Here is a 72,089-nt window from a genome sequence, read left to right as displayed (position 1 = left end):
TCAATATCCAGCAATTGTCTTGCGAAACGTTCGGCGGATGCATCATTTTCTGGTTGAACACGCATCCCGTTGGTCGTAATGCCTTTTGCTTTCGTGCTTGAGATGGAAATCAAACGATCTTTGTCTGGGGGGCATAACTGTCGACGATGCTCGCACGCGTACCACCTATCAGAGGATAGTTGTACTATGCCTATAATCTTCCCAGGAGTGTACTTAGCAACTTCCCAAAGTCTCATGGCAATTGGATGAATGGTGTAGTAATGCATAAAGGACAGACAGACATACATTCATTTATATATATATCAGGAAGTGAGAGAATTAGATTCCGTACATAAAATTTGGACGCTAATTCTTTTGTGCTTAGAATTGAATAATCGACTTGGGACCCATTAACTTTTCCTATTTATGGCATAATCAATGCCCGTGCCAAATTTCAAGTTTCTATGTGAGAAAATTACATTCCGTACGTAAAATTTGGACGCTAATTCTTTGGCGCATAGAATTGAATAATCGAGTTGAGACCCATTAGCGTTTCCTATTTATGACATATTCAATGCCCGTGCCAAATTTCAAGTTTCTATGTGAGAAAATTACATTCCGTACATAAAATTTGGACGCTAATTCTTTTGCGCATAGAATCGAATAATCGAGTTGGGACCCATTAGCTTTTCCTATTTATGACATAATCAATGCCCATGCCAAATTTCATGTTTCTATGTGAGAAAATTACATTCCGTACGTAAAATTTGGATGCTAATTCTTTGGCGCATAGAATTGAATAATCGAGTTGGGACCCATTAGCTTTTCCTATTTATGACATATTCAATGTCCGTGCCAAATTTCAAGTTTCTATGTGAGAAAATTAGATTCCGTACGTAAAATTTGGACACTAATTCTTTGGCGCATAGAATTGAATAATCGAGTTGGGACCCATTAGCGTTTTCTATTTATGACATATTCAATGCCCATAGAATTGAATAATCGAGTTGGGACCCATTAGCTTTTCCTATTTATGACATATTCAATGCCCGTGCCAAATTTCAAGTTTCTATGTGAGAAAATTAGATTCCATACGTAAAATTTGGACGCTAATTCTTTGGCGCATAGAATTGAATAATCGAGTTGCGACCCATTAGCGTTTTCTATTTATGACATATTCAATGCCCGTGCCAAATTTCAAGTTTCTATGTGAGAAAATTACATTCCGTACGTAAAATTTGGACGCTAATTCTTTGGCGCATAGAATTGAATAATTGAGTTGGGACCTATTAACTTTTCCTATTTATGACATAATCAATGCTCGTGCCAAATTTCAAGTTTCTATGACATCGGGAAGCGAGAAAATTAGATTCCGTACGTAAAATTTGGACGCTAATTCTTTGGCACTTACAATTGAATAATCGAGTTGGGACCCATTAACTTTTCCTAATTAAGACATAATCAATGCTCGTGCCAAATTTCATGTTTCTACAACATCGGGAAGTGAGAGAATTAGTGGCAATGATGGAAATCGAGCGATCTACGTGGGGGGGGGGGGGTCGTAACTGTCGACAACGCTCGCGCACGCGCCATTTATCATAGAATATTTGTACTATGCCTATAATCTTCCCAGGAGTGTACTCAACAACTTCCCAAAGTTTCATGGCGATCGGATGAATGGTGTAGTAGCGCTTAAAGGACAAACAGACACGCACACAGACAGACACGCATACATTCAATTTTATATATATAGATTATGAGTTAATTGCCCTTTATCTGCATGCCGGAAGCAATATGTGATTGGAAATCAAAGCATGTGATTGGGTGGTCCAATTAAGGTCTTTTTCCATCTGGTCCTGCGTGAGCTTCTGTTGTCATGGACGTCCGACATCACGTGATTTCAGATGCAAAACCACGACATCTTGGGTGTTCGATGGAGGGGGCAGGGGCGGAGTGAGCGACGTGTCATCAAATGATGCCTGAGGGTTATGTGCGGGTAAAAAATGTGCCCTGAGGTTATGTGCGTGCATTTCTAATGAGCTGCATATTCTGATAACGGTTAGCAGAACAGGTTGTGGCCTGCACATTCCGTTCTGCTGGCTGAGATAGTGAAATAGACATTTCAATATATATATATATATATATATATATATATATATATATATATATATATATATATATATATATATATCCTCCACAAGACCAGGCCTATGCTTGCAGCAAGACAGATAGATGATTATGGCTTACAGCAGAGGAAGGACTAAGCATTATGTTTCAATAATTCATTTAACAAACCCAAAGACACTGTCTGTTCACGGACATTGTGGATTAGCTCACAATTCCCAGTTATTATTATAAGCCTTGTTTAGAAACTCTGACATTGACTTGCAGGAATGCTGCCTTTCAATAAGTGGCATAGAAGAGGTATTGTTCTATTTGCCATTTGCATATTTCCAGGGGAAGCATGGAAGGCCTTATATGTCTCCTCACATACCTTCCAGATGCGCTCCTTAAGGAGAAATGATTCGCTTCTTGTTCCACACTACACCTCTGACTTTAAAATCTGACCTGGGTCACATGTTCTGTATGTTTTGTCTGGTGGCCATAGGGTCTGGGTCAGCAGTTACCACTTTTAATTGAATCCACCTTCTTAAGATGTGAATTCAAATGAAATATAGCAGGGGAAGAAATCACAACCATTAAGTCATGGCTGCTACTCACTTTTTAAATATCTTAATAGGTTGGACTCTATGACAGGCTTGGGTACTTTTACTAGAGTCACCAAGCTGCCCTGGCAATACATTAGCACGCTTCAATTTCATTGTTGGGGGGCAGATAGGGTGCTTCGGGACACTGATCACAGCATCTAAGTAGTTTAATGGCTTCAATCACAGCCAGCTCCAATTGCAGCCATCACAGGAAGGAAGGCCATTGGGTTGCCATGGCAGCAGGATGCCAGTCAATGGCATCCGGGTCTGCCATAGCCTGTGATGGCTATGATAGGGGATAATGCATTGCAGTCCAACAGTTCTGCAGGGTATTATTAGAGAGATCACAGCATTGCAGGTTGAAGTCCACAAGAGTGACATAAAGATTGTAAAAATTAAAATTGTAAAAAACACTTTTGTATTTTCTCTTCTTGTTTATTAAAAACAAAACAAACAAACAAACAAAAAAACAGAACACATGCTGTTTATCATCACATCTATAATAACTAGAGATGAGCAAGCACCAAAATGCTCGGGTGCTCGTTGCTCGAGTCAAACTTTTCGCGATGCTCGAGAGCTCGTTTCAAGTAACGAACCCCATTGAAGTCAATGGGCGACTCAAGCATTTTTGTATATCACCCATGCTCCGGATAGGTCTTCACTTGTGAAAAACCAGAAAACATCTGAAATCCATGAAAACATCACAGAAACGGATGGGGCAGGGTAGGGGCAGCATGCAGGGCTGCATCTCAGGCTCCCAGGTCCCACTATTAAGCCACAATAGGAGCAAGAGTCTGCCCCCCCCCCCTAACAATTTTTACTTTGGACAAACCCTCATTAGCAAGGCACACCTTAGCAAAGCACCACACTACCTGCAACCAAGCACAATCACTGCCTGGGGGTCATACCTCCTGGCTTACATGCTGCCCAACCCCCCGCACGACCCTGCGTCCACAGCGCACACAAAAGTTTCCCTGCCCAGCCTTCAGCTGCCCTCATGCCACACGCTCGCTTCACAGCTACACCACCCTCATGTCTATTTCCAAGTGCGTCTGCAATGAGGAGGAACCAGAGGCACACACTGCAGAGAGTTGGCAGGGCCAGGCAGCGACCCTCTTTGAAAGTGTGGGCGATAGCCCACAATGCTGTTGATAATTGATGAGAAATTGACGTTCGATCTTCACGTGAGCGGGCCCAGGGTCAAGCTCGTTCCCAGCCTCCATCTTGTGTGACCCAAGGTGCCGCGAGATACATAGATGATTCATTCTGTGTTGGTGTCAGATAGCTCAATCGACACTGCAAGGGGAAAGCCATCTGCACTCTGCCCCCTACCCAAGTCAGTCAGTGTCTTTGTGCCAGACAGGTCAAACACCGCGATGGGAAGTCTGTGTGCACCCACAGCATAGGTGGGTCCAAGGAACCCAAAGACATTAAACATGAAGAAATCAGAGTGCCCCAAGAAGGCAGACTTTCACTGCGCCAAGCACATAGACATCAGCCCACACCCTCAGCAATTGTGGGCATGAAGCGGACTTCGATGCTACTTCAGCTGCAAAGGTCTCAGTAAATCAGTTACATTTTCTTTCACCGCTCCAATGACTGAATTAGCCAGGAAAAAATTCCACAGGCCCAACCTGGCGCAGTTGCAGTTCCCCCGGGACATAGGCCTCAGCCCACACCCTCAGCAATCGCGGGCATGAAGAGGTCTCAGTAAATCAGTTACGTTTTCTTTCACCGCTCCAATGACTGAATTAGCCAGGAAACCGTTCTACAGGCCCAACCTGGCGCAGTTGCAGTTCCCCCGGGACATAGGCCTCAGCCCACACCCTCAGCAATCGCGGGCATGAAGAGGACTTCGATGCTACTTCAGCTGTGAAGGTCTCAGTAAATCAGTTACATTTTCTTTCACGGCTCCAATGACTGGATTAGCCAGGAAAAAGTTCCACAGGCCAAACCTGGCACAGTTGCAGTTCCCCCGGGATATAGGCCTCAGCCCACAACCTCAGCAATCGCAGGTATGAAGCGGACTTCGATGCTACTACAGCATTGAACTTCTCAGTTATGCAGTAACGCTCCTCTTCTTTGGCCCAAACCAGTGTATCAGATAACTGTGGTAACACAAGAGCAAATACATGATGCCCAGTGCTGATCCCCTGACCCCAAGCAGGAGGAGGAGGTGGCCTCACAAGGCCAAGAAACCATGACCAGGACCCACTGTAGCCTGTGTGGGAAGTATGTGACCAGGTCCTTGGTCCGGCTCGGTCCCAGCAAACACACTGTGGTACCCAAGGTGCCGCGAGTTACATAGCAACGGGCAATCCGGGTCCCCTCACACTATTCATTCTGTGTTGGTGTTGGATAGCTCAATCGACAGCGCAAGGGGAAAGCCATCTGCACTCTGCACCCTACCCAAGTCAGTCAGTGACTTTGTGCCAGACATGTAAAACACCGCTATGGGAAGTCTGTGTGCACCCACAGCATAGGTGGGTCCTAGGCAACCCAAGACATGAACCATGAAGAAATCAGAGTGCCCAAACATGGCAGACTTTCACTGCGCTGAGGACATAGGCCTCTGCACAAACCCTCAACAATTGCGGGCATAGAGCGGACTTTGATGCTTGTACAGCTGTGAACGTCTCATTAAGGCAGTAACGCTCCTCTTCTGCGGCCCAAACGAGTTTCTCAGATAACTGTGGTAACACGCGAGAAAATTACATATTGGCCTCGGCCCACAATTCATGCCCTAGTCAGTGAGTGTTTTTGGGCCAGATAGGTAAAACACAGCGATGGAAAGTCTGTGTGAACTTATCATAGTATAAACAGGCCCCTGTAACATTCCAGTAGAAAAGGTATAAGCAGACCCCATCAACATTTCGGTTGCAGTAGATATAGACAGACCCCAGTACCATTTCTGTAATAGAAGTATAGGCAGACCCCTGTAACATTTTGGTAGAAGGAGTATAGGCAGACCGCAGTACCATTTCTGTAGAAGTATAGGCAGACCCCTGTAACATTTATGTAGCAGCAGTACAGGCAGACCCCAGTATCATTTCTGCAGCAGCAGTATGGGCAGACCCCAGCACCATTTCTGTAGCAGCAGTATAGGCAGACCCCTGTAACATTTATGTGGTAGAAGTATAGGCAGACCCCTGTAACATTCTTGTAGCAGAAGTATAGGCAGACCCCTGTAACATTTAAGTCGCAGCAGTATAGGCAGACCCCTGTAACATTTATGTAGCAGCAGTATAGGCAGACCCCAGTAACATTTTGGTTGCAGTAGTATAGACAGACCCCAGCACCATTTCTGTATTAGAAGTATAGGCAGACCCCAGTAACATTTCTATAGTAGAAGTATAGGTAGACCCCTGTAACATTTCTGTAGCAGCAGTATAGGCAGACCCCTGTAACATTTACAGGGCAGAAGTATAGGCAGACCCCTATAACATTTATGGAGCAGCAGTATAGGCAGACCCTTGTAACATTTATGTAGCAGTAGTACAGGCAGGCCCCTGTAATATTTATGTCGCAGAAGTATAGGCAGACCCCTGTAACATTTATGGAGCAGCAGTATAGGCAGACCCCTGTAACATTTACGTGGCAGAAGTATAGGCAGACCCCAGTAACAGTTATGTAGCAGCAGTATGGGCAGACCCAAGTATCATTTCTGTAGCAGCAGTATAGGCAGACCCCAGCACCATTTCTGTAGTAGCAGTATAGGCAGACCCCTGTAACATTTATGTAGCAGCAGTATAGACAGACCCCAGTATCATTTCTGTAGCAGCAGTATAGGCAGACCCCAGCACCATTTCTGTAGTAGAAGTATAGGCAGACCCCTGTAACATTTCTGTAGCAGCAGTATAGGCAGACCCCTGTAACATTTATGTAGCAGCAGTATAGGCAGACCCCTGTAACATTTTGGTTGCAGTAGTATAGACAGACCCCAGCACCATTTCTGCATTAGAAGTATAGGCAGACCCCAGTAACATTTCTATAGTAGAAGTATAGGTAGACCCCTGTAACATTTCTGTAGCAGCAGTATAGGCAGACCCCTGTAACATTTACGTGGCAGAAGTATATGCAGACCCCTGTAACATTTATGGAGCAGCAGTATAGGCAGACCCTTGTAACATTTATGTAGCAGTAGTACAGGCAGGCCCCTGTAATATTTATGTCGCAGAAGTATAGGCAGACCCCTGTAACATTTATGGAGCAGCAGTATAGGCAGACCCCTGTAACATTTACGTGGCAGAAGTATAGGCAGACCCCAGTAACAGTTATGTAGCAGCAGTATGGGCAGACCCAAGTATCATTTCTGTAGCAGCAGTATAGGCAGACCCCAGCACCATTTCTGTAGTAGCAGTATAGGCAGACCCCTGTAACATTTATGTAGCAGCAGTATAGACAGACCCCAGTATCATTTCTGTAGCAGCAGTATAGGCAGACCCCAGCACCATTTCTGTAGTAGAAGTATAGGCAGACCCCTGTAACATTTCTGTAGCAGCAGTATAGGCAGACCCCTGTAACATTTATGTAGCAGCAGTATAGGCAGACCCCTGTAACATTTTGGTTGCAGTAGTATAGACAGACCCCAGCACCATTTCTGCATTAGAAGTATAGGCAGACCCCAGTAACATTTCTATAGTAGAAGTATAGGTAGACCCCTGTAACATTTCTGTAGCAGCAGTATAGGCAGACCCCTGTAACATTTACGTGGCAGAAGTATATGCAGACCCCTGTAACATTTATGGAGCAGCAGTATAGGCAGACCCTTGTAACATTTATGTAGCAGTAGTACAGGCAGGCCCCTGTAATATTTATGTTGCAGAAGTATAGGCAGACCCTTGTAACATTTATGGAGCAGCAGTATAGGCAGACCCCTGTAACATTTACGTGGCAGAAGTATAGGCAGACCCCAGGAACAGTTATGTAGCAGCAGTATGGGCAGACCCCAGTATCATTTCTGTAGCAGCAGTATAGGCAGACCCCAGCACCATTTCTGTAGTAGCAGTATAGGCAGACCCCTGTAACATTTATGTAGCAGCAGTATAGGCAGACGCCTGTAACATTTATGTGGTAGAAGTATAGGCAGATCCCTGTAACATTTAAGTCGCAGCAGTATAGGCAGACCCCTGTAATATTTATGTAGCAGCAGTATAGGCAGACCCCTGTAACATTTATGTGGCAGAAGTATAGGCAGACCCCTGTAACATTTATGTGGCAGAAGTATAGGCAGACCCTGTAACATTTTTGTAGCAACAGTATAGGAAGACCCCAGTACCATTTCTGTAGTAGAAGTATAGGCAGACCCCAGTAACATTTCTGTACTAGAAGTATAATCAGACCCCTGTAATATTTACGTGGCAGAAGTATAGGCAGACCCCTGTAACATTAAGGGCGAGCACCCACTGGCATTTTTTTACCTGCGTTTTGCGTTTTTCCTGCACAGGCATAGAGATAACATGTGTTCCTGTCCACTGGCGTTTTTTTTTGCGTTGCGTTTGCGTTTTTAACATAGGAACTGTCAGTTGCATATGTGTCCTTATTTTTCTCCTAATGCACCCATGAAAGTCAATGGAAATTAATGGAAAAGCCGCGAAAAACGCGCGGAAAAATCGCGGGAAACGCGGCGAAAACGCTGCGTTTTTTTCCCGCGGAAAACGCAAACGCCAGTGGGTGCTCGCCCTAATGTGGCAGAAGTATAGGCAGGCAGACCCCAGTAAAATATCTGTAGCAAGAGTATAGGCCAACCTCTGAAACATTGGGGTACCATGAGTGTGGGCGAAGGCCAGAAAAATTAGTTGGATAAGAGTGTAGGTGTGGGCCAGAAAAATTAGTGTACCAAGAGTACAAGTGTACCTCTGAAAAATGTATCAACCGAAAGGGCAGGTGAAACCCATAAATATTTTTTGAAAGATACAGCTCGCTGTTGCTTAATTTGTAACAGAGCCTGGAGGCAGCCCTGTTCAAATAATTGGTTCATGTTAAAGTATCAATACTTTTGAAACTTTGAAAAATTGTAAAAAAAATTGTTAGATGAGCCTTTTGGGCCGTAGAAAAATTGGCAGTTCAGCGTGATGACATGTTGTTTCTGGAGGAGGAGTAGCAGGAGGAGGACTAATATCAGAGACAGATTGACAAAGCTAAATGCCCCATTTTTCCGGTGGTAGAGAAGAGTGCTTTTATCTGCGGTTGCAGCGAAAGGAATCTTTAGGTTCCGCTGCTCTCCGCCGGTGAAGAAGGAAAGTCTGGGGAAATTCAGGCTTTGTTCATCTTTATAAGTGTAAGCATGTCAGCATTGGCAGTTGATAAGCGGGTACGCTTATCCGTGATGATTCCCCCAGCTGCACTAAACACCCTCTCTGACAAGACTCTAGCGGCAGGGCAAGCCAGCATCTCCAGGGCATACAGCGCAAGTTCGTGCCACGTGTCCAGCTTTGACACCCAATATTTGTATGGAGCAGAGGCATCACGGAGGACAATGGTACGATCGGCTACATACTCCCTCACCATCTTTTTACAGTGCTCCCTCCGACTCAGCCTTGACTGGGAAGTGGTGACGCAGTCTTGCTGGGGAGCTATAAAGCTGGCAAAGGCCTTGGAGAGTGTTCCCCTTCCTGCGCTGAACATGCTGACTGATCTCTGTGCCTCCCCTGCTACATGGCCCTTGCAATTGCGCCTTCTGCCGTTAGCGCTGTCAGATGGGAAGTTTAGCATCACTTTGTCCACCAGGGCCCTGTGGTATTGCCTCACTCTCGTACCCCCTTCCTCTTCGGGAATGGGAGTGGAAAGGTTCTCCTTGTACCGTGGGTCAAGAAGGGTGTGCACCCAGTAATCCGTGTTGGCCAGAATGCGTCTAACGCGAGGGTCACGAGAAAGGCAGCCTAACATGAAGTCAGCCATGTGTGCCAGGGTGCAAGTACGCAAGACATGGTTGTCCTCGCTAGGAAGATGACTTTCAGGATCCTCCTCCTCCTCCTCCACAGGCCATACCCGCTGAACAGATGAGAGGCAAGCAGCATGGGTACCCTCTGCAGTGTACCCACCTGTCTCTTCCCCCTCCTCCTGCTCCTCCCACTCCTCCTCCTCCTCCAAAACGCTCTGAGATATAGACATAAGGGTGGTCTGGCTATCAAGTGACATACTGTCATCCCCTGTCTCCTGTTCCAACCGCAAAGCGTCGGCCTTTATGCCTTGCAGTGAACTTCTCAGCAGGCATAGCAGCGGGATGGTAATGCTAATGATTGCAGCGTCACTGCTCACCATCTGGGTAGACTCCTCAAAGTTTCCAAGGACCTGGCAGATGTCTGCCATCCAGGTCCACTCCTCGGTAAAGAATTGGGGAGGCTGACTACCACTACGCCGCCCATGTTGGAGTTAGTATTCCACTATTGCTCTACGCTGCTCATAGAGCCTGGCCAACATGTGCAGCGTAGAATTCCACCATGTGGGCACGTCGCACAGCAGTCGGTGCTCTGACAGATTAAACCGATGTTGCAGGGTCCTCAGGGTGGCAGCGTACGTGGTGGACTTTCAGAAATGTGCACAGACGCAGCGCAGCTTGCTGAGCAGGTCAGATAAGTGCAAGTAGTTTTTCAGAAACCGCTGAACCACCAGATTGAAGACATGGGCTAGGCATGGCACGTGTGTGAGGCTGCCGAGCTGCGGAGCTGCCACCAGGTTATGGCCGTTGCCACACATGACCATGCCCGGTTCGAGGCTCAGCGGCGAAAGCCAGAGGTCGGTCTGCTCTGTCAGACCCTGCAACAGTTTGTGGGCCGTGTGCCTCTTGTCACCTAGGCTGAGAAGTTTCAGCACGGCCTGCTGACGCTTCCCACCACTGTGCTGCCGCACCGCGCCACACCGACTGCTGGCGACGTGCTGCTCACATTTCTTAATTGAGAGGTAGAGGTTGCGTAGGAGGAGGAGTAGGGGGAGGGTTTAGAGGAGGTGGCATAGACCGCCGCAGATACCAGCACCGAGGTAGGACCTGCTATTCTGGGTGTGGGTAGGACGTGTGCGGTCCCAGGCTCTGACTCGGTCCCAGCCTCAACCAAATTCACCCAATGTGCCATCAGGGAGATATAGTGGCCCTGCCCGCCAGTACTTGTCCACGTGTCCGTGGTTAAGTGGACCTTCCCAGTAACCACGTTGGTGAGGGTACGATTGATGTTGCGGGAGACGTGCTGGTGTAGTACTGGGACGGCACACGGGGAAAAATAGCGGTGACTGGGGACTGAGTAGCGTGGGACCGCCGCCGCCATCATGTTTTTGAAAGCCTCCGTTTCCACAAGCCTGTACAGCAGCATCTCCAGGCTGTTTAATTTGGCAATGTGCACATTTAAAGCTTGAGCGTGCAAGTGCGTGGCGGCGTACTCGCACTTTCGCTCCAACGCTTGCGCTAGCAACAGCTGAACGCTGCACTGAGAGACATTGCTGGATGGGATCGAGGACAGAGGAGGTGAGGGTGTGGGTGCAGGCCGGGAGGCGCTCGTGCCTGTGTCCTGAGAGGGGGTTGGATCTGAGTGGCAGGTTGGGGCACAGGGGAAAAGGCAGTGTTTGACCCGGAGGCGATGAACGGCCTTCGTCCCACCTTGTGGGGTGCTTGGCCATCATATGCCTGCGCATGCTGGTGGTGGTGAGGCTGGAAGTGGTGGTTCCCCGGCTGATCTTCGTGCGACACAGGCTGCACACCACTGTTTGTCGGTCGTCCGCGCTCTCACTGAAAAACATCCCCACCTTAGAACACCTAGGCCTCTGCATGGTAGCTTGGCACGAGGGGGCGCTTTAGGAAACAGTTGGGGGATTCTTCGCTCTGGCCCTGCCTCTACCCCTGGCCACCCCAATGCCTCTTCCAACCTGTCCTGCTGCTGCACTTGCCTCCCCCTCTGAAGACCTGTCCTCAGTTGGCTTAGTAAACCAGGTGGGGTCAGTCACCTCATCGTCCAGATTTCAATACTTCAGGCTGAGGTGTCAGATATGGAAAAGAAAATGGAGAATACTGCATGCTTGGATTTTGTTGAAGAGCAGAAGGAGAAAATTCTAAGAGAATTGGAAGCTACAAATCAATGGTATGAAGAAAAAGCAGCTGTTTATGATAAACTTGAGACGTTTAAAATGAGTCTTCAGCAGGAATTAGAAAACATTACTGGGGAGCTTGGTCACAAACGTCAGATTGTGTCCAGACTGGAGAATAAATGGAAGACGTGTGAACAGGGGCTTAGTGAAGAGAATATCAGGTCTTTGAGATACGTCATTAAACGTGAGTGTTCTGAGGAAAGGGCTCATAAGAAAGAGAACAAGGCGCTAACCTTGACATGCACCCTGAAAGTAGTGTCAGAGGAAAATGCTGTGTTTCAATGGTTCACCAAGAAGTTACACACAAAGATGAAACACTTGGTATTGAAAAGTCGTGTTGCTGAAAGGAAGGATCAGAGACTAGAGAGGTCTAGGACCCAATTCAGACAGCAAATAAAAGAAGAGAAGATCTTGTTGAATAAAAATGAGATTCAAGCAGTAAAGCATACCAAATTGTGCTTAGAAGGTGACCTGGGCATTACAGGTGAACAGTTTGTGAAAACTGGAAAAGTTTTTAGGTAAAAAATTGCCTCTGTAAACAATAGTAGAGAAGGCAGAAGGTAAGGTGGCTGAAGCTGAGAAGGCCACTAAAGAAGCAGAGACTGGAAACAGGCCTCAGAAGTTGCATGTGAAAAAAAACATGTAAAACAGTGGCAGAGAGTAGCAAAACAGTCAGTAGAGGCAGACTCCACACAAATACCTGTAGAGAAGCAACTGAAGAACCAGTGGCATTTCAGGAATAAGAAAGATGAGTTGCAGCAAAAGATGCAGGGTTGAAGGTGGTAGCTAGTAAAGTGCCAGTTAAAGAACAAGAATAAAATTGCAGGTCCCTAGTCTGGAGTTTTGACCCTAGAGGGGCAAAAGCTGTGATTAAGCCTATGGCCTTTATCAGAGGTGGCGGATATGTGGCAAGACGGTGCACAAAATGGCCTGCAGAGGGATGTGAATATGCCTTCTGTGCACTGAACAGTGTGCTATTTAGCAGGGACAGCTATATGTGTGTGCTTGGAGGAACTACAATCTTCAGACACATTCAATCCATGGCTGAAAGCCAGAGCAAGGACCTGCTGTAGCAGTGTCAGCAACTGGGAACCTGATGACTGGAGCAGACCAGACTAGGGCCCATCACGTGTCTGACAGTAGAGGATGCCCTCCAGACACTCCGGGTGGAGGATAGTGATGAGGACCCTGCAGGTTGGAAACCTTGAAACCATATTCTTTCAATACAATTATATTATGTTCCAGTATGTGTTTTGTGTGAAATAAAACTGGTGGAAGCCAGAATTTGAATTAAATCAGTAGTCCTGAGCCTTAATGCATGTGGTGCCAACCCTCTTGAATGGAGAAGATGGCGATTCCATAGAGCATGTAACCCCCTGGTTGCCACACTATGTATACTATAGGTCAATTTATGTTAACATTTTTTTTTTATCCCCTGATAACTAATGGTTTATTTTAACTATTCATGGTAATCTGCCCGCGTGACAATGTTTAAGGGTTAATGTTTTGTTGCCGGTGATTATAGATTATAAAAACTTTTAGGCCTACTGTGATTAACTGGGGAATAGTCACACTCTGATTGCCATCTTTTTGTCCTAAAATAGGTAGAATCACACCAAGAAATATACTCAATAATGTAATTTTCCTTTACAATTTGACTTCACCACCTACATCTTTTCCCTTTGTATAGTACTGGCTACTTTTTTTCCTTCACAACAGCTGGTACAGACCAGACTCTGGGTATTTCCACTATTTTGTCTCTCCTTCAGCCTGAAGTATCCACAGCTTCAATACTTCTACTTCCTTCTACCTAAGAGCTTCTACCTCACCCATATGTACATCCTTTAGCATAGGTCCTTCGTGAGCCACCATAGGCTCTTTCATTAGACATTCTTTAGTCACCTTTGTGAAAGTAGTCTAAAATAATGTTGTATTACATCATTCCTTCATCACAGTTCACAAAACACCAAGTTAACACCTTATAATCAGCTGTTCTTTTTCATTAAACAAATGTCATTGTATTTGTAATCATGCCTCCAGATGTACTGGCACTATTCCTGGCTTAGGTACTGGATGCATTTTCCAAGGTTTATTCTTTCCTCACTTTAATTAGTTTATGACCTTGCAGTAGAACATCTTGGGTAAAAATTCTCTATTTTTTTTGCAGCTTCAGTTACATAAATGTGCACACACTATAACCATACTATAATTTACTATGAAATTTTTTATAATATTTTGATTGGATGCTCATGATCAGCTCCTGTTAGTACTGAGCTTAATAACAGTGCTTTGGAAGATAAGCTTTAAACACCACCTTGTCTGTTTCATGTGTATTCTTCTGCAATGCATCATACGTACAATAAGGCATACTTGATTAATAAGGCTACAATACCCTTTAAGCATCACCTACATTAAGTGATTACTACAACACCTTCTTGTCAACATCATTCTTGGAACTTATCCAGTCTTCCATCTCAGTGCGTAACTGCCTGTGGGCCCTTCTCACTCAGCCTTTACTTTGAGGTTGCATTCATTTCCATTTTTTTTTTTTTTTTTTGTCATTCAATTTTTTATTGGCATCGTGATGAAAGGTGACATACATTTTCCAATATAATAAAGTTTTCAAAAAAAAAAAAAAATCTGATACAATTTTTTACAGAAGTATAAGTAGCTTTTTGCTTGCAATATAACCTTGTATGTTCACTTTATTAACTTGAAAGTCTCTTTTTTTTTTTTTTTTTTTTTTTTTTATTATTTAGTAGTGTCTGTGTAGCATAGCAACAGTTTCCAGGCTACATTGAGACTTTAATATGAGTTAGAACATATGGGGTTTTAACAGAGTGGTGGAACAGAAAACATAACAGAGAGAAGACATCATGTTGGGTGGTTTTGGAGCCATATATTCCATACCGAATCATACTTTACTATGGTATTATTTCTAAGGGCCAGAACTCTTTCAAAGATGCTGTGTTCAGAAACCATATGGATTAGGTCTTTGATTGCTGGAACTTCATTTGATCTCCATCGTCTTGCTATAAGTAGTTTTGCTGCTAGGAGTATGTGGGCCACCAAGTGCCTGGTAGGAGGGTTAAGATGTTTTAATTTTAAAAGCAGGAGAGCCGTACCTGGGAGTTTTGGTATATTAGATTTTGTTGTGTTTTTGAGAAGAATAAAAACATCTCTCCAGAAGGGGGAAATCCGTGGGCATAGCCAGAATATATGGAGAAGGGAGCCCTCCTCACCACATTCTCTCCAGCATAATGCCTCTCTGGACAGACGGAGGGTCTTAAGTTTAAGTGGCGTGAAGTACCATCTTGTTATTAGTTTTATGTGAGTTTCTAGCATATTTGCACCTCTGGTGGCCCTGTTCGCCCATTTAAATGCATCTGTCCAGTCTTCAATTGGTATTTCGGTTCCCAAATCTTTCTCCCAACTTAGGAGATGGCACTTCTTTCCAGTTCTTAAGTTTCCCGCTTGGTGGTCATAAAAGAATCTGGTTTTGGAAGTATTTGTTTGCCAGACTCCCTCAAGACCTTTATGGATCCCCCAGGGTACGGCTATATTTTGTATTTGGTACGTTTGAAGGAATGATCTAATTTGGAGATGCTTAAGTGCATCTTCTTCAGGTAAGTTGAATTCCTTCACCAAGGATCCAAAGGGTTTTATGGTGCTTCTGAAAATTAGATCCGAAATATGTTTTATTCCTTTTTTAATCCATGGGAACATCTGGAGATCTGTGATAAAGTATCCCAAACAATCAATAGGAATCTTTTTTAAGTTAAAGAGTTTTGCCTTATCTGAGGATTTAGCCATTTCGCTCCATGCTTGTAATGTTGCCAACATGGTTAGCGGTAAGAGAGGAAGGTTTATCCTAGAACGTAATTGAGGGGAGGAGGTGGCCAGGATTTTGGCGTATATCAAGGAGTTTAGTGGTTTGGGGCTAATCTCTTCTGCCTCTAAGCTGGGCCAGCTAATCGTTGTTGGTCTCGCTAGCCATGCTAATGATTGGTTTAAGATAATTGCGTTTCTATAAGCATTGAGGTTTGGGAGACCAGCTCCTCCTTGTAAGTTGTGGAGAGCTAGGGTTGAAAGGGAGACTCTTGGCGGTTTACCATCCCAAACGTATTTGGTCAGTTGTGTTTGAAGTTTTTGGATTATCGTTCTTGGGGTAGGAATAGGGAGAGTTCTAAAATAGTACAAGAGCTTTGGGAGAATCATCATCTTGTACAGTACAATACGTCCTAGCCAAGTGGTCTGTTGTTTTTTGAAATTGTCTAAGTCATCTTGTATGGTTTTCAAGATGGATAGGTAATTTGTAAGTGCTAGTTCCTTCAGGGGAAAGCATAATTGGATGCCCAGGTAAGGGATGCATTTGGGTTGCCACTGAAATGGGAACTCTCGTTGAAGCTCCGCTTTTAGTTTTTCATTTACATGTAAGCTTAATATCTGTGATTTGCTAGTATTTAGTTTATAGAAGGAGACCTTTGAAAATTGAACTAAAATCGAGTATGCTGCACGTAGGGAGGTTGTGGGTTTTGTTAATGTTAGTAAGACATCATCTGCAAATAAATTTATTTTATGTTGTCGGGTTTTTGTGTGTATGCCGTGGATGTGAGGGTTTATTCTAATATGTTCTACAAGGGGTTCCATCATTAATGTAAAGATTAGTGGGGATAGTGGACACCCCTGACGGGTGCCATTTGTGATATCAAAGGGGGCTGACAGTGTACCATCAATTAGAATTCTAGCTTTGGGAGTTGAGTATAAGGCTTTAATTGCTTGTATTATATGACCTGTAAATCCAAATTTTTCGAGAACTGAGAAAAGATAGCCCCAGTGGAGTCTATCAAAAGCCTTTTCGGCATCTAAGGCTAGTAGTAGGGATGGGGAGTGGGAGGAGTCTATTTTGTTAAGGAGGTTTAATACTCTACGGGTGCCGTCGGGGGCTTGTCTACCTTTGGTGAACCCGACTTGGTCGGTGTGTATTAATTCGGGGAGAATGTTAAGTAGTCTATGGGCTATGATTTTTGCGTAAATTTTTGTGTCAGAGTTTAGAAGTGAAATTGGTCTAAAATTGGTTGGTGACGTGGGATCCTTGCCCGGCTTAGGTATGGTGACGACTGTGGCTTCTAACATTTCTTCTGGGAGTTTACTTTGTGAAATTGCTAAGTTGAAAGCGGGGACCATATAAGGCACAAGGTGGGTTGAAAATTGTTTGTAGTATTCGTTTGAATACCCGTCTGGGCCTGGAGATTTTTGAGTCTTTAACGTTGTGATTGCTTCAGTTGTTTCTGATGTTGTTATGGGTTCGTTTAATTGATCTATTTGGTCTTTTGAGAGAGAAGGTAGGTTGAGGTCTCTGAGGAAGGATGCGATTTTTTGTGGAGTCGGTTGTGGGGTGGATGTGTCGTCTTTAAGATTGTAGAGTTTCGCGTAGTATAATCGAAAAGTTTCGACTATCTGTTTCGGATGGGAGATTTTTTCTTTTTTGTCATCTAAGCTATATACAAATGGGATTTTGGATTTTTGGATTTTCTTTTTAACTAAATTTGCCATTATTCTGGATGGTTTGTTTATTGAGGCGTAATAGTTTATGCGTGAAGTTCTTATTACCTTATCATAGTTTTCCATAAGAAGGTTGCGCAGTTTTTGTCTGAGTGTAAATAGATTTTCATGTGTCTCATATGTGGGGTGGTCGCGTATTTGTTGCTCAGCTAATGAGATTTGTGTGAGAAGTGCGTTGGTCTGGGTTGTTTTTTCTCTTCTTTGTTTGGCGCTCATTTTAATAAGTATTCCTCTAATAAAGGCCTTGTGGGCATTCCAAACTGATAGTGGTGATATTTCAGGGGTTGCGTTAATTTGGAAGAATTCCTCCAAGGCTTTCGCTATGTCTTTGGAGTTTTGGGGGTCTCTCATCAGAAAGAGATTATTTCTCCAGATTCTTGGTCCCTCTCCGCAGCCATTCCATTGGAACGTAGCAGAAATTGAGGCATGGTCTGACCATGTTGCTTGGTTAATTTTTGCCTCCGAGACGTATGGTAAAGACCATCTGTCCACGAGGATCAAATCTATTCTTGAAAAGGTTTTGTGGCGGGGGGAGTAAAATGTGTACTCCTTAGATGAGGCGTTTAGGCACCTAAATGTGTCATAAAATGCCTCTTTTTGAATCCAGGGCTGCAGGGAAGGGGCATTCCTGACTGAGTGTGATGATGAGTCTATCAGTCTATCTGGGGTAATATTGAAGTCGCCACATATAATCAGCCTACCCACCCTCTGCCTCCTCAGCCTCTTTACGGTTTTGTTTAAGAAACGAATCTGAGCCTTATTGGGTGCGTAGATATTTAAAATAGTGAAGGGAGTGGAATTTAATTTTCCAGATAAGATTATATATCTCCCTTTAGGGTCGAGTTCTGAATGAGAGACTTCTAGAGATATAGTGTCTCTGAAGGCGATTAGTACACCTGCTTTTTTGGTGGGTGCACAGGCCATAAAAATATTAGGATATTTTTTGTGTGAAATTTTTGGAGGGGCCGAGGAAGCAAAATGGGTCTCTTGGACACAAAGTATATCCGCATGGTTAGACAAAGCCTCCCTCCACAAGGACGACCGTTTAAATGGGGAGTTCAGCCCATTAGCATTAATGGAAAGAAGCTCAATCGCCATGCGGAATATTTGTTTTGCAATCATACGGCATGGAATATAGTGTGTGTCTTCTCAAAACATTGGGGACGAAAATAATATGCATCAACTTATGCAATAGCATTAGAATAAGTGTTACAAGAAAAAGGTAAAGAAACAAGTCCTTACAGATTTTGGTCTTGTTCATCTGTGGGGGGGTGAAAAGTTCACTTAGGTAGAACCTTCTCTCAGATTCTTAACGTTGTCGACGTAGGTTTTCAGCGGTTCTGGTTGCGTGGAGGACGGTTCTTCTCCGCTTCTCTGGTTCTCATGGAGGGAGATGTAGTTGTATTTTCAAGAAGTTGAATGTCCCAAGTCTTCAGGAGAGCAGCCGCATCCTCTGGTTTTTGAAGAGTATGGCTTGCACCATCTCTTTGGATTATCAGTTTCGGGGGGAAACCCCACTTATATGGGATTTTTTCCTGTCGAAGAGTGGTAGTAACAGCTGAGAATTTCTTTCTGGCTTGAAGAGTGACTTGTGATAAGTCCATGTAAAGGTGGATATTGGAGTAAGGTGCGGGTAGTTGGTTGAGTTTTCGGGCCGCTTGCATAATCGCTTCTTTGATATGGAAAAAGTGGATACGTGCTAGTATATCTCTTGGTGCTGTATCCGGAATAAATTTAGGCTTAGGCAGCCTATGTGCTCTGTCGATAATCAAATCAATAGGCGCAGCGTCTGGTAGTAGAGCCTGAATTAGTTGTTGTAGATATTTGGTGATTTCTGATGGAGGGACAGACTCTGGTATTCCTCTAAACTTGATATTGTTACGGCGGTTTCTGTCTTCCGCATCAGCCAATTTGGATTTGAGCACCTCTACCTCCTCTGCTAGAGCGTAATGAGAGTCGATAAGGTCATTGTGTGAGTGCGTGAGCTCTCCCATTTTGTTTTCTGTGTGAGTGACTCTTTCGTCGATCTCCGTTAGGTTTGTTTTCAATGTAGAGGATAGAAGATCAAAGTTAGACTGTAGGGAATCTCTTAGGGCAACTACCATCTCTTTTATAAAGGCTTCTGTTGCTGGTTGTTCTTTTGTAAGCATTGTAGAAATACAGTCATTTACAGGAGGCATAGTTGTTCTTTCTTCTTGGTCTCCTGAAAATCTTGGGCGTTGCTTAAGAGGGCTAGCAGAAGGGGAGACATGGTGCAGACCTTTATTCTGCGAAGCCGGAGTCGTTTTGCAAGCCCCGTGAGTTTGTCTGATGGGGGGTCTTTCTTTTGATGTTTGTGATGTCTGAGAGGTCTCATCTCTCGGGTGCCTGTTTGTTTTGTTTTTTCCCAGATCTTCCGCTCGATCAGGCGATAGATCCCGAGGTGAGGATGAAGGGGAGGTTGGAAATTCTCCTTCCTCCTGTAGTAAGCTCATCGTCGCCGGGCCTGCAGTCGCTGTGTCCCTTTGGCCGCCACTCCGTGCGGCAAAAAATTCCTCCAATCGTCCTGCCTGGGCTCTGGAAGATTTGCGTCGGGACATTGGCATTTAGCTAGGGCGATAGAGCTAGTGTCACGGTTGGAGATAGGCCGGTTAAGTTGCTTCTTTGACTCTTTAATAGCTTGGGGTCTCAAAGCTCTGTACCCAGCCAAGCCACTCCTTTCGCTTTTCTATAATTGGTGGGGTACTTCTCTGCAAGAAGGATTGTTCTCGGGGGTTTCGCAGATTTAGATGACTCCCTGGTCTGTTCGCAGACGTTGTGGTGAGTGGTAGGGAGTCAAATAGGCTTCTTTTTTTTAAACTGCTCCGGAGTGAATGGGCAGATCAGTGCCTTACTTTTGTTTGCTTTTGGACAGCAGGGGGTTAATAGATCTTGTTTTCTCCCCTCTGCTTTTTACTGTGCTGGGGAAGCTGAACCAGCTCTGCTAGATGGTGTTGGTCAGCGGAGGGGGGGGGCTCACCCGACAGGGCAAGCCTCTCCTCCGTCCCCGACAAAAGCGGGGTGCAGGCTAAAAGTCCCTGGTGTAGGCTAGGGTTGTTTGCAAGTAGTGGAGACTTCGCTCCTCTCCAGCGCAGCAAAGGGATACAGTAAGTGTCTGCGGAGTATCGGTAGCCGGCGGAGCGGGATTTATTTGAAGTGTGGGTAACTCACCACCTCTGCTAGTGCAGGACTCCCGGCGGGGCTCTCGGAGCGGTGACAGTCGGCAGTACGAGCTCCGCTGAAGAGACAGGCTTCCCACCACCTCTGCTAGTGCAGGACTCCCGGCGGGGCTCTCGGAGCGGTGACAGTCGGCAGTACGAGCTCCGCTGAAGAGACAGGCTTCTCACCACCTCTGCTAGTGCAGGACTCCCGGCGGGGCTCTCGGAGCGGTGACAGTCGGCAGTACAAGCTCCGCTGAAGAGAGGCTTCTCACCTGTTCCCGGTAGCAGCACGGGATGCGGTCGTGTACTTCGAAGCCGCTTCGGGCAGCAGCGCGGGACACACCACCTACTAGTTCCCCCCTCCGCTCTCGGTGAAGGAGAAGAAATTGCCGGGGATGACAGGTGCGTCTGCGGTCCGCGGCAGGTGGTAAGCAGCTTCTTAGTTCTCACCTCTGTTATTTCTGCTTGTCGGTGCCAGCGGTAGTCGTCCGGAGGGCCCCGGGATGCTTTATATTCTTCCCAGCGGAGCGGGCGGACCGAGGAGGCTCCAGTTGTGGCGGGAAGCCTGGCGACACGTGTGGGACAAAGTCCTCAAACGTCTGTACCTTTGCTGAGCAGACCGTCGTCGGTACCCAGGTAGTAGAGAAGGGTCCGATGATCTTTTTAAAGATGATAAGTTGCTTCTGTAGTAGCTTTGGGTTGCTTAGAAGAGAAGGTTCTCGGAGCGCCAAGATCAAGCGGCCATCTTGGTGCTCAGTTAGGCCACGCCCCCCATTCATTTCCATTTTCATGTGGACAGAAAGATATATATGTCAGCGCCTCTTACTTAAAGGATGTGATAAAAATAGTGAGTATTGGACTGTACTCACCTGGTGCTCAGTGGAATTCTCAGGACCGAGAATCCACTGGCACCTGATATCCACAAAAGCTTTCTAACCACCCTGGGTTCCTGATCCAGATAACTGGAGAGATGTCCTCAGGATGCAGCCCACTCATGGGCTGTAAATCAACGTATGGAGTATATTTAGAGGAAAAATCCCCGAGCTCCGAAATTCCCCAGGGACCAACAGAAGACTCTTCAGTCCGTAATAATCTTTTATTTATGCAACGCGTTTCGGCAATAAGCAATCTTTGCCCTTCTCAAGCATATAACATATCACTAATCCATCTACATATATATACTGAAAATTATCCATCTTGGCATCATGTGATCGGCGTCATTTCCTATCCTGAAACCGGGAAAGAGACGAATTAAGAAGGAAGTAATCTTCCACTATAGTAAACAGAGTTTTTTAAGAATGGATGTGTAATGATTAGAGATGAGCGAGCACCAAAATGCTCGGGTGCTCGTTACTCGGGACGAAATTATCGCGATGCTCGAGGGTTCGTTTCGAATAACGAACCCCATTGAAGTCAATGGGTGACTCGAGCATTTTTGTATATCGCCGATGCTCGATAAGGTTTCCATTTGTGAAAATCTGGGCATTTCAAGAAAGTGATGGGAACGACACAGCAATGGATAGGGCAGGCGAGGGGCTACATGTTGGGCTGCATCTAAAGTTCCCAGGTCCCACTATTAAGCCACAATAGCGGCAAGAGTGCCCCCCCCCTCCCAACAACTTTTACTTCTGAAAAGCCCTCATTAGCAATGCATACCTTAGCTAAGCACCACACTACCTCCAACAAAGCACAATCACTGCCTGCATGACACTCCGCTGCCACTTCTCCTGGGTTACATGCTGCCAACCCCCCCGCACGACGCTGTGTCCACAGCGCACACCAAAGTGTCCCTGCGCAGCCTTCAGCTGCCCTCATGCCACACCACCCTCATGTCTATTTATAAGTGCGTCTGCCATGAGGAGAAACCGCAGGCACACACTGCAAAGGGTTGGCACGGCTAGGCAGCGACCCTCTTTAAAAGGGGCGGGGCGATAGCCCACAATGCTGTACAGAAGCAATGAGAAATATAATCCTGTGCCACAGCATGGGTGGCTCCCTGGAACCCACCGGCGGTACATAAATATATCCCATTGCATTGCCCATCACAGCTGAGGTAATGTCATGTTAAATGCAGGTGGGCTTCGGCCCACACTGCATGCCCCAGTCAGACTGGGGTTCTTTAGAAGTGGACACATGCAGTTACAACTCTGTGTGGACCGACAGCATGGGTGGCTCCCTGGAACCCACCAGCGGTACATAAATATATCCCATTGCAGTGCCCAGCACAGCTAAGGTAATGTCAGCTTTAATGCAGGTGGGCTAAAAATTACTAGGATTACAATGTAGGCGAGGGCCCCAAAAAATTGGTGTACCAACAGTACAAATGTACTTCAGAAAAATTGCCCATGCCCAACCAAGAGGGCAGGTGAAACCCATTAATCGCTTTGTTTAATGTGGCTTAATTTGTAACTAGGCCTGTAGGCGGCCTAGTTAAAATAAAAATTGGTTCATGTGCAAGTTTCAATGCTTTATTGAATTGAGAATTGAAACATATAAACATTGTTTACAAAAGTTATATGACTGAGCCTTGTGGGCCTCTGAAAAATTGCCCGTTCGGCGTGATTACGTGAGGTTTCAGGAGGAGGAGCAGGAGGAGGAGGATGAATATAATACACAGATTGATGAAGCTAAAAGGTCCCCGTTTTTTATGGTGATAGAGAACGATGCTTCCATCCGCAGGTGCAGCCTACGTATTGTTTAGGTATCACTGCTGTCCGCTGGTGGAGAAGAGAAGTCTGGGGAAATCCAGGCTTTGTGCATCTTTATGATTGTAAGCCTGTCGGCACTTTCGGTTGACAGGCGGGTACGCTTATCTGTGATGATTCCCCCAGCAGCACTAAACACCCTCTCTGACAAGACGCTAGCCGCAGGACAAGCAAGCACCTCCAGGGCATACAGCGCGAGTTCAGGCCACATGTCCAGCTTCGACACCCAGTAGTTGTAGGGGGCAGAGGCATCACGGAGGACGGTCGTGCGATCGGCTATGTACTCCCTCACCATCCTTTTACAGTGCTCCCGCCGACTCAGCCTCGACTGGGGAGCGGTGACACAGTCTTGCTGGGGAGACATAAATCTGTCAAAGGCCTTGGAGAGTGTTCCCCTGCCTGCGCTGAACATGCTGCCTGATCTCCGCGCCTCCCCTGCTACTTGGCCCTCGGAACTGCACCTTCTGCCACTAGCGCTGTCAGTTTACCATCAGTTTGTCCACCAGGGATCTGTGGTATTGCATCACTCTCGAACCCCTTTCCTCTTCGGGAATGAGAGTGGAAAGGTTCTCCTTATACCGTGGGTCGAGCAGTGTGTACACCCAGTAATCCGTAGTGGCCAGAATGCGTGTAACGCGAGGGTCACGAGAAAGGCATCCTAACATGAAGTCAGCCATGTGTGCCAGGGTACCTGTATGCAACACATGGCTGTCCTCACTAGGAAGATCACTTTCAGGATCCTCCTCCTCTGCCCATACACACTGAAAGGATGACAGGCAAGCAGCATGAGTACCCTCAGCAGTGGCCCAAGCTGTCTCTTCCCCCTCCTCCTCATGCTCCTCCCCCTCCTCCTCCTCCTCCTCAACGCGCTGAGATATAGATAGGAGGGTGCTCTGACTATCCAGCGACATGCTGTCTTCCCCCGCCGCCGTTTCTGAGCGCAAAGCGTCTGCCTTTATGCTTTGCAGGGAACTTCTCAAGAGGCATAGCAAAGGAATGGTGATGCTAATGATTGCAGCATCGCCGCTCACCATCTGGGTAGACTCCTCAAAGTTTCCAGGGACCTGTCAGATGTCTGCCAACCAGGCCCACTCTTCTGTAAAGAATTGAGGAGGCTGACTCCCACTACGCCGCCCATATTGGAGTTGGTATTCCACTATAGCTCTACGCTGCTCATAGAGCCTGGCCAACATGTGGAGCGTAGAGTTCTACCGTGTGGGCACGTCGCACAGCAGTCGGTGCACTGGCAGATTAAACCGATGTTGCAGGGTGCGCAGGGTGGCAGCGTCCGTGTTGGACTTGCGGAAATGTGCGCTGAGCCGGCGCACCTTTCCGAGCAGGTCTGACAAGCGTGGGTAGCTTTTCAGAAAGCGCTGAACCCCCAAATTAAAGACGTGGGCCAGGCATGGCACGTGCGCGAGGCTGCCGAGCTGCAGAGCCGCTACCAGGTTGCGGCCGTTGTCACACACGACCATGCCCGGTTGGAGGCTCAGCGGTGAAAGCCAGCGGTTGTTCAGCTCTGTCAGACCCTGCAGCAGTTCGTGAGCCGTGTGTCTCTACTCTCCTAAGCTGAGTAGTTTCAGCACAGCCTGCTGATGCTTGCGCACCGCTGTGCTGCCACACCGCGTGACACCGACTGCTGGCGACGTGCTGCTGCTGACACATCTTGATTGCGAGACAGAGGTTGTGTAGGAGGAGGAGGGTGGTTTAGTGGAGGAAGCATACACCGCCGCAGATACCAGCACCTAGCTGGGGCCCGCAATTCTGGGAGTGGGTAGAACGTGAGCTGTCCCAGGCTCTGACTCGGTCCCAGCCTCCACTAAATTCACCCAATGTGCCGTCAGGGAGATATAGTGGCCCTGCCCGCCTGTCCTGGTCCACGTGTCCGTTGTTAAGTGGACCTTGGCAGTAACCGCATTGGTGAGGGCGCGTACAATGTTGCGGGAGACGTGGTCGTGCAGGGCTGGGACGGCACATCGGGAAAAGTAGTGGCGACTGGGAACCGAATAGCTCGGGGCCGCCGCCGCCATCATGTTTTTGAAAGCCTCCGTTTCCACAAGCCTATACGGCAGCATCTCCAGGCTGATCAATTTGGCTGTGTGCACGTTTAACGCTTGAGTGTGCGGGTGCGTGGCAACGTACTTGCGCTTGCGCTCAAACAGTTGCGCTAGCGACGGCTGGATGGTGCGCTGAGAGACATTGGTGGATGGGACCGAGGACAGCGGAGGTGAGGGTGTGGGTGCAGGCCGGGAGACGGTCATGTCTGTGTCCTGAGAGGGGGGTTGGATCTCAGTGGCAGGTTGGGGCACAGCGGGAGAGGCAGTGGTGCAAACCGGAGGCGGTGAACGACCTTCGTCCCACCTTGTGGGGTGCTTGGCCATCATATGCCTGCGCATGCTGGTGGTGGTGGCTCCCCGACTGATCTTGGCGCGACAAAGGTTGCACATCACTGTTCGTCGGTCGTCTGCACTCTCAGTGAAAAACTGCCAGACCTTTGAGCACCTCTGCAGGGTGGCATGGCGCGAGGGGGCGCTTTGGGAAATACTTGGTGGATTATTCGGTCTGGCCCTGCCTCTACCCCTGGCCACCGCACTGCCTCTTCCAACCTGCCCTGCTGCTGCACTTGCCTCCCCCTCTGAAGACCTGTCCTCAGTAGGCGTAGCAAACCAGGTGGGGTCAGTCACCTTATCGTCCTGCTGCTCTTCCTCCGAATCCTCTGTGCGCTCCTCCCTCGGACTTACTGCAATTACTACTACCTGAGTGATAGACAACTGTGTCTCATCTTCGTCGTCCTCCTCACCCACTGAAAGCTCTTGAGACAGTTGCCGGAAGTCCCCAGCCTCATCCCCCGGACCCCGGGAACTTTCCAAAGGTTGGGCATCGGTCACGACAAACTCCTCCGGTGGGATAGGAACCATTGCTGCCCATTCTGGGCAGGGGCCCGAGAACAGTTCCTGGGAGTCTGCCTGCTCCTCAGAATGTGTCATTGTAATGGAGTGAGGAGGCTGGGAGGAAGGAGGTGCAGCAGCCAGAGGATTCAGAGTTGCAGCAGTGGACGGCGCAGAACTCTCGGTGATCGATAGATTGCTGGATGCACTTTCTGCCATCCACGACAGGACCTGCTCACACTGCTCATTTTCTAATAAAGGTCTACCTCGTGGACCCATTAATTGTGAGAATAATCTGGGGACGCCAGAAATGTGCCTCTCTCTTAATCCCGCAGCAGTCGGCTGCGATACACCTGGATCAGGAGCTCGGCCTGTGCCCACACCCTGACTTGGGCCTCCGCGTCCTCGCCCGCGTCCACGTCCTCTAGGCCTACCCCTACCCCTCAGCATGGTGTATTACCAGTAATGCAGAAACAGAACGCTGTAATTAAATGTGCCGCTTATTGGCCTGTGTTTGGAGGCTGACTTCGCTTACGGAACGCACAGCAAAACCAGGAAAGAATTTTGCGCAAGCCTGTAGTGAGACGTAGGTGCATATGACTGAGCTAGTGGAATTCACAGCGCAGAAGCAGTCAAGTGGCCAAAGGCCACTAGTAGGCCTTAAGTATTTTGCTTCTATTTTTTTAAAGGCTGAGCTGAGACAGCAGACAGATACTGTAGGCAGCGTATATATGTATACTGTTTCCCTCTGGATGGGATGACAGCGGTGATGTAACGGGCAACGCAGAGCCAGGAAAGAGTTTTGTGCAAGCCTGCTGTAACACTTAGCTGCGTATTAATTAGGACTACTACCCCCAGCAGAGACGCAGTACACTCAAGACGGTCACAGGCAGCCCAAAGATAGTATTTTTCACAAATTTGTTTGAAAAAGACCACTGCCTATATAGACAGTATATCTCTTTCACCTTTCCCACTGTCCCTGCCTCACCACTACTGGCCCTATACTATGTAAAATTACTGCAGACTTTTTCCCTCTGGACGGGATGACGGCGGTGATGTAGCGGGCAACGCAGAGCCAGGAAAGAATTTTGCGCAAGCCTGCTGTAACACTTAGCTGCGTATTAATTAGGACTACTACCCCCAGCAGAGACGCAGTACACTCAAGACGGTCATAGGCAGCCCAAAGATAGTATTTTTCCCAAATTTGTTTGAAAAAGCCCACTGCCTATATAGACAGTATATCTCTTTCACCTTTCCCACTGTCCCTGCCTCAGCACTACTGGCCCTATACTATGTAAAATTACTGCAAACTGAGGACGCAATGCTCTGCATGCCCGATATACAAAAAAAAAAAAAAAAGTGCAACACTGCTCACAGCAGCCTTAACAGTACTGCACACGGTCAGATGTGGCCCTAAGAAGGACCGTTGGGGTTCTTCAAGCCTAAAATAACTCCTAACGCTCTCCCTATAGCAACAGCAGCATCAGCAGCACTGTCCCTGATCTCTGTCAGAATGCATCTGTGGCGAGCCGCGGGCGGGGCAGACTTAAATACTCCTGATCTCCCCAGCCACTCACTGCAGGGGGGTGGTATAGGGCTGGAACATCAGAAGAGGAAGTTGTAATGCCTTCCCTGTCTTTCTATTGGCCAGAAAAGTGCGCTAATGTCTCAGAGATGTAAGGGAAAGTAACTCGAATATCGCGTGGTACTCGTCTCGAGTAACGAGCATCTCGAACACCCTAATACTCGAATGAGCATCAAGCTCGGACGAGTACGTTCGCTCATCTCTAGTGTTCAGCAATTCTGTTTGAAACGTGTTGGAAGCTGAGGCTTTTATGCCTGTAAAGCAGCTGCTTTTATTATAAAGAAATAAAGCTGAAGATTTTATCCACCCACGTTGGTGGCAGGATTGTTTCTATTTATCCCAGTCTCTGTCTTTAACTGCATGATTACACTATTGGCAGCAAATTTTTCATTCAGGAAACTCCATGTTTCTAGTGGCTTCTTCTTCTGCCAATAACTTTTGCTTATCAGCCTATTCTGTGAGAGTATGCGACCTGGCAGCTTCCTCTTCTGCCATTGACAGTTTCCTCAGCCACTTTTTCTGCAAGTCCTGATATATTGCTTCTTTCTTCTAGCATCCTCCGCTTATACACTTTATTTTCAGAACAAAACTCTACTTCTGCTTTGCCAATATCATTTTCGAGGCAGGACAGCTCCTCTTCCAGAACCATGTTCTGCTGTTCATCATTATTCACCTCTGTCTTCAGCCAGATCAGCTTTTGTTTAGTCAATAGTTTGTGGGAAATACTTTCTTCAGTCAGCTTTTTATGTTTCCTCAGCTCTTCCACCAGGCTAGGAACGACCATAGGTGGATGATGGCGCCCACCCTAACACTTTATAGCTCCTCCTGAAGCTTCTGTTTTATGGTCTTAAGCTTGGCATAAACAGCTTCATTCCATTCACATGGTTGGTATACAGCTGCAACATAGTCTAAGAACACAACAGTTTTCTCTACTTGATTTTTCCTATCTGCCCTCTGTACCTGGGGCTTGCTTCTACATCATTACCTCACTCACTATGTTCATTTTCCCTTTCACTAACTGTACTACAGCCCAGGCAGAGAAATTAACATTTTAAGTATTCATTGTTAACCCATACATCTTCATTATACCACGTCAGTACATTAGATATTTGGCTGCTACGAGCAATAACATATGTTTCACAAGAAATTAAACTGGCCACAACACTCTTTGGTTTGCCATCAACCACAGTAAACTATTACATGTGACTTCTGCATTAATATAAAATTTTCTATCCCTTCTCGCTTGTCTCTCCTGAGATATTCCAACTTCAGTAACAGTAGACAACAGTTCAGGAGCTACCTTTGTTGAAGATGTTGAAGACACAAAGTCTTCTGATTCAAAATCCTTACTCCCTTCAATTGGATAGCTTAAATTAGCTGCTACTAACAATTTCTTATTACACTCTTGTAATTTCAGGGTTAACTTTGTCAGCCTAGGTTATAGTCATCTCATTTGCAACCTCTGCAGCTACTGCAACAGAATCCACACTCCGTTCATTTACCAGCTTGTAATGTTTAGCTACACTCATCCCATACATCTTTCTATCGCCTCTAGGTCCAGGATTCAGTGCGTTGCTAATAATGACTACATCCCTTTAAACCAAAGTGCTCACTGCAATAACATCCATTGGTTTAATCTTAATAACAGGCCATTCACCACATAACACACTTTCATTTTTGCTAGTGAACATGACTTCTAAGGGTACACCTAAGTAACTTTTCCCATTTAACTTGGCTGTGAAAGCACAGCAGCAATTATCACTGGGACGACTGTTAGGTGCTTAAGCACCCAACAGTGATCCCTTGTAACAAGACTCTAAACAAACTGAATTTTTTAATCATTTCTTCAAAATCCTAGACTCCCACAAAAGACCCATTTATAGTTGCGGGAGACTTCAACATGACTATGTGGCCATCTATGGAGTCTACAGCTACCTACGTAGTCCCCAACCCCATCCCCCTCTTTGCAATAACTAAAAAATATAGCAATTTACAAACTACTTATTACCAAAACTATCTCTACTAAAACTGGGTTTATCTCATGATTTGATCCTGCTCCCATCCATGCCCATATTTTAGAGAAATATAACTCTATATTGCATTTATCCACATTATATTTGAAGGCAGAATAATTACACCCTCTATGAACCTTAATATTCTCTCATTCTCCATGCCCTTTAATATACCTCTCTTGAGGAATTCTTCATTATATTGATGTTTATGTTCCATGGTCCTAATGTCCTGGTGGGAGTGTTCTCCTTGTCCCTCACTCAGAGCTCCAAGATTTTGGAGGTGGATGAAGTTTAGATGACTGTGAAGGAAATGCATTAATGTTTACTTCCCATCTATGAAAGGAAGTCATCAAAGTTTGAACTAGGAGTATATAATTTCTAGTATTGTCTAGAACGTTTGTCACAATATCAGAAAAAGCAGACCAAGCATCCCTTTCCATGTTTTTTATGGTAATCACAAATTTTTGGGGGCAAAAATAGAAAGTTACTTAAATCAAACACTTTAACTATAGTTATCTGCTAAATGTACCTCATACCATGTGACATATTATTATGTAAGACATATTCATATGTATGATAAGATGGTATGTTAATGTAGGAATGTGTAGCAATGAGCTTACAACTAGAAAACATAGTATATGGTATCTCGTCAGATCAATCAAACATTACTTATGGGCCGTGTACACGAGACGATTATCTCTCAAAATTCCTTCAAACAAACAAGTTTGATTGATAATTGTGCAGTGTAAATCTACAAAAATCATTCACTTTTCATTTAGAGGTTTGTAAAGCTGATTTTCAGTCAACTTAAAACCCATCACTGGATTGCGGGCTTGTCATTCTGAGTAAACACTCTCCACTCAGCACTTCACATAGAAGATAAAATGCTGAGCAAGAAGCCAACGATCCAGCGGTGATTTCTGTCAGTGTAAATGCTCTGTATGAGTGCTGACGACCTTAGCGGTGATAACAGTGCTCGTGCAGCCTTTTACCCGACTGTCTCCCCATGTTGAAGAGCCTTTAATAGTATAAGGTGAAAAGTGGCACATAGCTTTTACCCCTTGTTTTTCCTTGGCACATTGATGATCTCTTTCTTGTAGACACTCAATGCAGGCTATGACTTATATCTACAGGCTTCTACTTTGTAAGACTATTTATTATTATCCAGTTCATTGTATTCCTACCTCACACCTTCTTTCACAAGAATAACTACCTATTGAAGCAATTGGGTGGAAACTGTCTATTGAAGTTATTACAGTATACTACAATAAGATTAATGAGTAATAATAACACCTTCATTCATATGCCAGAATCACGAAAGAGTTCAACATTATTTATCAGTTCTAGCTCTCTGTTTATTTAATCTGTTCTGAAAGAATCAATCATAGATACCTCTATGATTAGGTCCTCAGCTTCTAGCTCATTTATTACATATGTCAATCATAAAGATATGTCATATGTGTTCAATAGACACATAATGAACAGTCTGTTTATCAAAAACAATATCAGTGATTTCTAGGTAAACCGGTCATGACTGGAATAAACAAATGTGATATTGTAATTCAGCACATAGAAATCTACAGAGATCAAATATCATCAGCAAATTTAGACCAGTGTTATTGTTCAATTTCATACAATCAAGTGATAAACATAAAGATAAGTGTTCTGTGTAAAATGGCCCTTGCAGTCCAATTGCGCAAGTCTAAGATGCCTTACCTCTTTGATCAAGAAAACAAATGTGTCTTTAGCCTCCAGGAACATAGTTGATAGTTTTGTTGCTTACCATATCACTTTATATAATCTTTCATCAATTACTCAGTCTACTCAGAAGAACAATAAGCAACAGTATTTCCCTCTCACAACTCGCTGAACTACAAGCAGCCCAGCATTCTTAACTAGAGATGAGCGAGTATACTCGCTAAGGCACATTACTCGAGTGAGTAGTGCCTTAGCCGAGTATCTCCCCGCTCGTCTCTAAAGATTGGGGGGCCGGTGCCGGTGACAGGTGAGTTGCGGCGGGGAGCAGGGGTGAGCGGGGGGGAGAGAGGGAGAGAGAGATCTCCCCTCCGTTCCTCCCCGCTCTCCCCCGCCGCTCCCCGTCCCCCGCTGGCCCCGAATCTTTAGAGACAAGTGGGGAAATACTCGACTAAGGCACTACTCGCTCGAGTAATGTGCCTTAGCGAGTATACTCGCTCATCTCTGTTCTTAACCCTTTTCATTCTATAAAATACTAGAAATAGTAACATTTCTAAAAGCCAACAAATCACCAGGGCCTGATGGGCTAACTAATGATTATTATATGGACTGACAACTTTATACAATTATACGTTTTGAAGGCTGTCAACTACCTAAAGAGATGCTTGCCACCCTGGTGCTGAACTTCCCAAAACCTAAAGACAGACCTAAAAAGACCTAAAACCTTAACACAGACCTAAAAAGTTATACTTCTTTAATGATCACAAGACTAGCCAACATTTTCTCTTATTTAATCTCCCATGACTAGGCAGGATTCATGAAGAGGCAACATACCATGGACGAATTAGTAAGATATATACTTTGAGGGTGTGAGCCTTGCAGTACAGCATTACAGATGCTAAGCAGATGGGATTTGTAGAGTTGAAAAACATATTCTTTTTAATCACTTCATGAACTCTAAAATGTTACCAGTAAAATCTACAACTCATTCTGTGAAAGACAGGACCTCAAGTAGCTCCATCAAGGAAAAACAAATTATGTAGCTCTGTTTTTTTTCTGTTTTTTTAAAGTAGCAAAACATAACAAACTGTCAGGATGTGCTGCTGGGATCTGTTGTACTATGTACTTCTAGCAGCACAGCCGCATAGGTGGTGAATTGATTGAGCTAGCTGGGTGTAGTACTTCCATCTAGCAAATCTCCTGGGTCTGTGCTCACATATAAACCCTGCTCTGGTCAGTCTCTGGCTGGTTTCAGAGAGAGCAGTCATGAATCCTTGTCCAAATTGGTCTTGTACTGTTTGGAGATATCTGCCTTGTTCCCACTCAGAACTTGTATGTAAGTAGGTCTGGTTGTGTCTCTCTCTGTGCGTTAGAATGTGGATCCCTGACACTGCTCCCTATGTCAGCTCGGTGGCTGACTGTCTATCCCCCTTGTAAGAGGACACATAGATTTGCTGTGAGGTTCATCTGTGCGCATGTGAGTTTTGGGTGGAGTCCGTGTACTTTCCACTGTATGTTGTAGTCTGCTGTGAGTCCGTTCCCTGGTTGTCTGTCCTGTTGCAAGCTTGCTGTGTGATCTCTGACCTGTGCTCTGTTCTGTCCTGTTGCAAGCTTGCTGTGTGATCTGTGACCTGTGCTCTATTCTGTCCTGTTGCAAGCTTGCTGTGTGATCTGTGACCTGTCCTGTTGCAGCGTTCTGTGTGAACTGTGTCCAGTTCTGCTGTACTCCTGGTTAGTGTAGGGACTAGCAGTATAACCAGGGGCCGTGAAGTTGGCCCGCTAGCTTCCACGTTTTGAACAAAATGTCAACTAATACCTGGTATTTACATTCAGCTTATCCTCTGTTACTAGTGGTTGCATTTTGTATGCTGTATGCTGTGTTTTCTGGCTCTGTGTATCCTGTTTGTCTGTCCCTGTCATGTGGCATGTGTATGTCTCCTGTCCTGTGGCTCCTAGGATCAGCTAGGTCCCAGATCCGAAGACCGCTGGGCCGCACTCTTATTGGAGCAATGTCCCCACTTAGGTAGGTCCACTGTCATCCCCATTGTAGCACAGGGTCAGTTGCCTGAATTCCGTGTGAATCTCCTGGGTACAATCGTGTGGGCTCCCATCCTTAGTTTGCCCACACGATCGTAACACAAACATTATACAAATTTTGTATCAAAATAATGGTATTGATCCACAGAATAGAGGTAAAATGGAATTTTTACTATAATAGAGACAATTCAATACATTTATGAAACATACTTTAACATACCAAACAAGCACTGAGAAAGCGTTTGAAAGGGTGGGCTAGACATATATTCAAGAAACTCTAATATGTTATAACTTTCCCACAGCTATTATATCACCTATAATTAGAGATGAGCGAACGTACTCGTCCTAGCTTGATACTCGTTCGAGTATTAGCGTGTTCGAGATGCTCGTTACTCGTGACGAGTACCACGCGATGTTCGAGTTACTTTCACTTTCATCTCTGAGACGTTAGCGCGCTTTTCTGGCCAATAGAAAGACAGGGAAGGCATTACAACTCCCCCCTGCGACGTTCAAGCCCTATACCACCCCCCTGCAGTGAGTGGCTGGCGAGATCAGGTGTCACCCGAGTATAAAAATCGGCCCCTCCCGCTGCTCGCACAGATTTATTCTGACATAGAGGAGGGAAAGTGCTGTTGGTGCCGGAGCTGCTATAGGGAGAATGTTAGGAGTATTTTAGGCTTCAAGAACCCCAACGGTCCTTCTTAGGGCCACATCTAACCGTGTGCAGTAGTGTGGAGGCTGCTTTTTGCAGTGTTGCACATTTTTTTTTTTTGTATATCGGCCGTGCATAGCATTGCGCCCTGCAGTAATTATACATACTCCAGGGCCAGTAGTGGTGGTGAGGCAGGGACAGAAGACATATATTTATTGAATATAGGCAGTGGGCCTTTCCAAAAACATTTGGGGAAAAAAATCTATTTGGGCTGCCTGTGACTGTCCTCAGTGTACTGGGTCTGTGCTGGGTGTAGTTGTCCTCCTAATTCATACGCAGCCAGCTAAGTGTTACAGCAGGCTTGCGCAAAATTATTTCCTGGCTCTGTGTTGGCTGTTACATCACATTCCAGTCCACAGTGCAACAGTCTGCAGTTATTTTACATACTCCAGGGCCAGTAGTGGTGACGCAGGGACAGAAGACATATTTATTGAATATAGGCAGTGGGCTTTTCCAAAAACATTTTGAGAAAAAAATCTATTTGGGCTGCCTGTGACTGTCCTCAGTGTACTGGGTCTGTGCTGGGTGTAGTTGTCCTCCAAATTCATACGCAGCCAGCTAAGTGTTACAGCAGGCTTGCGCAAAATTATTTCCTGGCTCTGTGTTGGCTGTTAAATCACATTCCAGTCCACAGTGCAACAGTCTGCAGTTATTTTACATACTCCAGGGCCAGTAGTGGTGACGCAGGGACAGAAGACATATTTATTGAATATAGGCAGTGGGCCTTTCCAAAAACACTTGGGGGAAAAAATCTATTTGGGCTGCCTGTGACTGTCCTCAGTGTACTGGGTCTGTGCTGGGTGTAGTTGTCCTCCTAATTCAGACGCAGCCAGCTAAGTGTTACAGCAGGCTTGCGCAAAATTATTTCCTGGCTCTGTGTTGGCTGTTACATCACCGCTGTATTCCTGTCCACAGTGCAACAGTCTGCAGTTATTTTACATACTCCAGGGCCAGTAGCGGTGAGGCAGGGACAGAAGACATATATTTATTGAATATAGGCAGTGGGCCTTTCCAAAAACATTTGGGAAAAAAAATCTATTTGGGCTGCCTGTGACTGTCCTCAGTGTACTGGGTCTGTGCTGGGTGTAGTTGTCCTCCTAATTCATACACAGCCAGCTAAGTGTTACAGCAGGCTTGCGCAAAATTATTTCCTGGCGTTCCGTAAGCTAAGTCAGCCTCCAACCACAGGCCAATAAGCGGCACATTTAATTACAGCGTTCTGTTTCTGCACTACTGGTAATACACCATGCTGAGGTGTAGGGGTAGGCCTAGAGGACGTGGACGCGGGCGAGGACGCGGAGGCCCAAGTCAGGGTGTGGGCACAGGCCAAGCTCCTGATCCAGGTGTATCGCAGCCGACTGCTGCGGGATTAGGAGAGAGGCACGTTTCTGGCGTCCCCACATTCATCTCACAATTAATGGGTCCACGCGGTAGACCTTTATTAGAAAATGAGCAGTGTGAGCAGGTCCTGTCGTGGATGGCAGAAAGTGCATCCAGCAATCTATCGAACACCCAGAGTTCTATGCCGTCCACTGCTGCAACTCTGAATCCTCTGGCTGCTGCTCCTCCTTCCTCCCAGCCTCCTCACTCCACTACAATGACACATGCTCAGGAGCGGGAAGACTCCCAGGAACTGTTCTCGGGCCCCTGCTCAGATTGGGCAGCAGTGGTTCCTCTCCCACCAGAGGAGTTTATCGTCACTGATGCACAACCATTGGAAAGTTCCCGGGGTCCGGGGGATGAGGCTGGGGACTTCCGGCAACTGTCTCAAGACCTTTCAGTGGGTGAGGAGGACGATGACGATGAGACACAGTTGTCTTGCAGTGAGGTAGTAGTAAGGGCAGTAAGTCCGAGGGAGGAGCGCACAGAGGATTCGGAGGAAGAGCAGCAGGACGATAAGGTGACTGACCCCACCTGGTTTGCTACGCCTACTGAGGACAGGTCTTCAGAGGGGGAGGCAAGGGCAGCAGCAGGGCAGGTTGCAAGAGGCAGTGCGGTGTCCAGGGGCAGAGGCAGGGCCAGATCGAATAATCCACAAACTGTTTCCCAGAGCGACCCCTCGCGCCATGCCACCCTGCAGAGGCCGAGGTGCTCAAAGGTCTGGCAGTTTTTCACTGAGAGTGCAGACGACCGACGAACAGTGGTGTGCAATCTTTGTCGTGCCAAGATCAGCCGGGGAGCCACCACCACCAGCCTCACTACCACCAGCATGCGCAGACATATGATGGCCAAGCACCCCACAAGGTGGGACGAAGGCCGTTCACCGCCTCCGGTTTGCACCGCTGCCTCTCCCCCTGTGCCCCAACCTGCCACTGAGATCGAACCCCCCTCTCAGGACACAGGCACTACCGTCTCCTGGCCTGCACCCACACCCTCACCTCCGCTGTCCTCGGCCCCATCCACCAATGTCTGTCAGCGCACCGTCCAGCCGTCGCTAGCGCAAGTGTTGGAGCGCAAGCGCAAGTACGCCGCCACGCACCCACCCGCTCAAGCGTTAAACGTGCACATAGCCAAATTTATCAGCCTGGAGATGCTGCCGTATAGGGTTGTGGAAACGGAGGCTTTCAAAAGTATGATGGCGGTGGCGGCCCCGCACTACTCAGTTCCCAGTCGCCACGATTTTTCCCAATGTGCTGTCCCAGCCCTGCACGACCACGTCTCCCGCAACATTGTACGCGCCCTCACCAACGCGGTTACTGCCAAGGTCCACTTAACAACGGACACGTGGACAAGCACAGGCGGGCAGGGCCACTATATCTCCCTGACGGCACATTGGGTGAATTTAGTGGAGGCTGGGACAGAGTCAGAGCCTGGGACCGCTCACGTCCTACCCACCCCCAGAATTGCAGGCCCCAGCTCGGTGGTGGTATCTGCGGCGGTGTATGCTTCCTCCACTAAACCACCCTCCTCCTCCTCCTACGCAACCTCTGTCTCGCAATCAAGATGTGTCAGCAGCAGCATGTCACCAGCAGTAGGTGTCGCGCGGCGTGGCAGCACAGCGGTGGGCAAGCGTCAGCAGGCCGTGCTGAAACTACTCAGCTTAGGAGATAAGAGGCACACGGCCCACAAACTGCTGCAGGGTCTGACAGAGCAGACCGACCGCTGGCTTGCGCCGCTAAGCATCCAACCGGGCATGGTCGTGTGTGACAACGGCCGTAACCTGGTGGCGGCTCTGCAGCTCGGCAGCCTCACGCACGTGCCATGCCTGGCCCACGTCTTTAATTTGGTGGTTCAGCGCTTTCTGAAAAGCTACCCACGCTTGTCAGACCTGCTCGGAAAGGTGCGCCGGCTCTGCGCACATTTCCGCAAGTCCCACACGGACGCTGCCACCCTGCGCACCCTGCAACATCGGTTTCATCTGCCAGTGCACCGACTGCTGTCCAACGTGCCCACACGGTGGAACTCTACGCTCCACATGTTGGCCAGGCTCTATGAGCAGCGTAGAGCTATAGTGGAATACCAACTCCAACATGGGCGGCGCAGTGGGAGTCAGCCTCCTCAATTCTTTACAGAAGAGTGGGCCTGGTTGGCAGACATCTGCCAGGTCCTTGGAAACTTTAAGGAGTCTACCCAGATGGTGAGCGGCGATGCTGCAATCATTAGCGTCACCATTCCTCTGCTATGCCTCTTGAGAAGTTCCCTGCAAAGCATAAAGGCAGACGCTTTTCACTCGGAAACAGGGGGGGGGGGGGAGACAGTATGTCGCTGGATAGTCAGAGCACCCTCCTGTCTATATCTCAGCGCGTTGAGGAGGAGCATGAGGAGGATGAGGAGGAGGGGGAAGAGACAGCTTGGCCCACTGTTGAGGGTACCCATGCTGCTTGCCTGTCATCCTTTCAGTGTGTATGGCCTGAGGAGGAGGAGGATCCTGAAAGTGATCTTCCTAGTGAGGACAGCCATGTATTGCGTACAGGTACCCTGGCACACATGGCTGACTTCATTTTAGGATGCCTTGCTCGTGACTCTTGTGTTACACGCATTCTGGCCACTACGGATTACTGGGTGTACACACTGCTCGACCCACGGTATAAGGAGAACCTTTCCACTCTCATACCCGAAGAGGAAAGGGGTTCGAGAGTGATGCTATACCACTGGAACACTCTCTAAGGCCTTTGACAGCTTTATGGCTCCCCAGCAAGACTATGTCACCGCTCCCCAGTCAAGGCTGAGTCGGCGGGAGCACTGTAAAAGGATGGTGAGGGAGTACGTAGCCGATCGCACGACCGTCCTCCGTGACGCCTCTGCCCCCTACAACTACTGGGTGTCGAAGCTGGACACGTGGCCTGAAGTCGCGCTGTATGCCCTGGAGGTGCTTGCTTGTCCTGCGGCTAGCGTCTTGTCAGAGAGGGTGTTTAGTGCGGCTGGGGGAATCATCACAGAAAAGAGTACCCGCCTGTCAACCGACAGTGCCGACAGGCTTACACTCATCAAGATGAACAAAGCCTGGATTTCCCCAGACTTCTCTTCTCCACCAGCGGACAGCAGCGATACCTAAACAATACGTAGGCTGCACCCGCGGATGGAAGCATTGCTTTCTATCACCATCAAAAACGTGGACCTTTTAGCTTCATCAATCTGTGTTTAATATTCATCCTCCTCCTCCTGCTCCTCCTCCTGAAACCTGACGGAATCATGCCGAACGGGCAATTTTTCTTGGGCCCACAAGGCTCAGTCATATAATTTTTGTAAACAATTTTTATACGTTTCAATGCTCATTAAAGCGTTGAAACTTTCACCTGAACCAATTTTTATTTTAACTGGGCTGCCTCCAGGCCTAGTTACCAATTAAGCCACATTAACCAAAGCGATTAATGGGTTTCACCTGCCCTCTTGGTTGGGCATGGGCAATTTTTCTGAGGTACATTAGTACTGTTGGTACACCAATTTTTTGGGGCCCTCGCCTACAGTGTAATCCAATTAATTTTTTGCCCACCTGCATTAAAGCTGACATTACATCAGCTGTGATGGGCAATGCAATGGGATATATTTATGTACCGCCGGTGGCTTCCTGGCACCCACCCATGCTGTGGGTCCACAGGGAGTTGTAACTGCATGTGTCTACTTCTAAAGAACCCCAGTCTGACTGGGGCATGCAGTGTGGGCCGAAGCCCACCTGCATTAAACATGACATTACCTCAGCTGTGATGGGCACTGCAATGGGATACATTTATGTACAGCCGGTGGGTTCCAGGGAGCCACCCATGCTGTGGGTGCACACGGAATTCCCATTGCGGAGTTGTACCTGCCTGTGACTATTTATAAAAAACTGCGGTCTGACTGGGGCATGCAGACACCTTGACAGAATGAATAGTGTGTGGCACATAGGTTCCCCATTGCTATGCCCACGTGTGCAGCTCCTGATGGCGGTGGCACAGGATTATATTTCTCATTGCTTCTGTACGGCATTGTGGGCTATCGCCCTGCCCCTTTTAAAGAGGGTCGCTGCCTAGCCGTGCCAACCCTCTGCAGTGTGTGCCTGCGGTTCCTCTGGCAGACGCACTTATAAATAGACATGAGGGTGGTGTGGCATGAGGGCAGCTGACGGCTGCGCAGGGACACTTTGGTGTGCGCTGTGGACACTGCGTCGTGGGGGGGGGGGGTTGGGCAGCATGTAACCCAGGATAAGTGGCAGCGGAGTGTCATGCAGGCAGTGATTGTGCTTTGTTGGAGGTAGTGTGGTGCTTAGCTAAGGTATGCATTGCTAATGAGGGCTTTTCAGAAGTAAAAGTTGTTGGGAGGGGGGGGGGGGGCACTCTTGCCGCTATTGTGGCTTAATAGTGAGACCTGGGAACTTGAGATGCAGCCCAACATGTAGCCCCTCGCCTGCCGTATCCGTTGCTGTGTCGTTCCCATCACTTTCTTGAATTGCCCCGATTTTCATAAATGGAAACCTTAGCGAGCATCGGTGATATACAAAAATGCTCGAGTCGCCCATTGACTTCAATGGGGTTCGTTACTCGAAACGAACCCTCGAGCATCGCGATAATTTCGTCCCGAGTAATGAGCACCCGAGCATTTTGGTGCTCGCTCATCTCTACCTATAATACATTCCCACACCACAGTTATTATTCAGCATAAATGACACACCTTCCTCATCTTTTCAAATATTATCTTTTTGCTGAAGTTATGGAAACCTCAATTGAATCCATCAAAACTAGAAATCTTAAGGCACAAAATTGCCATTTTTATGGATGACCTCCTGATAATAAAGTCTGAACCAAGAGTCAAAATACCAGTATTCATCTTTTTTTTTAACCAGTTGGAGCATTGTTCAACTTTAAAGGTAATCTAGATAAATCAGAAGCTCTAGGATTAAACATGAGCTGACAATTAAACTTTTAAAACTAAATTTTGACTCTAAATGGAAACCATAGTACATCACATATTTAGCAATAAAAACTATTCCCTTACTGGCCAGAGATATATCTCTCAAATTATTTACTAGTATTACAAAAATTCAATAATGCATTATCCTGAATGACAGTATATTTTATCTCCTAAATAGGAAGGAAAAAATTAGCAAAAGGCTTAACCCTCTAAAATTGAATTACATGTTCCCAGAAATTACTTACATAAGCCCCCCAAGTCCTTACTATATAACAACATTGGAAACAATAAATGCTTCAAAATACTGTAAATTCCTCAAGACTAGATATGTGCTGGACTCTTCAGTTTTCCATGTGATCATTGCTACAGATGACCTACTATCAAGCCATCTCTGTCCTATCAGTTGGATGTGTAGATCAGGAGACATATAAATATCCCAGTCAAACATTTTAGAGCATTTCAATTTTTCTATTTATTTTTACATTAACACAGCTCAAGTCTGTATTATATACACTACCAGTAAAAAGTTTTAGAGTACCTCAATGTTTCCAGTTTCTATTGATATTTACAAGGATAAATGTCTCAAAATGAAAACAGAGAACACACAGACACGTTTGGATGAAATGTACTGGAAGTGTTGTTTTTGCCCTATCTTTACTTGTTTAGGAGTTAAATGAGTTTCACAAAATGCTTTACATGATGTGTTTGATGTTTTCACTATTCTTCTAGATGCACATGGCTAAACATTTAGTCTTCATGAACATGATGAAGAGCTGCAGGTGATATTTTTCACAGCACTATAGGATTCACCATTTTAGGTGAACCATATTGCATATTTTTTTCTGCATACACAAGGGACCTTTAATGGCCCCAGGGATAAAAGTCCTAAGATGTTAAGTATGGCAACCTTGATGGCCTTTTAATTGGACCTCCACACCTAATCCAGTGCCCAGGAAGTTGCACATCCAGCCATCTACGTACAAGCACAGAAAAATTTGGTGGTGCATCATCCAATTCAAAGTAAAGTGGAAACTTACTGTTCTCACTGAGCACAGATGTGAATATGGTATCCTGTTACATCCATAGGTACTTTTCACTGTTAAGTTATGTGTCAGTGTTAAAATTAGGTTAAAATGACATTTCCAGGGTGTTTATAAGTAAATTGTAGCCAAGATGAAAATATCATATGACCACCTTCTCTTTGAAAAACCTGAATTGGATTCCATACGGCAGAGTTCAAAATGGCCTCTGAAAACTTCTCCTACACCAAAAAATGGAGCTCCCATCAAATTTCTACTCTCACACATAGGAAGTAAATTTCCTATAGTATAAGGCCTCATGTCCACGGGCATAACTGAATTGCGGAAATCGTGAGTGATCCGCAGTGATCCACACGTGAGTGATCCACATGTGTGATCCGCAGTTCAATCAGCCAATAGACAATCATTGGGCATCCGCAGGTAATTAAATATCTGCGTATGTCATTTTTCCTGATTTGTGTATCACCTGTGCGGGAAAAAAATGCAGCATGCTCCATTCTCCATTTCCCACACGGATGGCTACCATTGAAGACAATGGAAGTCATCCAATCAACGAGAAAGGAGGAGATTTGTTAAAAAATGCACTGTGCATGCACGTGGCACATCAGCCAGCACACCCATGCCGTGCAGAAGAAAGAAGATCCGGCCGGGATGGAGAAGACCCGCACCACATCCAGAATGGTAAGAAAATATCCATTGCTGTGGGCACAGGTGCATTCCACTGCGGGATTGCGCACTTGGAATACACAAATGCTGTGGACATGAGGCCTTACACTAGCAAAAAATGTTTACAGTCTCTTGCCTCACCCTGTATAAACACACAAATTTCGAGCAACCCGGTATACTTGTTACATTTGTATGCATGGACTATAATGCACCAAATTTATACTCTAAAGTGTTCCTCCTTATAAGAAGTTGACTGGATTCAACAATCTAGCAACAAACTTTGGAACACAACCGAATAGCATATGGTCACTCTATCCTTAAAGGGATATTCCCATCTGAGAGTTTCATGGCATATCTACAGTATATACCATAAAAATCTGATAGATGCAGGTCCCACAACAGTGACCTGCATATTTCTTTAATTCTAGTCCTCATTATCCTAAGCCCAGCTGAATGCAGAGGCCAGGAGTTGTTAAGAGTTATGAAAACAGCCCACGCTGGTTGTCTTATGCTTTTTCCATAACTCCCATTGAAGCGAAAGATAGTTATAAAAAACAGTACAGCACAGCAAGCTACTCTTTTTCTGTAACTTGGAAGCTTCATAAATAGCATAGCTTGTTCTATTAAGCTGTGTCTGTTACTCCCATTCACTTCTATGGGAGTTACAGAAACAGTATAGAATGTGTACTTGGCTGTTTTCAAAATTCTTGACCATCGTCGACCACATATTCAGTTGGGCTGGGGCCTATGGTGGCAAGACCTAGAGATAGGTGTGGATTCCATTAGTAGGACCTGCAGCTATCAGAATTCCATGGCATATCCTGTGGATCCTGTCAGACGAGTAAAACCTTTCAAAAGATGCACTTGTAACTCTCTTAGGAGAACTTAAAGCTCAACACCTTGACAACAAACATCCAAAAGTAATCTTTAAAACGTGGGTCACAGTCTCTTGTATATTTAAGTCAACTATTAGAGATGAGCGAGCACCAAAATGCTCGGGTGCTCGTTACTCGAGACGAATTTTTCGCGATGCTCGAGGGTTCGTTTCGAGTAACGAACCCCATTGAAGTCAATGGGCGACCCGAGCATTTTTGTATATCGCCGATGCTCGCTAAGGTTTTCATTTGTGAAAATCTGGGCAATTCTACAAAGTGATGGGAACGACACAGCAACGGATAGGGCAGGCGAGGGGCTACATGTTGGGCTGCATCTCAAGTTCCCAGGTCCCACTATTAAGCCACAATAGCCGCAAGAGTGGGCCCCCCCCCCTCCCAACAACTTTTACTTCTGAAAAGCCCTCATTAGCAATGGATACCTTAGCTAAGCACCACACTACCTCCAACAAAGCACAATCACTGCCTGCATGACACTCCGCTGCCACTTCTCCTGGGTTACATGCTGCCAATCCCCCCCCCCCCACGACCCAGTGTCCACAGCACACACCAAACTGTCCCTGCGCAGCCTTCAGCTGCCCTCATGCCACGCCACACTCATGTCTATTTATAAGTGCGTCTGCCAGAGGAACCGCAGGCACACACTGCAGAGGGTTGGCACGGCTAGGCAGCGACCCTCTTTAAAAGGGGTGGGGCGATAGCCCACAATGCTGTACAGAAGCAATGAGAAATCCAATCCTGTGCCACCTCCATCTGGAGCTGCACACGTGGGCATAGCAATGGGGAACCTATGTGCCACACACTATTCATTCTGTCAAGGTGTCTGCACGCCCCAGTCAGACCGCGGTTATTTATAAATAGTCACAGGCAGGTACAACTCCGCAATGGGAATTCCGTGTGCACCCACAGCATGGGTGGCTCCCTGGAACCCACCGGCGGTACATAAAAATATCCCATTGCATTGCCCAACACAGCTGAGGTAGTAATGTCGTGCTTAATGCAGGTGGGCTTCGGCCCACACTGCATGCCCCAGTCAGACTGGGGTTCTTTAGAAGTGGAAACAGATGCATTTACAACTCCCTGTGGACCGACAGCATGGGTGGGTGCCAGGAAGCCACCGGCGGTACATAAAAATATCCCATTGCAATGCCCAACACAGCGGATGTAACGTCAGCTGTAATGCAGGTGGGCTAAAAATTCATTTGATTACACTGTAGGCGAGGGCCCACAAAAATTGCTGTATCAACAGTACTAATGTACATCAGAAAAATTGGGCATGGCCAACCAAGAGGGCAGGTGAAACCCATTAATCGCTTTGGTTAATGTGGCTTAATTGGTAACTAGGCCAGGAGGCAGCCCAGTTAAAATAAAAATTGTTGGAGGGGAAAGTTTCAACGCTTTAATGAGCATTGAAACGTATAAAAATTGTTTAGAAAAATTATATGACTGAGCCTTGTGGGCCTAAGAAAAATTGCCTGTTCGGCGTGATTATGTGAGGTTTCAGGAGGAGGAGCAGGAGGAGGAGGAGGAATATTATACACAGAATGATGAAGCTAAAAGGTCCCCGTTTTTGATGGGGATACAGAACGATGCTTCCATCCGTGGGTGCAGCCTACGTATTGCTACATGTTGGGCTGCATCTCAAGTACCCAGGTCTCACTATTAAGCCACAATAGCGGCAAGAGTGCCCCCCCCCCCTCCCAACAACTTTTACTTCTGAAAAGCCCTCATTAGCAATGCATACCTTAGCTAAGCACCACACTACCTCCAACAAAGCACAATCACTGCCTGCATGACACTCCGCTGCCACTTATCCTGGGTTACATGCTGCCCAACCCCCCCCCCCCACGACGCAGTGTCCACAGCGCACACCAAAGTGTCCCTGCGCAGCCGTCAGCTGCCCTCATGCCACACCACCCTCATGTCTATTTATAAGTGCGTCTGCCAGAGGAACCGCAGGCACACACTGCAGAGGGTTGGCACGGCTAGGCAGCGACCCTCTTTAAAAGGGGCAGGGCGATAGCCCACAATGCCGTACAGAAGCAATGAGAAATATAATCCTGTGCCACCGCCATCAGGAGCTGCACACGTGGGCATAGCAATGGGGAACCTATGTGCCACACACTATTCATTCTGTCAAGGTGTCTGCATGCCCCAGTCAGACCGCAGTTTTTTTATAAATAGTCACAGGCAGGTACAACTCCGCAATGGGAATTCCGTGTGCACCCACAGCATGGGTGGCTCCCTGGAACCCACCGGCTGTACATAAATGTATCCCATTGCAGTGCCCATCACAGCTGAGGTAACGTCCGATTAAATGCAGGTGGGCTTCGGCCCACACTGCATGCCCCAGTCAGACTGGGGTTCTTTAGAAGTGTACACATGGAGTTACAACTCCGTGTGGACCGACAGCATGGGTGGGTGCCAGGAAGCCACCGGCGGTACATAAATATATCCCATTGCATTGCCCATCACAGCTGAGGTAATGTCATGTTTAATGCAGGTGGGCTTCGGCCCACACTGCATGCCCCAGTCAGACTGGGGTTCTTTAGAAGTAGACACATGCAGTTACAACTCCGTGTGGACCGACAGCATGGGTGGGTGCCAGGAAGCCACCGGCGGTACATAAATATATCCCATTGCATTGCCCATCACAGCTGATGTAATGTCAGCTTTAATGCAGGTGGGCAAAAAATTAATTGGATTACACTGTAGGCGAGGGCCCCAAAAAATTGGTGTACCAACAGTACTAATGTACCTCAGAAAAATTGCCCATGCCCAACCAAGAGGGCAGGTGAAACCCATTAATCGCTTTGGTTAATGTGGCTTAATTGGTAACTAGGCCTGGAGGCAGCCCAGTTAAAATAAAAATTGGTTCAGGTGAAAGTTTCAACGCTTTAATGAGCATTGAAACGTATAAAAATTGTTTACAAAAATTATATGACTGAGCCTTGTGGGCCCAAGAAAAATTGCCCGTTCGGCATGATTCCATCAGGTTTCAGGAGGAGGAGCAGGAGGAGGAGGATGAATATTATACACAGATTGATGAAGCTAAAAGGTTCACGTTTTTGATGGTGATAGAAAGCAATGCTTCCATCCGCGGGTGCAGCCTACGTATTGTTTAGGTATCGCTGCTGTCCGCTGGTGGAGAAGAGAAGTCTGGGGAAATCCAGGCTTTGTTCATCTTGATGAGTGTAAGCCTGTCGGCACTGTCGGTTGACAGGCGGGTACGCTTATCTGTGATGATTCCCCCAGCCGCACTAAACACCCTCTCTGACAAGACGCTAGCCGCAGGACAAGCAAGCACCTCCAGGGCATACAGCGCGAGTTCAGGCCACGTGTCTAGCTTCGACACCCAGTAGTTGTAGGGGGCAGAGGCGTCACGGAGGACGGTCGTGCGATCGGCTACGTACTCCCTCACCATCCTTTTACAGTGCTCCCGCCAACTCAGCCGTGACTGGGGAGCAGTGACACAGTCTTGCTGGGGAGCCATAAAGCTGTCAAGGGCCTTAAAGAGTGTTGGCCTGCCTGTGCTGTACATCCTGCCTGATCTCAGCGCCTCCCCTGCTACCTGGCCCTCGGAACTGCGCCTTCGGCCACTACCGCTGTCGGATGGGAATTTTACCATCAGTTTGTCCGCCAGGGTCCTGTGGTATAGCAACACTCTCGAACCCCTTTCCTCTTCGGGTATGAGAGTGGAAAGGTTCTCCTTATACCGTGGGTCGAGCAGTGTGTACACCCAGTAATCCGTAGTGGCCAGAATGCGTGTAACGCGAGGGTCACGAGAAAGGCATCCTAACATGAAGTCAGCCATGTGTGCCAGGGAACCTGTACGCAACACATGGCTGTCCTCACTAGGAAGATCACTTTCAGGATCCTCCTCCTCCTCCTCCTCCTCAGGCCATACACGCTGAAAGGATGACAGGCCACCAGCATGTCTACCCTCACCAGTGGGCCAAGCTGTGTCTTCCCCCTCCTTCTCATCTTCCTCCTCCTCCTCCTCCTCACCGCGCTGAGATATAGACAGGAGGGTGCTCTGACTATCCAGCGATATACTGTCTTCCCCCGGCTCTGTTTCCGAGTGCAAAGCGTCTGCCTTTATGCTTTGCAGGGAACTTCTCAAGAGGCATAGCAGAGGAATGGTGACGCTAATGATTGCACCATCGCCACTCACCACCTGGGTAGACTCCTCAAAGTTTCCAAGGACCTGGCAGATGTCTGCCAACCAGGCCCACTCTTCTGAAAAGAATTGAGGAGGCTGACTCCCACTGCGCCGCCCATGTTGGAGTTGGTATTCCACTATAGCTCTACGCTGCTCATAGAGCCTGGCCAACATGTGGAGCGTAGAGTTCCACCGTGTGGGCACGTCGCACAGCAGTCGGTGCACTGGCAGATTAAACCGATGTTGCAGGGTGCGCAGGGTGGCAGCGTCCGTGTGGGACTTGCGGAAATGTGCGCAGAGCCGGCGCACCTTTCCGAGCAGGTCTGACAAGCGTGGGTAGCTTTTCAGAAAGCGCTGAACCACCAAATTAAAGACGTGGGCCAGGCATGGCACGTGCGCGAGGCTGCCAAGCTGCAGAGCCGCCACCAGGTTACGGCCATTGTCACACACGACCATGCCCGGTTGGAGGCTCAGGGGCGCAAGCCAGCGGTCGGTCTGCTCTGTCAGACCCTGCAGCAGTTCGTGGGCCGTGTGCCTCTTATCTCCTAAGCTGAGTAGTTTCAGCACGGCCTGCTGACGCTTGCCCACCGCTGTGCTGCCACGCCACGCGACACCGACTGCTGGCGACGTGCTGCTGCTGACACATCTTGATTGCGAGACAGAGGTTGCGGAGGAGGAGGAGGGTGGTTTAGTGGAGGAAGCATACACCGCCGCAGATACCAGCACCGAGCTGTGGCCCGCAATTCTGGGGGTGGGTAGGACGTGAGCGGTCCCAGGCTCTGACTCGGTCCCAGCCTCCACTAAATTCACCCAATGTGCCATCAGGGAGATATAGTGGCCCTGCCCGCCTGTGCTTGTCCACGTGTCCGTTGTTAAGTGGACCTTGGCAGTAACCGCGTTGGTGAGGGCGCGTACAATGTTGCGGGAGACGTGGTCGTGCAGGGCTGGGACGGCACATCGGGAAAAGTAGTGGCGACTGGGAACTGAGTAGCGCGGGGCCGCCGCCGCCATCGTACTTTTGAAAGACTCTATTTGCACAACCCTATACGGCAGCATCTCCAGGTTGATAAATTTTGCTATGTCCACGTTTAACGCTTGAGCATGCGGGTGCGTGGCGGCGTGCTTGCGCTCAAACACTTGCGCTAGCGACGGCTGGACGGTGCGCTGAGAGACATTGGTGGATGGGGCCGAGGACAGCGGAGGTGAGGGTGTGGGTGCAGGCCAGGAGACGGTAGTGCCTGTGTCCTCAGAGCGGGGTTGGATCTCAGTGGCAGGTTGGGGCACAGGGGGAGAGGCAGCGATGCAAACCGGAGGCGGTGAACGGCCTTCGTCCCACCTTGTGGGGTGCTTGGCCATCATATGTCTGCGCATGCTGGTGGTGGTGAGGCTGGTGGTTGTGGCTCCCTGGCTGATCTTGGCGCGACAAAGGTTGCACACCACTGTTCGTCGGTCGTCTGCACTCTCAGTGAAAAACTGCCAGACCTTTGAGCACCTCGGCCTCTGCAGGGTGGCATGGCGCGAGGGGGCGCTTTGGGAAACAGTTGGTGGATTATTCGGTCTGGCCCTGCCTCTACCCCTGGCCACCGCACTGCCTCTTGCAACCTTCCCTGCTGCTGCCCTTGCCTCCCCCTCTGAAGACCTGTCCTCAGTAGGCGTAGCAAACCAGGTGGGGTCAGTCACCTCATCGTCCTGCTGCTCTTCCTCAGAATCCTCGGTGCGCTCCTCCCTCGGACTTAATGCCCTTACTACTACCTCACTGATAGACAACTGTGTCTCATCGTCATCGGCCTCTTCACCCACTGAAAGGTCTTGAGACAGTTGCCGGAAGTCCCCAGCCTCATCCCCCGGACCCCGGGAACTTTGCAATGGTTGGGCATCAGTCAGGATAAACTCCTCTGGTGGGAGAGGAACCACTGCTGCCCAATCTGAGAAGGGGTCCGAGAACAGTTCCTGGGAGTCTGCCCGCTCCTCAGAATGTCGCATTTTCATGGAGTGAGGAGGCTGGGAGGAAGGAGGAGCAGCAGCCAGAGGATTCTGAGTTGCAGCAGTGGACGGCGCAGAACTCTGGGTGGACGATATGTTGCCCGAAGCACTTTCTGCCATCCACGACAGGACCTGCTCACACTGCTCATTTTCTAATAAGGGTCTACCGCGTGGACCCATTAAATGTGCTATGAATGTGAGGACGCCAGAAACGTGCCTCTCTCCTAATCCCGCAGCAGTCGGCTGCGCTACACCAGGATCAGGAGCTCGGCCTGTGCCCACACCCGGACTAGGGCCTCCGCGTCCTCAGCCGCGCCCACGTCCTCTAGGCCTACCCCTACACCTCAGCATGCTGTATTACCAGGAATGCAGAAACACAACACTGTAATTAAATGTGCCGCTTATTGGCCTGTGGTTTGAGGCTGAGTTCGCTTAGGGAACGCCAGGAAATAATTTTGCGCAAGCCTGCTGTAACACTTAGCTGGCTGCGTATTTATTTGGAGAAATTTTACCCCCAGCACACACGGACCCAGAACACTGAGCACAGTGACAGGCAGGCCAAATAGATTTTTTTCTAATCTTTTTTTGCACAAGGACCACTGCGTATATTCAATCTATATATGTCTTCTGGCCCTGCTTACGCAATTCTGTCCCTGATGTGTGTGACGGAACTGCAGTGTTGCACTGTCTGTTATTAAGTGCAACAGAGCGGTGATTTCAGAGGCAGGAAATAATTTTGCGCAAGCCTGCTGTAACACTTAGCTGGCTGCGTATTTATTTGGAGAAATTTTACCCCCAGCACACATGGACCCACAACACTGAGCAGAGTGACAGGCAGGCCAAATAGATTTTTTTCTAATCTTTTTTTGCACAAGGACCACTGCGTATATTCAATCTATATATGTCTTCTGGCCCTGCCTACGCAATTCTGTCCCTGATGTGTGTGACGGAACTGCAGTGTTGCACTGTCTGTTATTAAGTGCAACAGAGCGGTGATTTCAGATCCAGGAAATAATTTTGCGCAAGCCTGCTGTAACACTTAGCTGGCTGGGTATTTATTTGGAGAAGTTTTACCCCCAGCACACACGGACCCACAACACTGAGCAGAGTGACAGGCAGGCCAAATAGATTTTTTTCTAAGCTTTTTTTGCACAAGGACCACTGCGTATATTCAATCTATAAGATGTCTACTGGCCCTGCCTACACAATTCTGTCCCTGTAGTATTACTGCAGGGCGCAATACTCTGCTCGGCCGATATAGCAAAAAAAAAAAAAGTGCAACACTGCAAAAAGCAGCCTCCACACTACTGCACACGGTTAGATGTGGCCCTAAGAAGGACCGTTGGGGTTCTTGAAGCCTACACTAACTCCTAACACTCTCCCTGCCTAACCACCACTTCTGTCCCTGTAGTATTACTGCAGGGCGCAATGCTCTGCACGGCCGATATAGCAAAAAAAAAAAAAAAGTGCAACACTGCTAAAAGCAGCCTCCACACTACTGCACACTGTTAGATGTGGCCCTAAGAAGGACCGTTGGGGTTCTTGAAGCCTACACTAACTCGTAATGCTCTCCCTACAGCAGCTCCAACACTATAGCACTGTCCCTCAGCTATCTCACAACGCATCTGAGGCGAGCCGCGGGAGGGGCCGATTTTTATACTCGGGTGACACCTGATCTCCCCAGGCACTCACAGCAGGGCGGTGGTATAGGGCTTGAACGACGCAGGGGGAAGTTGTAATGCCTTCCCTGTCTTTCAATTGGCCAGAAAAGCGCGCTAACGTCTCAGAGAGGAAACTGAAAGTAACTCGAACATCGCGTGGTACTCGTTACGAGTAACGAGCATCTCGAACACGCTAATACTCGAACGAGTATCAAGCTCGGACGAGTACGTTCGCTCATCTCTATCAACTATCCTTTCCTTCTGGAGAAGACTCTAGTTTTAGCTTATATACCTAGTCATGTTTAAGGCCTGTTAAAAGGCCAGACATTGACTTGTAGTGAAGGCATCTTCTAAAAGGTAGTGCTGTTGAGACACTGTACCATCTTCCATTTGCATACTAAAACCCTTTGGAGTGCACAGAATATATTTTTTTTTAACTACTAACAATAATCTAACTTATTGTATGATGTCATCATGAGCTGTCTTGCTAATTCTGGGAAACTTTTAGGATTTTCAAAGATAATTGGATAAGGAATCTCGAGATTTTCATGAATAAAATAAATGAAACATACAATTTAATTTATATGATTATAGAATATTTCCAATTCCATGGGGATATAAAAGAGTAAATGGATTGTGTACTGTATTACTTCAGTTTTTTTTCTTTAAAATAGAAGCAAACAAAAACTAAAATGTTTTATCATAAATGTAATATGTCTAACTAAAGGATAAAACAGCCTAAAGGGGTTTTTTCCATAACTTAAAATTGCTCCAAAACCTCTCAGTCCTTGACTTCTGCAGCCAATCACTGGCTATAGAAGGTCACTGTGGTCAGTGATTGGCTGCAGCAATCACAGGTCATGATCAACAGAAACTGGGTACTACAGATTGGTCATGAATCAATTTTAGTTAATGGGAAAACCATTTAAAGGAACATATCATTTGTAGTACCTGAACAAGTGAAAATGCAATTTCTTAGTAGCTTAGTGAAAATTGGAAGAGCAGTAGCACACTGCAACTTAAATGACTTCCTCTCCAGATACTAAAACTGCATTAGTACTTTTTTTTTTGTTATAATCAGCTAAATAAAAGAAGAATTCAATGCTGACAAAGTTTGCATTGATTCACATCAGTTTCTGGAATATTCTGCTTCCCCTTTTTTAAACAAAACATGAACAGTATTCACTCTATCTATCTATCTATCTATCTATCTATCTATCTATCTATCTATCTATCTATCTATCTATCTATCTAATATCTATCTATCTAATATCTATCTATTTATCTGTTTTTCTGTCTGTCTTATGTTGTATTTACATGGAATGATATTGTTCAGAAAATCATTTAAACAAGCTGAACTGCACAAGAATCATTTAATTTAAACATGAGCCAATGACTTTATGACAAACAAGAATCGTGCGCTTCTTGTTTGTCGTTCAATTTTAGCCGGCATAAAAATCAGCTTTGGCTTGTGCACTTATCGGGTGCACTTATTGTGCAGTCTAAAACACTGTCCAAGCACAAGCAAACTGGTGATGACGCCACCAGCTCATTCGTTCAGGCAAATGAGAATAATGAGATTCTCTTATCTTGTAAAAGATGCATTGGAGTAAGACAAGGCACCAATTAACTTTTTTTTATCAGTCAGTCTTTATTTTGTTAAACTGATAAATAAGATGGCATCCTTTACAGTTAGGAGAAAGAAGGTACCATCACCAACACAAAAGGGGGTTCTTTTCAGTAAGAGTAGTGAGACTGTGGAATTCTCTGCCTGAGGACATGGTGATGGCAAAATTGATAGAGAAGTTTAAAAGGGGACTAGATGCTTTTCTAGAGGACTATGATATTACAGGATATAGACATTTAGGAACCAGAGGGGTTGTTGATCCAGGTCTTGGAGTCAGGTAGGAACTTTCAAACATTGATCCAGGGATTATTTTGACTGCCATTATGGAGTCAGGGAGGAATTTTTCCCCCAAATAGGCTAAATTGGATTCTGTCTCATTGAGTTTTGCCTTCCTCTGGATCAACAATGTGGAGTGGAAACAGACTGAACTAGATGAACATTGTCTCCTTTCAGACTAGCATACTATGTTACTATGTAAAAGTCTTTACCTATTTTTGTTCTTATATTACAAGGTAAAACACAACAAGCTCTTAAAACTTAGTTGTTTACATCAAGACATGACTGGAATTTTTAAAGTCACATTAGCTTACATTTAAAACTTGGTTTAACGCTTGGTTGTTGTGTTTTTTCCACTGCAGGCAAACATTTGAATTACGAAAGGTCTTGGTTAATCTTTTTGGACGGTATCATCACATTAAGTTAAAGACTAGAGATGAGCGAGCACCAAAATGCACAGGTGCTCGTTGCTCGAGTCGAACTTTTCGCGATGCTCGAGAGTTTGTTTCGAGTAACGAACCCCATTAAAGCCAATGGGCGACTCAAGCATTTTTGTATATGACCCATGCTCTGCTAAGGTTTTCATTTGTGAAAATCTGGAAAACCTACGAAAGTGATGGAAACGACACAGAAACAGATAGGGCAGGCAAGGGGCAACATGCAGGGCTGCATCTCAGGTTCCCAGATCTCACTATTAAGCCAAAAGAGCGGCAAGAGTGTGCCCAACCCCCCCCCCCCCCATAACAATTTTTACTTCGGACAAACCCTCATTAGCAAGGCACACCTTAGCTAAGCACCACACTATCTCCAACCAAGCACAATCACTGCCTGCGGGACACACCGCTGCCTCTACTCCTGGGTTACATGCTGCCCAACCCCCCCGCACAACCCTGCGTCCACACCACCCTCATGTCTATTTATAAGTGCGTCTACGATAAGGAGGAACCGGAGGCACACACTGCAGAGGGTTGGCAAAGCTAGGCAACAACCCTCTTCGAAAGGGGTGGGCGATAGCCCACAATGTTGTTGAGAATTGATGAGAAATTGATGTTCGATCTTCATTCCAATCCTGTGCCACCTCCGTCAGGAGCTGCAAACGTGGGCATAAAGGGGACTCAGCTGCCAGCCCAGCACTTCTACACATCTCCACAATGCAGCAATACTCTGTGTGGGAAGTATGTGAGCGGGCCCTGGGTCAGCCTCTGTCCCAGCAAACAGCTTGTGTGGCCCAAGGTGCTGCGAGTGACATAGCAATGGGGACTCCATGTGTCCACACACTAATCATTCTGTTTGGGTGTCGGATACCTCATCGACAACGTAAGGGGTAAACCATCTGCACTCTGCACCCTACCCAAGTCTGTCAGCGTTTTGGGGATTGACAGGTAAAACACCGCTATGGGAAGTCTGTGTGCACCCACAGCATGGGTGGCTCCCAGGAACCCACAGACGGTACATAAATAAATCCCATTGCAGTGCTCCGGATAGCTGAGGTAACATGAGAGAAAAGACAAGTTGGCGTTGGCCCACACTCCATGCCCTAGTCAGTCTGGGTTTTTTTAAAGTGCCAGGCAGGTACAACTCCGCTATGGGAAATCCGTGTGCACCCACAGCATGGGTGGCTCCCAGGAACCCACAGACGGTACATAAATAAATCCCATTGCAGTGCCCCGAATAGCTGAGGTAACATGAGAGAAAATACAGGTTGGCTTCGGCCCACACTCGATGCTCTAGTCAGTCTGTTTTTTTTGGGGGGGGGGGGGGCAGATAGGTAGAACACCGCGATGGGAAAACTTAGTGCACCCAAAGTATGCACAGACCCCTGTAATATTCCTGTAGCAAATGTATAAGCTGACCCCAGAAACAGTTATGTTGCAGAAGTCTAGGGAGGCCCCAGTAACATTTCTGTAGTAACAGTATAGCCGGCCCCTAGTAACATTTCAGTAGCAGAAGTATAGGCAGACCCATGTAACATTTACGTGGCAGAAGTATAGGCAGAACCCAGTAACATTTTAGTAGCAGAAGTATACGCAGACCCCAGTAACATTCTTGTGGCAGCAGTATAGGCAGACCCCTGCAGCATTTACGTGGCAGAAGTATATGCAGGCCCCTGTAACATTTAAGTGGCAGAAGTATAGGCAGGCCCCTGTAACATTTAAGTGGCAGCAGTATAGGCAGACCCCAGTAACATCCTTGTGGCAGCAGTATAGGCAGACCCCTGTAAAATTTACGTGGCAGCAGTATAGGCAGACCCCAGGAACATTTAAGTGACAGCAGTATATGCAGACCCGAGGAACATTTAAGTGGCAGCAGTATAGGCAGACCCCAGTAACATTTAAGTGGCAGCAGTATAGGCAGACCCCAGTAACCTCCTTATGGCAGCAGTATAGGCAGACCCCTGTAAAAGTTATGTGGCAGCAGTATAGGCAGACCCCAGTAACATTTAAGTGGCAGCAGTATAGGCAGACCCCTGTAACCTCCTTATGGCAGCAGTATAGGCAGACCCCTGTAAAAGTTATGTGGCAGCAGTATAGGCAGACCCCAGTAACATTTAAGTGGCAGCAGTATAGGCAGACCCCTGTGTTTACTGTCAAATAACCTGCAGGAGATTGCAATCCAGAACCACAATAATAATTTTCATAGTGTGCCCCCAGCTAACCAGCCAAACCCCATACAAGGAACAGACCCAGTTTGGCCATCATATCCTTTGCAACCTATTTTTCAGGCTCCTGCCTCTTATGACAATAACCCAGCTGCCATGTTTGATCCATCGACCATTTATAATCCATCTGCTTTTAACCCTTATACGTTCTAAAACCAAAATACTTGTACCGTTATGTTCTTAGTGAAGGGCATTCATATCTAAAGTGTTAAAAAAAAGGAATAATAATAAATAATCCAAAGTTCTTGATTCTAACAGTTGTTTTCCTTTTGCCGGAAGGCACCCATTTAACATTAACATGTGTACATTTTTAAAGATTGTTTCTATATTTTTTCGTTAGTGTGTTTTAAAATACTGTTCAATGTTTTTATTGTTTATACGCAGACCCCTCTAACATTTCTGTAGCAACAGTATAGGCAGACCCCTGTAACATTTACGTACCAGAGGTATAGACCGACCCCAGTACCATTTTTGTAGGTGCAGTATACGCAGACCCCATTACTATTTCTATAGAAGTATACGCAGACGCCAGTAAAATCCTTCTGGCAGCAGTATAGGCAGACCCGAGTAACATTTATTTTGCAGCAGTATAGGCAGACCCCTGTAACATTTACGTAGCAGGGGTATAGACCGACTCCAGTAGCATTTTTGTAGGTGCAGTATACGCAGACCCCATTACCATTTCTGTAGAAGTATAGGCAGACCCCAGTAACATTTATGTGGCAGAAGTATAGGCAGGAGCCTGCAACATTTAAGTGGCAGCAGTATAGGCAGACCCCTTTAACATTCTTGTAGCAGAAGTATAGGCAGACCCCTGTAACATTTTTGCAGTAGCAGTATAGGCAGACCCATGTAACATTTCTGTAGTAACAGTATAGACAGAGCCCAGTAACATTTCTGTAGCAGAAGTATAGACAGACCCCTTCACAGTCTAGACAAATTATTATTTTTTCTTTTTAATAGATATGCATTAATGCATATCTATTAAAAAGAAAAAAATAATAATTTGTCTAAACTGTGAAGGACGTTAAGTATTTCTTTAAACTTTTTCTGCCTCTGTAATTATATAGACAGACCCATGTAATATTTCTGTAGCAGCAGTGTAACAGCAGACCCCTGTAACATTTATGTAGCAGAAGCATAGGCAGACCTCAGTAACATTTCTGTAGCAGCAGTATAAGCAGACCCCTTTAACATTTATGTAGCAGAAGCATAGGCAGACCCCAGTACCATTTTTGTAGCAGCAGTATAGGCAGACCCCAGTACCATTTTTGTAGCAGCAGTATAGGCAGACCCCAGTACCATTTCTGTAGTAGAAGTGTAGGCAGACCCCTGTAGAATTTCTGTAGCAGAAGTATAGGCAGACCGAAGTAACATTTCTGATGCAGAAATATAGGCAGACCCCTGTAACATTTACGTGGCAGAAGTATAGGCAAGCAGATCCGAGTTACATTTCTGTAGCAAGAGTGTAGGCCAAACCCTGACACATTGGTGTACCATGAGTGTAGGCTAAGGCCAGAAAGATTACTTGGATTACAGTATAGGCGAGGGCCCGAAAAATTAGTGTACCAACAGTACAAATGTACCCCTGAAAAATTGCTCAACCGAGAGGGCATGTGAAACCTATTAATATTTTAGTTAGCTGTGGCTTAATTTGTAACAGAGCCTGGAGGCAGCCCTGTTAAAAAAATTGGTTCATGTAAAAGTTTCAATGCTTTAGTTAGAAACGTTTAAAAATTGTTTAAAAATAGTTAGATGAGCCTTTTGGGCCTAAGAAAAATTGTCAGTTCAGCGTGATGACATGATGTTTCAGGAGGAGGAGCAGGAGGAGGAGCACTAATATCATACATAGATTGACAAAGGTAAATGTCCCTTTTTTCCGGTGATAGAGAAGAATGCTTGTATCTGCGGTTTCAGCGAAAAGAATCTTTAGGTTCCGCTGCTCTCCACTGGTGGAGAAGAGAAGTCTGGGGAAATCCAGGCTTTGTTCATCTTTATGAGTGTAAGCATGTCGGCACTAGCAGTTGACAGGCAGGTACGCTTATCCATGATGATTCCCCCAGCTGCGCTAAACGCCCTCTCTGACAAGACACTAGCAGCAGGGCAAGCAAGCACCTCCAGGGCATACAGCGCAAGTTTGTGCCACGTGTTCAGCTTTGACACCCAGTAGTTGTAGGGGGCAGAGGCATCACGGAGGACGGTGGTACAATCGGCTACGTACACCCTCACCATCCTTTTACAGTGCTCCTTCCGACTCAGCCTTGACTGGGGAGTGGAGACGCAGTCTTGCTGGGGAGTCATAAAGCTGGCAAAGGCCTTGAAGAGTGTTCCCCTGCCTGCGCTGAACATGCTGCCTGATCTCCGCACCTCCCCTGCTACTTGGCCCTCGGAACTGCACCTTCTGCCACTAGCGCTGTCAGTTTACCATCAGTTTGTCCACCAGGGACCTGTGGTATTGCATCACTCTCGAACCCCTTTCCTCTTCGGGAATGAGAGTGAAAAGGTTCTCCTCATACCGGGGGTCGAGCAGTGTGTACACCCAGTAATCCGTAGTGGCCAGAATGCGTCTAACACGAGGGTCACGAGAAAGGCAGCCTAACATGAAGTCAGCCATGTGTGCCAGGGTACCAGTACGGAACACATCGCTGTCCTCACTAGGAAGATCACTTTCAGGATCCTTCTCCTCCTCCTCCTTCTCCTTCTCCATACACGCTGAACAGATGAGAGGCAAGCAGCATGGGTACCCTCTGCAGTGGGCCCAGCTGTCTGTTCCCCCTCCTCCTCCTGCTCCTCCTCCAAAATGCGCTGAGATATAGACATGAGGGTGCTCTGACTATCGAGCGACATACTGTCTTCCCCCGCTCCGTTTCCGACCGCAAAGCATCAGCCTTTATGCTTTGCAGCGAACTACTCAGCAGGCATAGCAGAGGAATGGTGACGCTAATGATTGCAGCATCGCCGCTCACCATCTGGGTAGACTCCTCAAAGTTTCCAAGGACCTGGCAGACATCTGCGATCCAGGCCCACTCCTCGGTAAAGAATTGAGGAGGCTGACTCCCACTGCGCCGCCCATGTTGGAGTTGGTATTCCACTATTGCTCTACGCTGCTCATACAGCCTGGCCAACATGTGCAGCGTAGAATTCCACCGTGTGGGCACGTCACACAGCAGTCGGTGCTCTGGCAGATTAAACTGATGTTACAGGGTCCTCAGAGTGGCAGCGTCCGTGGTGGACTTGCGGAAATGTGCGAAGATGCGGCGCACCTTGCCGAGCAGGCCAGACAAGTGCGGGTAGTTTTTCAGAAATCGCTGAACCACCAAATTGAAGAAGTGGGCCAGGCATGGCACGTGTGTGAGGCTGCCGAGCTGCAGAGCCACCACCAGGCTACGGCCGTTGTCACACACGACCATGCCAGGTTGGAGGCTCAGCAGCGAAAGCCAGAGGTTGGTCTGCTCTGTCAGACCCTGCAACAGTTCGGGGAGCGTGTGCCTTTTGTCACCTATGCTGAGGAATTATAGTACGGCCTGCTGACGCTTGCCCACCGCTGTGCTGCCGCGCCGCGCCAGACCGACTGCTGGCAACGTGCTGCTCACATTTCTTAATTGAGAGGTAGAGGTTGCGTAGGAGGAGGAGTAGGGGGAGGGTTTAGAGGAGATGTCATAGACCGCCGCAGATACCCGAACCGAGGAAGGACCCGCAATTCTGGGTGTGGGTAGGATGTGTGCCGTCCCAGCCTCCACCAAATTCACCCAATGTGCCGTCAGGGAGATATAGTCGCCCTGTCCACCAGTACTTGTCCACGTGTCCGTGGTTAAGTGGACCTTCCAAGTAACCGCGTTGGTGAGGGCATGATTGATGTTGCGAGAGACGTCTGGTGTAGGGCTGGGACGGCACACTGGGAAAAATAGTGGCGAGTCGGGACCGAGTAGCGTGGGACCGCTGCCACCATCATGTTTTTGAAAGCCTCCATTTCCACAAGCCTGTACGGCAGCATCTCCAGGCTGATCAATTTGACAATGTGCACGTTTAAAGCTTGAGCGTGCGGGTGCGTGGCAGCGTAGTTCCGCTTTCAATCCAACGCTTGCGCTAGCGACAGCTGGACGCTGCGCTGAGAGAAATTGCTGGTGGGGCCGAGGACAGCGGAGGTGAGGGTGTGGGTGCAGGCCGGGGGACGTTCGTGCCTGTGTCCTGACAGGGGGGTTGGATCTGAGTGGCAGGTTGGGGCACAGGGGGAGAGGCAGTGGTGCGACCCGGAGGCGGTGAACGGCCTTCGTCCCACCTTGTGGGGTGCTTGGCTATCATATGCCTGCGCATGCTGGTGGTGGTGAGGCTGGTAGTGGTTGTTTCCCGGCTGATCTTGGCGCGACACATGTTGCACACCACTGTTCATCGGTCGTCCACGCTCTCACTGAAAAACATCCACACCTTTGAACACCTAGGCCTCTGCACGGTGGCTTGGCGCGAGGGGGTGCTTTGGGAAACAGTTGCGGGATTCTTCGCTCTGGCCCTGCCTCTACCCCTGGCCACCCCACTGCCTCTTCCAACCTGTCCTGTTGCTGCACTTGCCTCCCCCTCTTAAGACCTGTCCTCAGTTGGCTTAGCAAACCAGGTGGGGTCAGTCACCTCATCGTCCAGCTGCTCTTCCTCCAAATCCTCTGTGCGCTCCTCCCTCGGACTTACTGCCCTTACTACTACCTCACTGATAGACAACTGTGTCTCATCATCATCGTCCTCCTCACCCACTGAAAGCTCTTGAGACAGTTGCCGGAAATCCCCAGCCTCATCCCCCAGACCCCGAGAACTTTCCAAAGGTTGGGCATCGGTCACAACAAACTCCTCAGGTGAGAGAGGAACCATTTTTTTGCAATTAGCGCTGGGGTCCGAAAACAGTTCCTGGGAGTCTGCCTGCTCATCTGAATGTGTCATTTTCATGGAGTGAGGAGGCTGGAAGGAAGGAGGAGCAGCAGCGAGAGGATTCAGAGTTGCAGCAGTGGACGGCGTAATAGACAGGGTGGTCGATACATTGCTGGATGCATTTTCTGCCATCCACGACAGGACCTGCTCACACTGCTCTGTTTTTAATAAAGGTCTACCACGTGGACCTAAAAATTGTGATATGAAGCTGGGGACCCTAGAAACGTGCCTGTCTCCTAATCCTGTAGCAGCCGGCTGCGATTCATCTGGACCAGGAACTCGGCCTGTGCCCACACCCTCACTTAGACATCCGTGTCCTCGCCTGCGTCCACGTCCACGTCCTCTAGCCCTACCACTACCCATCAGAATGGTGGATTACAAATAGAGCAGACATAGAGCGGTGTAAATAATTATGGAATTATTGGCGTACAGTTGGAGGCTGACAGCGGTATTGTAACGCTAACTCCAGGCAGAAACAAAGAATACAGAAGGCTGCAAACAGGCTTAGCCGTGCAATAGTGATGCACTACAACTCCCACCAGACAACCTGCAAAATGCACGCGGTCAGGGGTAGCCCAACAAAGTAGCTTTTTTTAAAATTTTTTTGAAAAAGAATATAGGCTATATAGCCTGTATATGACTTTCCCTCTATCAGTGGCTGTGGCGTACGCTGTGCGTGAAGTTGACGGCAGGCACAGAGTAGTGTAAATAATTATCGAATTATTGGCGTACAGTTGGAGGCTGACAGCGGTATTGTAACGCTAACTCCAGGCAGAAGCAAAGCATACAGAAGGCTGCAAAGAGGCCCAGCTGTGCAATACTGATGCACTGCAACTCCCACCAGACACCCAGTCAATTTCAGACCGTCAGGGGTAGCCCAACGAAGGAGCTTTTCTTGTAATTTTTTTTGAAAAAGAATACAGGCTATATAGCCTGTATATGACTCTCCCTCTATCAGTGACTGTGACCGTACGCTGTGCGTGAAGTTGACGGCAGGCACAGAGCGGTGTAAATAATTATGGAATTATTGGCCTACAGATGGAGGCTGACAGTGGTATTGTAACGTTAGCTCCAGGCAGAAACAAAGAATACGGAAGGCTGCAAAGAGGCCTAGCTGTGCAATGCTGATGCACTGCAACTCCCACCAGACACCCAGTCAATTTCAGATGGTAAGGGGTAGCCCAACGAAGGAGCTTTTCTTGTAAATTTTTTTGAACAAGAATGCAGGCTATATAGCGTGTATATGACTTTCCTTCTATCAGGGTCTGTCGCCGTAAGCTGTGCGTTAAGTTAACGGCAGACACAGGGCGGTGTAAATAATTATGGAATTATTGGCGTACAGTTGGAGGCTGACAGTGGTAATGTTACGCAAACTGCAGCCAGAAAAAAATTATATGGAAGGCAGGAAAAAGGTCTGGCTCTGCAATAGTGATGCACTACAACTCCCAGCAGACACGCAGTAAAATGCACATGGTCACAGGCAGTCCTGGAAAGGAGCTTTTTTAAAAAGAATTTTGAAAAAGAATACAGGCTATATAGCGTGTATATGACTTTTCCTCTATCAGGGTCTGTCGCCGTAAGCTGTGCGTTAAGTTAACGGCAGACACAGGGCGGTGTAAATAATTATGGAATTATTGGCGTACAGTTGGAGGCTAACAGCGGTAATGTTACGTAAACTGCAGCCAGAAAAGAATTATACGGAAGGCTGGAAAAAGGTCTGGCTCTGCAATAGTGATGCACTACAACTCCCAGCAGCCACGCAGTAAAATGCACACGGTCACAGGTAGCCCTAAGAAGGACCGTTGGGGTTCTTGTAGACAGGATTCTACACTACCACTGTCCCTGTCTCACCAGCACTGTCCCTATACTCTGTATAATAGACTGCAGACTGAGAACGCTATAGCTGTAATGGCCTGCACAGCTGCTCCCAGCAGCCACAACAGTAATACACACGGTCAGATGTGGCCCTAAGAAGGACCGTTGGGGTTCTTGAAGACGCTAACACTCTCCCTATAGCAGCAGCACTTTCACTAATCTCTGCCAGCGTGTGTCTGAGGTGAGCCGCGGGCGGGACCGCTTTAAATACTCGGCGGTCACTTGATCTCACCAGCCACTCACTGCAGGGGGGTGGGATAGGGCTGGAACGTCACAGGAGAAAGTTGTAATGCCTTCCCTGCATGTTTGTTGGGTAAAAAATGGCGCTAAACATGCAGGGAAGGAAATGGAATTGACTTGAGTAGCGCGTGGTGCTCGTCTTGAGTAACAAGCATCTCGAGTAACCTAATACTCGAACGAGCATCAAGCTCGGATGAGTATGCTCGCTCATCTCTATTAAAGACCATTTAGATGAGACAACACTTGTCTAAACAATTGCATGAGTGCTGACGTCACAGTTGGTGACACGGTCTAACAATTTTCCACATTCCCCCGCAGCTTGTATGCAAAATTGGATCACCATCGTCCAAACTATTTTCATTCTATAAGATTGTTTCCACGCTTTTGAGACACCCTGTACATCTCTTCCACCTAGCTTCTCTGCTATTCTTTCTCAGAGAAATAAGAATGTTTTGAGATATTTGGTGACTATTTATATTTTATCTAGTCCAAGCTTCATAAACGTTGAACAGCATGTAAACAAAATTTAAAGTATGTGATTGCGAAGTTATATTTAATTAACCACTGCCTTATACTATTTTTGTTTGTTTTAAACCGTTTTATTGAAAGTTTTTTAGTATTTACCAATCTCCTGTATGGGTGTAAAAGAGACAACTAAAAAATAACAAAAGCAAAACTCTACAGCAACAGAAGTTGAAGGGTCTTGTAAACATTAAATTTATGGGATTAATAGTTTTACCACTAATATTAACCAGCTTGTGAGGTCATGCTTGGTAGTCTTGAAATGTATAATCAATTCAGGGGATAGCAGAAGCTCAGTAGAGGAAATTACTTTAATTTTCTGCCTAATCTGGCACTAAAAATCATTTACAATTAGGCAAGAAAACGAAATGTGGTACCAAGAACTGGACTTAGTATGCCGATGCCTACAAGTTTCTATGGAGGAAAGCTGAGCCCTTTTCATGAACACCAGAGTTTTGTACCACTAAGTTTATGTCCTTGAGGAGCAGTCTTGCAGTCTTACACAACAGGAAAAAATGTGTGAGTAAGAGGATAAAATTACCTTCTTCATCAGTAAATTGTCTTGCTTAATGATGATTATTTCAAGAATTCTATACATAACCGGAAAAGCAATTTAGGAGAAATACTTAGAAAGAAGTAATTGATTTTCTAGCCAACTAGGTTTCCATTTAGAAAGGCTTCCATTTAGGGGAGGATAGAAAATCTACTAGGAGCTCTATATTGCATAGATTGAGTAAGGGTCTTTTTATACAGGCCAATAATCAAAATAAACTATGGATCAGCTCATGTAAACAGGCAGGCATTTGTTTACTTCTCCACCTCTACTTCCATCCAATACCAAGTTTCCCTTAAAATAGGACCCTGTCTTGATTTTTTCCCCCAAAGTGGCACAGGATCTTATTTTGGGGGGGGCATCTTATAATCACTTAGCAGGCACCATCCGGGTCCCTCCCATTGCTCTCTGGCACTCCTGCAGGCTTCCTATGCACTTGTTAGCACCAACAGATCATCTCTTGCTGGTAACAGGGCTTGAATACCCCACTTCCAGCAAGATATTGCTCTTATTGTTTCGCAAGCACCGCCTCAACCAATCAGAGCCAGCTCTCGATGAGCCAATCCCAGCCATTCATTCATTGCAACTTGTCTTGCAAAAAACAAACAGCTACATCGATGGAAAAATAAAATAGTTCTGGATTTCAGAAAGCAGCAACATTACTTTTGTCTATACAACATTTTAATTCTGTAAAAATGCTGAAACAAAAAACACACATATTTGGTATTTCCATTTTCATACCAACTTGTAGAATAAACTTAGCTTATTATTTTTTACTGCATGAAATAAAATCTAATCAATAAATTATATGCACCCTAAGATGGAGCCTGTAATTCAGTGCTACTTCTGTATTAACAGTGTGTTTATAATGGAATAAAAGAGAGAACATTTGATCAAGCTTGAAAGTTCAAAAGACTTATTTTTTAAAGCACTTGAATCTAGGGAAACATTAGGAAATCATTTGAGGAAAATTTGTAATGTCTTATAAAGGTTAACTATTTGAAAACATTAAATATGCATGTGAGCCTAGATGTGTCATTTAAATGCTATAATAAGCATACACAGTAAAAACATCTCCCTTGGGTTTATGCAATGTAGGAAATGCCAGCACAATAGCCAATTTCCTTTACCTATGTATTAATTTACTGGTAATGTTCTATTAGCAAACATTTAATTATTGATCCTCTTATGTAACCTCTTAAAGGCAAGGTCCTTTTTTTCCCATTTATGGTTTTTTCTCCCCCCTTTTAAAAAATCATATCTCTTATCTATCTATCAAAGTAGATGTCTGAGGGCTTGTGTTTTGTGGCACAAATATATATTTTTTTTAAATTGTACTATTTAATGTACCATGTACTGAAAAACTTTTTAAAACTTTTTTGTAGGGGGGGTTGTTTCTACGGTGTACACACTGCAACCAAAATTACAAAATAGCTCATAGACTATTGGTCAGTATGATTACTTCAATACCAAATTTATAGAGTTTTTTTGCTGTCCTACTTTTTTTTCCCAAAGAAGTTTAATTTTTAAAAATTATTTTCTGCCACTTTCTTCTGACAGTCATAACTTTTTAAATTTACCATCAACATAACTGTGCAAGTGCTCATTTTTTGCGAACATACTGTGGTTTCTATTGGTGCCATTTTGGAGAACATACAACTTTTCAATCACTTTTTATTAGATTTTTTTCTTGGAGACAGGGTAAATAATGCATTACTTTTATAAATTGGACTTTTACGGATGCAGCGATATCAAATATGTTTTGGTTGTTATTATTTACAGTCTCTTATTATAAATATGGCAAAATGTTTTTTTTTTTACTTTTATTACCATTTTTTGAATAAGTAATAACACTTTTTAAAACTATTTCTTCAACTTTTTTAGTCCTTAATTGGGCACAAGAACTTGTGATGCTTTGATTGCTCATGCAGTAGGATATAATGTCATAGCATTACATTATACCAACATCTAACAGAAAATCTAACAGGCATGGCTTGATAGGCAATCTGCAATTGCCACCCTGGGGCCTTTCAGAAGGCCCCTGGCTGCCATGGTAACCACACGGAAACCCATGATCTCATCGAGGGGGGAAATAGAAGACCCCCAAATATTGATCGGGGCATTTAAATGCCAGAATTTAAAGAGTTAACAGCTTCAATCAGCAGCGCTGCTTATCAGAGCTGTTGTGGGCAGGTGTCAGCACCAGCATTGCATGGCACAGAATCGACCCGCGATCCCCCTCAATACAAACTCTGAAGCTGCAGGACATAAATGTATGTCCTGCAGCATTAAGGGGTTAATGTTCCGTGTCACCAAAGGCATGACATTCAGCCCCAATGTAAAATATCTAACAGGTCTTTTAGTTACCATGTTCTACATATAATACTGGTGCCTTCCTATGTAGCAAAAGGGCCGTTTGGCACTCTCAGATACCTAGGCATGGATGATGCTGCTATCTCTGTACTTCCAATAGCTATGGCCCTACATGCCACATAGATTTCAGAATAGCCCAAGTTAGGGGCATGGTCTAACTGCAGATCGAGACGGGCACTTCACACTGAGCTCCACTCAGCAACAGCCTTCATAGCAATATTATAGCATTCCAGCAGCTGATACAGTCGCTTAGAGGACTGCCACCCTCATGGGTATTTACTAGAGATGAGCGAACGTACTCGTAATGAGTACTTACGCACCCGAGTACCGCCATTTTCGAGTACTTCAGTACTCGGGCGTAAAGATTCGGGGGGCGCCGGGGGGCTGGGAGAGGCGCGGCGGTTCGGGGGGAGCAGCGGGGAACAGGGGGGAGCCCTCTCTCTCTCCCTCTCCCCCCCCACTCCCCACTGCTACCCCCCGTGCCGCCACGGCGCCCCCCGAATCTTTACGCGCGAGTACTGCTGTACTCGAAAATGGCGGTGCTCGGGTGCGTAAGTACTCGTAACGAGTACGTTCGCTCATCTCTAGTATTTACTATGGTGAAGCGGAGAACATCCAGAGCTCCACTGCAGTGGGTGTCGGACTTTTTCACGGCATGCTGTGCGGGCTGCAACCTGGCCACAGGACCCAGTGTGTCATTATCTCCTGCTGGCTCTGCAACATGTGATGAAGTGGTGTCTGCCATGCCTTGCTACTAGCAAATACGGCTGACACCTGAATATCACTGTATCTCCACAGAGACAAATGCAACCTCAAGAAGAAGAGGTGAATGAGATAGTCACGAGAGTGCCCGTCAACTCTGATGTAACTAAAAAGATGGCACCTGACCACATCTCCCATACAGCTTCCCCACCATCCATCTTAGTTCCTCCTATGTTAAACTATATAACCTATAAGATGACTCAGCTGAACTCTGACATTATCAAAAATTTTCTACAAAAAATTGACCTCCCCATCGCTGATAATCAGTCACAAACCATGGATGCTCCTGTCAGGGCTGAGGAGATCAATAAAACAATAAAACTGCTAAAAGACCTTACATCCCCAGGCTTAGACGGTTTCACCATCAAGTACTATAAAAACTTTGCTCATATTTCAATCCCACACCTTACAGAAATTTTCAATGTTCAAAGGGACTTTACTAGAGATGAGCGAACGTACTCGTTACGAGTACTTACGCACCCGAGCACCGCCATTTTCGAGTACAGCAGTACTCGCGCGTAAAGATTCGGGGGGCGCCGTGGCGGCACGGGGGGTAGCAGTGGGGAGTGGGGGGGAGAGGGAGAGAGAGAGGGCTCCCCCCTGTTCCCCGCTGCTCCCCCCCCCGCACCGCCGCGCCTCTCCCAGCCCCCCGAATCTTTACGCCCGAGTACTGAAGTACTCGAAAATGGCGGTGCTCGGGTGCGTAAGTACTCATTACGAGTACGTTCGCTCATCTCTAGACTTTACCAACATAGATGCCCCAGGCCATAATTGTGACCATTCCCAAGTGGGGCAAACTAATTCACCAGCTAATTTCAGACTGATTTCATTCCTCAACACGGATACAGAAATCTACTAAAAAATCTGGTTTTGAGGCTACTCAAAGTCCTGCCTATTGTAATCCACAATGATCATGGGGGTTTCAGTAGGGACGACAGGTCACAAATGACACTAGAAGAGTACTTAACTTGATTGCAGGAATGCCTTCTCTCCTCCTTGTCCAATATGCAGAGAAGGTGTTCGATAGAGTCCATTGGGGGCTTGCTTTTGCTGCCCTTCAAAATTTTGGAATAAGAGTCAATCTTCTTAAAGCTATCCAAGCTCTATACACGGCTCCGTCGGTTGAAGTTCTAGTTGATGGTGATCTCTAAACCTTTTCATATAACAAATGGAACCTGTCAGGGGTCTCCTTTATCTCCACTGATATTTACACTGGTAATGGATACTATGGCACAGTTGATCAGAATATCTCTGGAGCTCAAAGGTTTTTCGATGGGGCTCAGGCAACATAAAATTGGGCTATTTGCTGATTATGTCCTTTTAACTTTAAGTGACTTCTTGGGATCCATGAGGGCAATTGGAAACATCACCTTCCTATTTAGGAAGGCCTCGTATTATAATTTAAATACTAATAAATCCCAAATCCTGGGTATAAATGTGGGGCCATCATTGAGAAAGGCTGGTCAGATAGAATTTTCCTTTCCATGGAGTAACTCAATACCTTACCTAGGTATTAACCTATGCTACCCATTATCTGACATTGCCACATCCAATTTAAACTCCCTGCTTAGTTCAATCCAAAGGGAGTTGGGATCACCAGAAAAGACAGAGCCTTTTTGGTTTGGCAGGATAGTTCTATACAAGATGCTGATCCTTCTAAAAATATTATATTATTTTTGCACCCTGTCCTTCCCAATCTAGCACTCAAGAATCAGAATTTCAGAGACAACTACTGAGTTTTATATGGAATCACGAAAGACCTAGGGTAGCATCTACTATGCTGTGTCTTAACAGCAAACAGGGAGGGCTGGGAGTACCCAACCTATTGTCCTATTATCAAGCTATAAGCATAAGGCAGTCTACCCTTTGGCTAGATAGGTCCCAGAAGATGGCATGGAACCATATTGAAAGATCTCTTAATAGAAACAGATTTCTGGACACTGTTTTTAAACCTTCAATTCTCAGTATATTACTCCTGGAGCTTACTAGATTTACATGTTTTTTTTCTCCCCACGCTGGCATCCCTTCAGACTTAAAACTTGTGTGCCCCAAAAAAGCAGAAGACATTTATAAATATAATTTTCATCCTCTGATAGCCAAAGTGAAAGAAATGCTTCACTCCTATGACCTGCCTACCATTTCTTGGTTTGGCAGGAAAAATATTCTAAAATCTTATGTCCTCCCAACAATATTATATAAACTTCGCATGATCCCAATTTCACTTCCAAGATTCTTTTTCAAAGCCCTTAAGAGAACCTTCACAGACTATGTATGGTGACTAGAGATGAGCGAACGCGTTCGTCCGAGCTTGATATTCGTGCGAATATTAGGGTGTTCGGGATGTTCGTTATTCGTAACGAACACCATGCGGTGTTCTGGTTACTTTCACTTCCTTCCCTGAGACGTTAGCGTGCTTTTCTGGCCAATTGAAAGACAGGGAAGGCATTACAACTTCCCCCTGCAACGTTTAAGCCCTATACCACCCCCCTGCTGTGAGTGGCTGGCGAGATCAGGTGTTCGCCTAATATAAAAGTCGGCCCCTCCCGCGGCTCGCCTCAGATGCGGTGTGAGTTAGATGAGGGACAGTGCTGTTTATACCGGAGCTGCTGTAGGGAAAGAATTGGTAGTTAGTGTAGGCTTCAAGACCCCCCAAAGGTCCTTATTAGGGCCACTGATAGCTGTGTGTTGGCTGCTGTTAGCAGTGGGATTTTTTTTTTTCTCAAAATCGGCTCTGCAGACCGTTGCACCCGGCATTAGGGACAGAAGTGCTGCATAGGCAGGGAGAGTGTTAGGAGTGAGTGTAGCCTTCAAGAACCTCAACGGTCCTTTCTAGGGCCATATTTATCAGTGTGCAGTACTGTCCAGGCTGCTGTTAGCTGTGCTGCATTTTTTGTGGGCTTCTCAAAATCGCCTCTGCAGAGCATTCCACCCTCCATTGATACTGCAGGGAAAGAATTGTATAGGCAGGGCCACAACATAGTTATTATTCATAGAATATACGCAGTGCTGCCTTTTGGTGGGAAAAAACTGAAAACAAATCTATTTGTCCAGCCTCTGTCCGTCCTTACGGGCTGTGGACACGTGTGAGCTGCGTGAAAAACATTGCTAAATCATACGCACCCAGCTACGCTTTACTGCTGGCTTCGCCATTTGCTTTCCTTAATTGGGAAAAAAAATACCTGCTCTGCCAGAGTTATAATAACTCTGCTACCCTCACGTTCTGTGACACATAAGCAGGGACACAGCACAGTTATTAAACTTCTCCTGTTCATAGAATATACGCAGTGCTGCCTTTTGGTGGGAAAAAACTGAAAACAAATCTATTTGTCCAGCCTCTGTCCGTCCTTACGGGCGGTGGAGACGTGTGAGCTGCGTGAAGAGCAGTGCTAAATCATACGCACCCAGCTACGCTTTACTGCTGGCTTCGCCATTTGCTTTCCTTAATTGGGAAAAAAAATACCTGCTCTGCCAGAGTTATAATAACTCTGCTACCCTCACGTTCTGTGACACATAAGCAGGGACACAGCACAGTTATTAAACTTCTCCTGTTCATAGAATATACGCAGTGCTGCCTTTTGGTGGGAAAAAACTGAAAACAAATCTATTTGTCCAGCCTCTGTCCGTCCTTACGGGCGGTGGAGACGTGTGAGCTGCGTGAAGAACAGTGCTAAATCATACGCACCCAGCTACGCTTTACTGCTGGCTTCGCCATTTGCTTTCCTTAATTGGGAAAAAAAATACCTGCTCTGCCAGAGTTATAATAACTCTGCTACCCTCACGTTCTGTGACACATAAGCAGGGACACAGCACAGTTATTAAACTTCTCATGTTCATAGAATATACGCAGTGCTGCCTTTTGGTGGGAAAAAACTGAAAACAAATCTATTTGTCCAGCCTCTGTCCGTCCTTACGGGCGGTGGAGACGTGTGAGCTGCGTGAAGAACAGTGCTAAATCATACGCACCCAGCTACGCTTTACTGCTGGCTTCGCCATTTGCTTTCCTTAATTGGGAAAAAAAATACCTGCTCTGCCAGAGTTATAATAACTCTGCTACCCTCACGTTCTGTGACACATAAGCAGGGACACAGCACAGTTATTAAACTTCTCATGTTCATAGAATATACGCAGTGCTGCCTTTTGGTGGGAAAAAACTGAAAACAAATCTATTTGTCCAGCCTCTGTCCGTCCTTACGGGCGGTGGAGACGTGTGAGCTGCGTGAAGAACAGTGCTAAATCATACGCACCCAGCTACGCTTTACTGCTGGCTTCGCCATTTGCTTTCCTTAATTGGGAAAAAAAATACCTGCTCTGCCAGAGTTATAATAACTCTGCTACCCTCACGTTCTGTGACACATAAGCAGGGACACAGCACAGTTATTAAACTTAGATAATTCATTCACTAGAGGCAGTGGGGCCTTTCGTTTTCCAAAAAGGGCAAAAATTATATTTGGCCTGCAGTCTTGCGCCAATTTATTTCCTGCCTGTGAAATCAAATCACTGGTAATACAGCATGCTGAGGGGTAGGGGTAGGCCTAGAGGACGTGGACGCGGCCGAGGACGCGGAGGGCCAAGTCAGGGTGTGGGCACAGGCCAAGCTCCTGATCCAGGTGTGTCGCAGCCGACTGCTGCGCGATTAAGAGAGAGGCACGTTTCTGGCGTCCCCACATTCATCGCCCAATTAATGGGTCCACGCGGGAGACGGTTATTAGAAAATGAGCAGTGTGAGCAGGTCCTGTCCTGGATGGCAGAAAGTGCTTCGAGCAACCTATCGTCTACCCGCAGGTCTGCGCCGTCCACTGCTGCCAATCCGAATCCTCTGTCTGCTGCTCCTCCTTCCTCCCAGCCTCCTCACTCCACTACAATAACACCTGCTCAGGAGCGGGAGCACTCCCAGGAACTGTTCTCGGGCCCCTGCTTAGATTGGGCAGCAGCGGTTCCTCTCCCACCAGAGGAGTTTATCGTCACTGATGCCCAACCATTCGAAAGTTCCCGGGGTCCGGGGGAAGAGGCTGGGGACTTCCGCCAACTGTCTCAACAACTTTCTGTGGGTGAGGAGGACGATGACGATCAGACACAGTTGTCTTGCAGTGAGGTAGTAGTAAGGGCAGTAAGTCCCAGGGAGCAGCGCACAGAGGATTCGGAGGAAGAGCAGCAGGACGATGAGGTGACTGACCCCACCTGGTGTGCAACGCTTACTCAGGAGGACAGGTCTTCAGAGGGGGAGTCAAGGGCATCAGCAGGGCAGGTTGCAAGAGGCAGTGCAGTGGCCAGGGGTAGAGGCAGGGCCAGACCGAATAATCCACCAAGTGTTTCCCAAAGCGCCCCCTCGCGCCATGCCACCCTGCGGAGGCCGAGGTGCTCTAAGGTCTGGCAGTTTTTCACAGAGACGCCTGACGACCGACGAACAGTGGTGTGC

This window comes from Eleutherodactylus coqui, chromosome 1 (genome assembly GCF_035609145.1).
Source record: "Eleutherodactylus coqui strain aEleCoq1 chromosome 1, aEleCoq1.hap1, whole genome shotgun sequence".
Taxonomy (NCBI): domain Eukaryota; kingdom Metazoa; phylum Chordata; class Amphibia; order Anura; family Eleutherodactylidae; genus Eleutherodactylus; species Eleutherodactylus coqui.
Note: the sequence above shows the minus strand (reverse complement) of the source record.